Consider the following 72,089-nt stretch of genomic DNA (forward strand, 5'->3'; position numbering starts at 1 on the left):
CCCTGTCGTACTGTAATCATCGGTGCAGACTTAAATCATCCAACAACCAATTGGGAGAATTATAGTTTTATTAGTGATGGGCTTGAAAAATACCCTGCGAATTATTATTAAATGCCTTTTCTGAAAACTACCTAGAACAGATAGTTCGGAAATCCCTCTCATGATGTAAATACGATCTAAAAGCAACAATTAAAGATGACCTCTTTGAGGATGTCCCCATCAAAACTGGTATCAATGATAATGACGCATACCTTAATAGCTACGAGCAATTCTTGATCTTCGATACTGTGAAACAAATCTCTTCTTGTGCAATCTCTTTGATTGCCATATTTTGGGAAGTGGTAGTATGGACCAAAACAAGAAATAAAAGTCCAGTAAACACGTGCTCTAAAATGCATACCTTAAAAGTTATGACCACTTGTTCATTAGAAGAGTTGTGTTTGAAAATAGCAAAGATGAACAAGTGCTCATAGCTATTAAGGTATACATTTTAGAGCACTTGATTACTGGACATTTTTTTCTTGTTTTGGTCCATACTACCGCTTCGCAAAACACGGGAAGCAAAGAGACTGCGGTAGAAGAGATTTGTTTCACAGTATCGAAGCTCATATCTCTTAAGGTATGCATTTTAGAATCCATGTTTACTTGACTTTTTTGTTTCGTACGATCATTCCTGTCATGTCCCTGGTTATTGACCGTCACTTCTGAAACACCCTGTATACGTTCAATAAGATACATAAAATATCAGTACTATCATATCTCATTGACGAAACTTTCAACACAGGGCAGAAGCATGTAGAGGAGATATGGCTGAAGTTTAAAAGACTAATTGAATATGCATTGGATAGATATGTACGCTGTAGATCAGTTCACGGAAGGGACCCTTCATGCTATACAGTCACTGTAAAGAAACTTCTAAGGAAATGAATAGAGACTTCTACGTAATAGGTGTACAACAAAACATAGGACTATAAAAAGAGCTATGCTGAATGAAAAACGTTTAGTTGTCAAGAGAGCAATGCGTGAAGCCTTCTGTCACTACCATAGCAGAATACTGTCAAATGATCTTCCATAAAACCCAAAGAAATTCTGCTCGTAGGCAAAGGTTGTTAGTGGCACCAAAGTTAGTATCCAATCTCTAATGAATGAGAAAGGAACCGAAAATGAAAGTAGCAAAGCAAAAGCTGAAATGCTTAACTCTTTTTTCAAATATTCCATTACAAAGGAAAACCTAGGAGAACTGCTCAAATTTAATCCTCGTACCACTGAATGGATGAGTAAAATAAGTATCAGTGTCAACGGTATATATATAGCTGAAATCGTTAAAACTGAACAAAGCTCCATGTCCCAGACAAATCCCTATGAGATTCTATACTGAATTTCCTGATGAGTTAGCCCCTCTTCTGACTGTAACATGCCGTAAATCCCTCGAACAGAAAACTGTGCCCAGTAGCTCGAAGAAAGCACAAGTCACACCTGTCTACAAGAAGAGTGGTGGAAGGGATCCGCGAAACTACCGTAGAAAATCTTAGACATCGATTCGTTGTAGAGTTTTACAACATATTCTGAGCTCAAACGGAATGGACTCCTCGTTGGCAGCCAGTATAATTCCGAAAATATCGATCTTGTTAAATCCAACTCTTATTTTTCTCAGATGACATACTGAAAACTTTGGTTCAAGGCAATCAATTAAATACAGTATTTCTTGATATCCGAAAAGAAGTTGACTCAGTACCACACCTACACTTATTGTCAAAAGTACGAGCATATGCGGAATCAAGTGAAATTTGGAACTGGATTAAGGATTTTTTGATGCGGGGGATGCAGCATGTTGTCTTGGGTGGAGAGTCATCGTCACATCTAGAAGTAACTTCACGTATGCCTCGGGGAAGTGTGGTGACACCCTTGCTGCTCATGTTTTGTGTTAAGGCCTTGCTGACAGTATTAATAGTAACCTCAGACTTTTTACGTTAGTGCAGTTATCTACACTCCTGGAAATGGAAAAAAGAACACATTGACACCGGTGTGTCAGACCCACCATACTTGCTCCGCACACTGCGAGAGGGCTGTACAAGCAATGATCACACGCACGGCACAGCGGACACACCAGGAACCGCGGTGTTGGCCGTCGAATGGCGCTAGCTGCGCAGCATTTGTGCACCGCCGCCGTCAGTGTCAGCCAGTTTGCCGTGGCATACGGAGCTCCATCGCAGTCTTTAACACTGGTAGCATGCCGCGACAGCGTGGACGTGAACCGTATGTGCAGTTGACGGACTTTGAGCGAGGGCGTATAGTGGGCATGCGGGAGGCCGGGTGGACGTACCGCCGAATTGCTCAACACGTGGGGCGTGAGGTCTCCACAGTACATCGATGTTGTCGCCAGTGGTCGGCGGAAGGTGCACGTGCCCGTCGACCTGGGACCGGACCGCAGCGACGCACGGATGCACGCCAAGACCGTAGGATCCTACGCAGTGCCGTAGGGGACCGCACCGCCACTTCCCAGCAAATTAGGGACACTGTTGCTCCTGGGGTATCGCCGAGGACCATTCGCAACCGTCTCCATGAAGCTGGGCTACGGTCCCGCACACCGTTAGGCCGTCTTCCGCTCACGCCCCAACATCGTGCAGCCCGCCTCCAGTGGTGTCGCGACAGGCGTGAATGGAGGGACGAATGGAGACGTGTCGTCTTCAGCGATGAGAGTCGCTTCTGCCTTGGTGCCAATGATGGTCGTATGCGTGTTTGGCGCCGTGCAGGTGAGCGCCACAATCAGGACTGCATACGACCGAGGCACACAGGGCCAACACCCGGCATCATGGTGTGGGGAGCGATCTCCTACACTGGCCGTACACCACTGGTGATCGTCGAGGGGACACTGAATAGTGCACGGTACATCCAAACCGTCATCGAACCCATCGTTCTACCATTCCTAGACCGGCAAGGGAACTTGCTGTTCCAACAGGACAATGCACGTCCGCATGTATCCCGTGCCACCCAACGTGCTCTAGAAGGTGTAAGTCAACTACCCTGGCCAGCACGATCTCCGGATCTGTCCCCCATTGAGCATGTTTGGGACTGGATGAAGCGTCGTCTCACGCGGTCTGCACGTCCAGCACGAACGCTGGTCCAACTGAGGCTCCAGGTGGAAATGGCATGGCAAGCCGTTCCACAGGACTACATCAAGCATCTCTACGATCGTCTCCATGGGAGAATAGCAGCCTGCATTGCTGCGAAAGGTGGATATACACTGTACTAGTGCCGACATTGTGCATGCTCTGTTGCCTGTGTCTATGTGCCTGTGGTTCTGTCAGTGTGATCATGTGATGTATCTGACCTCAGGAATGTGTCAATAAAGTTTCCCCTTCCTGGGACAATGAATTCACGGTGTTCTTATTTCAATTTCCAGGAGTGTATAATTAAGTATTGTGTGAAAGAAGCTGCATAAATATTCGATCAGATTTGAATAAGACTTCAAAGTGGTGCAAAGATTTGTAACTTGGTTTAAATATTCAGAAATGTAAAATAGTGCATTTGACAAGGCGAAAAACGCAGTATAATGAGACTATTATATCAATGAGTCGCAGTTGGAACGGACAAGCTCATATAAATACCTAGGTGTAACACCTTGAAGGAATATGAAATGGAATGATCACATAAGCTCAGTTGTGGCTAAAGTAGGTGGTGACTTCGGTTCATTGGTAGGATACTGGGGAAGTGGGAGAGTGTGTCACAGAAATGATACAGGATTTGGGCTGGAAATCATTAAAAGAAAGGCTTTTTTCGTTGCAACGGAATCTTCTCACGAAATTCCAATCACCAACTTTCTCCTCCAAATGCGAAAATATTTTGTTGACACCGACCTACATAGGGCGGAACGATCACCACAATAAAATAAGGGAAATCAGAGCTCGTACGGAAAGATATAGGTGTTCATTCTTTCCGCCCGCTATACGAGATTGGAATAATAGAGAATTGTGAAGGTGGCTCGATGAACCCTCTGCGAGGCACTTAAATGTGATTCCCAGAGTATCCATGTAGATGTAGATCTAGATCTAGAAGTGTAATTGGTCTACAAAGGAGATTGCTTACAAATTTCTCGTGTGACCCATTCTAGAATATGTCTCAAGTGTGTGAAACTCATATTAAATAGGACCAACAGGTGACATTGTATGGAACCGCGCGACTGCTACGGTCGCAGGTTCGAATCCTGCCTCGGGCATGGATGTGTGTGATGTCCTTAGGTTAGTTTTTAAGTAGTTCTAAGTTCTAGGGGACTGATGACCTCAGAAGTTAAGTCCCATAGTGCTCAGAGCCATTTGAACCAATTTTTAACATTGTATGTAAATAGAGAAGGGCAGCACGAATGGTCAGAAGTCCGTCTGAGGTGTGAGAGAGCGTCACAGACATGCTGAAGAAGAGATGCTGAAGAAACTGAACTGGCAGCCTAAGATATATGTAAACTAATGCGAGAAAGTCTACTAACAGAGTTTCAAGAACTGCCTTTCAACGACTCTATGAATATACTACATTCCCCCCCCCCCCCACCCCCTCCACGTAACGTTCACATAGGGATCGTTACTCCATACGTGAATGGAATGGGAAGGAACTCTAATAACTTTTACAGTGGGATGTACCCTCTGCTATGCACTTCAGGATGTTTTTCAGAGTATGGATGTAGATGTATAATACTAGGAGTAAAAATATTTTTCATGCAGGCTACATGTCCCTCTCTAAGATTCATTATGGAATTATATATTCTGGTGCAAAAGTCTGTAACAGGTTGCCAGCAGACATCAGGCAGGAAGTTGGAAATCCGTAATTATTCGAAACTAAAGTAAGAGTGTATAATTAGCTACTGATGACAATTTATCAAAATATCTGGACTCACGGTTACGCAGAATTTACATTCCTAATATTTGTGTTAGACAGATCTTGACTTTACCAATATATGACGATCTGATAGTGATCAGTGTAAAGTTATTTTTATCCTTTGAAGTATTAGATAAAAATAACGGTACAGAAATATAAAAGGAACGGAAGTAGCTTTTTTTAAAATAAAAAAGCAGCTGTTTTCAAACCTAATATACACGCAGAAACAATTACTATAGTTGAAATAACTTTGGTAATTAACAGTGTGAGTAAAGTAACACTAGTAATATTTTGTCGTTAGAATATTTTACAGACTTATCCAGCTGTGGTCGCTTTGCTTTTTTATGAGGGATGCAACTTGAGTCATGTGACATCCCTGAAAACTCTTCTTCACAGTGTGAATTATGGAACATCAAGTGTGAACAGTCGAACAAATGAGGGAGATTCCCATGCACCAAACAGGCTGAACTGAACTATTTCATTAAATTATCCATCACCTGGTGCCACCTTAGTTAATTACCCAACTGGATGCCAAGGAATTCAACACAGAACACTCCAACCAGCATATGCATATCGATCTCCCAATAAGAGTAAGACATTTTTGTTTGGAAACGCACAATAACAGTCTCAGATGAAAGGTTTAAATGATGACTGTGAACTAGATATAAGCTTGTCCCATTATTCTCCTAGCTGTGTTTGGTCTGGATGTTTTTCCGCCCTTTATCAGTATCTTTGTGTAACCAGAAAACATAACAGTTTTTGAAAAGTCATCCAGAGTTCCTGGTAAATCCTTTGCTAGACTCAAGAACATCTAAATCTACGTGATTACTCTGCTATTCACAATAAAGTGCCTGGCAGAGGGTTCAATGAACCACCTTCAAGCTGTGTCTCTACCGTTACACTCTCGAACGGCACGCGGGAAAAACGAGCACTTTAATTTTTTTATGCGAGCCCTGATTTTTATTTTATCGTGATGTTCATTTCTCCCTATGTAGGTGGGTGCCAACAGAATGTTTTCGCAATCGGAGGACAAAACTGGTGATTCAGATTTCATGAGAATATCCCGTCGCACCGAAAAACGCCTTTGTTTTAATGATTGCCACTCCTATTCACATATCATGTCTGTGACACTACCTCACCTATTTCGCGATAAGCCGCCCTTCTTTGAACTTTTTCAATATCATCCGTCAGTCCCACCTGATACGGATCCCACACCACACAGCAACAGAGAAAAGGGCGGACAAGTGTAGTGTAAGCAGTCTCTTTAGTATACCTGTTGCATCTTCTAAATCTTCTGCCAATGAATCGGAGTCTTTGGTTTGCTCTAACCACGGCATTATCTATGTGATCGTTCCAATTTAGGTTACTTGTAATTGTAATCCCTAAGTATTTAGTTGAATTTACAGCCTTCAGATTTGTGTGACTTATCGCGTAATCGAAATTTAGCTGATTTCTTTTAGTACTCATGTGAATAACTTCAGACTTTTCCTTATTCAGGGTCAATTGCCACTTTTCGCACCATACAGATATCTTATCTAAATCATTTTGCAAGTCGTTTCGGTCATCTGATGACTTTACAAGACGGTAAATGACAGCATCATCTGAAAACTATCTAAGACGGTTACTAAGATTGTCTCCTATGTCGCTAATACAGATCAGGAACAACAGAAGTCCTATAACACTTCCTTGGGGAGCGCCGGATATTACTTCTGTTTTGGTTCAAATGGCTCTGAGCACTATGGGACTCAACTTATGAGGTCATTAGTCCCCTAGAACTTAGAACTAGTTAAACCTAACTAACCTAAAGACATCACACACATCCATGCCCGAGGCAGGATTCGAACCTGCGACCGTAGCGGTCTCGCGGTTCCAGGTTTCTGTTTTACTCGATGACTTTCCGTCTGTGACCTGTCAGAGGTACTTCATAATGTTCGAACACAGCATATGTTCCAAAACCCTACTGAAAATCTACGTTAGTGATATAGGCCTGTAATTGAGCGGGTTAGTCCTATTCCCTTTTTTGGTATTGGTGTGACTTGAGCATTTTCCGAGTCTTCAGGTACTGATCTTTCTGTGAGCGAGCGGTTGTATGTAACTGCTAAATATGGAGCTACTCTATCAGCATACTCTGGACAGAACCTGACTGGTATACAAGGTGCATTCAAGTTCTAAGGCCTCCGATTTTTTTTCTTCAGACTGGAAAGAGATAGAAACATGCGCATTGTTTTAAAATGAGGCCGCGTTCATTGTCAATACGTCCCAGAGGTGGCAGCACCGTACGACAGATGGAATTTTACCGCCAGTGGCGAGAATGAGATCTGTTTTAAATGCTTAAAATGGCGACGTTTTCCTTACTTGAACAGCGTGCAATCATTCGTTTTCTGAATTTGCGTGGTGTGAAACCAATTGAAATTCATCGACAGTTGAAGGAGACATGTGGTGATGGAGTTATGGGTGTGTCGAAAGTGCGTTCGTGGGTGCGACAGTTTAATGAAGGCAGAAAATCGTGTGACAACAAACCGAAACAACCTCGGGCTCGCACAAGCTGGTCTGACGACATGATCGAGAAAGTGGAGGGAATTGTTTTGGGGCATCGCCGAATGACTGTTGAACAGATCGCCTCCAGAGTTGGCATTTCTGTGGGTTCTGTGCACACAATCCTGCATGACGACCTGAAAATGCGAAAAGTGTCATCCAGTTGGGTGCCACGAATGCTGACGGACGACCACACGGCTGCCCGTGTGGCATGTTGCCAAGCAATGTTGACGCACAACGACAGCACGAATGGAACTTTCTTTTCGTCGGTTGTGACAATGGATGAGACGTGGATGCCATTTTTCAATCCAGAAACAAAGCGCCAGTCAGCTCAATGGAAGCACACAGATTCACCGCCACCAAAAATATTTCGGGTAACCGCCAGTGCTGAAAAAATGATGGTGTCCATGTTCTGGGACAGCGAGGGCGTAATCCTTACCCATTGCGTTCCAAAGGGCACTACGGTAACAGGTGCATCCAACGAAAATGTTTTGAAGAACAAATTCCTTCCTGCACTGCAACAAAAACGTCCGGGAAGGGCTGCGCGTGTGCTGTTTCGCCGAGACAACGCACCCGCACATCGAGCTAACGCTACGCAGCAGTTTCTTCGTGATAACAGCTTTGAAGTGATTCCTCATGCTCCCTACTCACCTGACCTGGCTCCTAGTGACTTTTGGCTTTTTCCAACAATGAAAGACACTCTCCGTGGCCGCACATTCACCAGCCGTGCTGCTATTGCCTCAGCGATTTTCCAGTGGTCAAAACAGACTCCTAAAGAAGCTTTCGCCGCTGCCATGGAATCATGGCGTCAGCATTGTGAAAAACGTGTAAGTCTGCAGGGCGATTACGTCGAGAAGTAACGCCAGTTTCATCGATTTCGGGTGATGATAAAAAATAATTGACAAAAGGTGATCCGTATCTGTTATAAGCTGCTGCCTCCAAAATTTCTGACCATACTATATGGAGATAGATGAAAGAGACATTATCCTTCAGTAACTTAATCGTTTTTGTGATTATTATAACTGCTGATTTTGCAGATTCGTTGTCTACCGATAGGTTGTGCAAGGCATGAATATGTACATCTAATGGGTCTGGTTGTGACTGCTCAATTGTTCCCCCCATTTTTCAACTAGTATTAACAGTGATTCAAAGAATAGTGTCTAATGATTTGAATTTCACATCATATATATATCACTGCTATCACTGATACCTGTCGTGAGGAAACCAAGTATAGTTTACTTTACTAATTTTGTTTCCTGCCTTATGATGTTCCAAATTTCCTTTGGTTTATTCTCACAATTCTGAATTTTTTATTCCTGGATCACGTTTATTGCCTTTTGTAACAGAGTGAAGACATCTGTCATAGATATAGCTCGTAGTGCATTTTTAGGTGTTAGTGGAGCTAGCTAGTCATCTGCATTGAATATAGATCTTTCATCCTGTCAAAAGATACTTTTGTCTCGTCTCTGGTCTGCTGGAAACGAAAACTAGATTCATAGGACTGTAAGAAATTTACTAGAAGAAAATATAAAACTTCTTTCGAACGAAATTTTTACTCTGCACGGATGTGCGCTGATATGAAACTACCCGACATATTAAAACTGTGTGCCGGATCGAGACTCGAAAACGTCCCCAGGAAGTGGGTAAGCCACGTCTCCGCAATATACTTTCTTCCAGGAGTGCTCGTCCAGCAAGTTTCGCAGTGGAATTTCTGTGAAATTTGGAATGCAGGATACTAGGTACTGGTGGCAGTAAAGCTGTGAGGACAGGTCGTGAGTTGCGCTTGAGCAGTAAAGTCGGTAGAGAACTTTCTCACGTGGGGTCAAGTTCCCGAATTCGAGTCGATCTTACACATAGTTTTAGTCTGACAGGAAGTTTCATAAAACTTCTTGTCTGCGGTGTATCCTTGGTAAGCTTCTTCCCACTGTTCACACCTGAGTAGCGTGACTGACCCATTTGTAATTGTGTTTCTCCCATTGTAGTGAAATCTGATGTATGACGATGCTTTGTTAATGTCTTATTATCATGGCCACATAAACAGTTTGTTATAGTATTCACTTTTATTTCATAAAATACTGTTCGATTTAGAAATAAAGCATCGATAATACACTCCTGGAAATTGAAATAAGAACACCGTGAATTCATTGTCCCAGGAAGGGGAAACTTTATTGACACATTCCTGGGGTCAGATACATCACATGATCACACTGACAGAACCACAGGCACATAGACACAGGCAACAGAGCATGCACAATGTCGGCACTAGTACAGTGTATATCCACCTTTCGCAGCAATGCAGGCTGCTATTCTCCCAAGGAGACGATCGTAGAGATGCTTGATGTAGTCCTGTGGAACGGCTTGCCATGCCATTTCCACCTGGCGCCTCAGTTGGACCAGCGTTCGTGCTGGACGTGCAGACCGCGTGAGACGACGCTTCATCCAGTCCCAAACATGCTCAATGGGGGACAGATCCGGAGATCTTGCTGGCCAGGGTAGTTGACTTACTCCTTCTAGAGCACGTTGGGTGGCACGGGATACATGCGGACGTGCATTGTCCTGTTGGAACAGCAAGTTCCCTTGCCGGTCTAGGAATGGTAGAACGATGGGTTCGATGACGGTTTGGATGTACCGTGCACTATTCAGTGTCCCCTCGACGATCACCAGTGGTGTACGGCCAGTGTAGGAGATCGCTCCCCACACCATGATGCCGGGTGTTGGCCCTGTGTGCCTCGGTCGTATGCAGTCCTGATTGTGGCGCTCACCTGCACGGCGCCAAACACGCATACGACCATCATTGGCACCAAGGCAGAAGCGACTCTCATCGCTGAAGACGACACGTCTCCATTCGTCCCTCCATTCACGCCTGTCGCGACACCACTGGAGGCGGGCTGCACGATGTTGGGGCGTGAGCGGAAGACGGCCTAACGGTGTGCGGGACCGTAGCCCAGCTTCATGGAGACGGTTGCGAATGGTCCTCGGCGATACCCCAGGAGCAACAGTGTCCCTAATTTGCTGGGAAGTGGCGGTGCGGTCCCCTACGGCACTGCGTAGGATCCTACGGTCTTGGCGTGCTTCCGTGCGTCGCTGCGGTCCGGTCCCAGGTCGACGGGCACGTGCACCTTCCGCCGACCACTGGCGACAACATCGATGTACTGTGGAGACCTCACGCCCCACGTGTTGAGCAATTCGGCGGTACGTCCACCTGGCCTCCCGCATGCCCACTATACGCCCTCGCTCAAAGTCCGTCAACTGCACATACGGTTCACGTCCACGCTGTCGCGGCATGCTACCAGTGTTAAAGACTGCGATGGAGCTCCGTATGCCACGGCAAACTGGCTGACACTGACGGCGGCGGTGCACAAATGCTGCGCAGCTAGCGCCATTCGACGGCCAACACCGCGGTTCCTGATGTGTCCGCTGTGCCGTGCGTGTGATCATTGCTTGTACAGCCCTCTCGCAATGTCCGGAGCAAGTATGGTGGGTCTGACACACCGGTGTCAATGTGTTCTTTTTTCCATTTCCAGGAGTGTAGTTATACTACGTCCTATTGTTGTAGGAAGTGTTCGTAGTGCTATATTTTTTGTGCGGTAGTATCTGTTGTGGTTGTGGAGATATGACTGAATGGTTGCTATCGCATCATGGTGGACAACAGGTCATATTCTGTCTCTTTTGTATCAATAGAGATTGTATAACGTTCTCGAGCTTTCTCAAATATTATCGAATGCTAACGAATATTACAGAATACCACTTGGAATCGACATAGCAAAATGACCACCCACCCTTGCAAAATCATCTTAACTGATGAGCTGAGCAACTTAGTGCGCACAGAGGGACAAGTCATAGACAATGTGTATTCGTTTATAGAGAGCAACTACTTAAACTAACAGTTTTAGCTCAGAAGGGACGTTGTTCAACAAACAATTCAGCGAATACGTAATAAGACACCAGTAGCCAAAAAAAAAAAATATTTAAATCCATTGATGCAATGAACTAAGAAGAAAACATATACTCCTTAACAGAATTCCTAGATTCGTTCGGTATTCTCTATGTGAACTCTGAAAAAGGTTCTATATAACGACACAGAAGCATAAATATGAACAGGAAAAGAAAAAGATAAGTTAGTAGGGTCTGTACATACAACAAATTCCACTCACTTCAAGTATAACTTACCACTTAGCTTTGGCTCCTACTTCTGGTAAGATTAGCGTGCACTATATCTGTTAACAATGGACAAGGATAAAGATTCAGTTGTTGCAGGAATGAATTTAATGGCCGTACATCTTGTCTTCATAGGCATAACAGTGTCATAAACAATAACGAACACATCGTTTTAATGTTTTGTTCGAGAAACATTTCGGATTGCAGAGATAGCAAGTAAGTACGTCTGAGTGTAAGTTACAGTATTCCAATTTCAGAATACATTTCATTCCAACCGTATCCTACAGTGAGGAAAATGTATGTCCACTCTTTTTTATGTCACGAGTTTTTCTATCACTAGATAAACTAGGCGTTGTCAGTTCCTGTTGCAGTAGCCAACGCCCCAAAATGCTTACTGAGAAGAAGCCCGTTATAAATTACACACGCAGCTACAGGGTAAAATTAAAAGGTGCCTAATAACAAACTAATTCCAAGTGAAGTATGGATGGAATTAATGAAAATAATATTGACAGAAGAAGATAAGATTTGGAATCTAGCTAACCAGTGATAGCGAGGTCATTGAAGATTAGGTCTGAAATTAACTGATAAAGTATGGGCGAATCAATACCAGCAGCGGTAGTCCGCGAGTTGTGGCGGGAGATGTTTCACGCTTCTTCAGCAACTGTCGTGTTACTAGCTGCGTTCGCCGGCCGCGGTGGCCATGCGATTCTAGGCGCTTTAGTCCGGAACCGCGCGACTGCTACGGTCGCAGGTTCGAATGCTGCCTCGGGCGTGGATGTGTGTGAGGTCCTTAGGTCAGTTAGGTTTAAGTAGTTCTCAAATCTAGGGGACTGATGACCTCATATGTTAAGTCCCATTGCGCTTAGAGCCATTTGAACTATTTTGAGATTGGAACATTTTTGAAGAGAAACGTAAATTACTTTGTCGACACACTGATCTGTTCACGTTTAATTCATTTATTAGATACACTGGCCTACATCCTGCGAGTTGGATGAAGAATAACAAGGTGATGTGATCGGATGACACACAATCTGTAGTATAGAAGATATTAGGAAAAGGAGAAGATGAAATTTCTACTACAATCTTCAGTCGCGTCGTTGATGACTGCAATCTAGTAACATCATCTCTGTTTGGAAAGGTAAAAGAGATGCGAGTGAATGCCCCAGCTACCGTCCAACCCACTCGCCCTTCCATATAATGAAAGTTCTTCAGCAAATTTTATCACGACAACAGTGTACGAATTATGGTCCCAATCTCCTCAACACAGTGGAGTCTTGACAAAAGTCTCAATACAACACATGCAGACTGCCTGTTGATACAAAACAACATCGATCGGCATGGATCCGAATTTCGGTTCTGGGATGGATCACAGTTCCCTGTTCACTCCCCTTGCTAGTTATCTACTGAGACACACTACAAGAATTAACAAAATAATATTGAAATTTGCCAAATTCGTAGCTCGCCTAGAGGCTGGAGAAATTTATACCCCTGCTTTAGCTGCAACACACAGTGCATGCGCAACTCGGCGGGCACATATCCCCACTTGACAACTCGTACAAACTCAAGAGGACTACCTAAACGCTTAGATCAGCGCACTACTCTGTTTTTAATATACACACGAGATATGAAGAACATCATTACACCAGTGGTTAAATCTCTCCAGTATGCAAATGATTTATCGCTTTTCTTCTACACTTAAAGACCAAATCTCTATGCCTAATGTCAGGCAGAGCCATTTACACCTTCAATGACTGTATGACGGCCAACGACCTAACTGTTTGACTAAGAAATTTTCTACAGTTGTCATCAGCCCACTATGTAACCACGAAAAGAAGCAGCATTAACGCAATGTGACCTGCAGCTGGAACTTGACGGTGTGACCACTGTAAGTCTGTCTTCGTCCGCTGCATCATCGATTAGAATGATCGTTGTACTGTAGCGTTGCGAAAGGTGCACTTCATCAGTTTGACTTAGTAGAATTCGGGTGCAGGCTTGTGGGCCTTGGAGAAATGCGACCATCTTACAATAATATCTTACTAGGAGAAGTTGTTGACGCCCTGCTGCATGTCGATGTTAGTACTTTCAAAGATATTTTAATAGCCAAGTAGGGCAGCAGCCCAATACAGATTAATCATGCTCCTGCGACAAATGAGGGTGTCTTCCACAACAAGGTCTGCATTGGAAATGAGGAGTGTTTGCCCTCTGATAGTGAAAGCATTCGGCTCAGTGCACAGTATCTACAGTTGGGTTCAAACAGATACATCCATAGACCAACTTAGAAATCCATTCCGGTATCAGATGTAAAATCTCACTATTTACAGTACGATGAAAAATTGCTTTGGCACAATGAGTTCCAGTTTCATTGTCTACTTTAAACTTTACTGACGCACTTTGTTCACTTTTATATTGATTGCTTTTAATTTCAAGAGACTTCAGCAGAAAGATGCGTATTACTTCTCCCGCAGCTGAAGTATTCCTAAGAACTTCGTCTGCCGCCACCTTGATCATATTTTACTGCAGAAGCGGCAGCGATTCGAGATGCTCTGACATTACGTATTTATGTGAGGCTCCAGAACCTGCTGTAGTCTAGCAATCAAAAAGCGTGTTCCATTCTGTTCAGATTAGAGTGTAACAGTAAGATGAATATTCAGGTATTTGAAATTTTACGATAAGCATTGAGAAATAAACGAAAAGGCATGAGAATTTCATTCCAATGGGCCACAGATCATGTATGGCTGGCTTAGGGCACTTAGTCGGAAAGCTGGGGAAGAATCCCAATGGTTCTGGATGTGCGACGAACGTCGTTCTACCATCCTCAGATTTCCAGCTATGGACGACACTGCGATCCAGCCAGTAATTAGGAGGTTCTTCTGTCTTCGAGACTTTCAGTCTAGCAGGAAGGTGAAAACTATCTTTTTTTTCTTATTCGTATGAACCATAAGTTCATCCTAAGTACTTACATTTGGTAGATGTCAGGGATATCCGTTTCTGCGAGTGTCAGAACACAAGAAAGAAGGAGACGCAAGTAACCATATGTTTACCTACAAGTACTTGGAAATACATCAAAACTCTTTAGTGCAAAACCTTGTGAAATTGATGATTCCCATTCCAACAAGTGCTCATGTTTTGTTATATCATAGGGATCCTTAAACATCTTCCCCACTCCTTCTGATGCGTTTACGCTACGTACTAATTTTATTTTCTTCTAGCTCAGAAAAGTAAGTAAATTCGCTGTCCTCGATTGTGGCTTTACTTCACACCACGTGCTTTCTGTCCATCAAGTACTTTCGTTTCTGAAAGCTCCCAGTAGGTTGACTGAAGAAACATGTTTATCGCAGCGTTAGCATGGTTTTAAGAAATAGAGGTAATTTCTGTACTTTTGGACTGGATTGACTGTAGAAAATGCTTCAGAATGTTAATATACCCTGCGCTATAGAGAAAGAGATCATTTATTTCCTCAAAACAACACAGCGATGCTTTTTATAGGTGTAGCGCTATGTCTCCATTCGGCACATCCACAGCAGAGAATACTAGACGTATAAGAGAGCGAAGAAGAGAAGGTGGAATATGATGACAAAGATTAGGCATTTCCAATGAGGTAACGCACCAGAACACCAAAGCCTGTGCCAACGGAACATTAAGGATGTTTCATATAGTACATCTACCTGAGATGTTGAATAAAACCTGTAAAAGTTGATTATGATTGCGTTGCCTGGTTTTAAGGACTGTTCTTCATATCACATTTGTGTAGTGCACTAAATGCAAAATAGGTATTCGTTTCAGAGAAAGAGCAAGAAGGAACTGTTTTTTCAGTTCCATAAAAAATAGAGTCAACGATCTTGCCGCAGTGAAGGCACCGGTTCCCGTCAGATCACCGAAGTCAAGCGCTGTCGGGTTGGGCTAGCACTTGGATGGGCGACCATGCGGTCTGCCGTGCGCTGTTGGCAAGCGGGGTGCACTCAGCCCTTGTGAGGCAAACTGAAGAGCTACTTGTCTGAGAAGTAGCGGCTCCGGTCTTGTAAACTGACACACGGCCGGGAGAGCAGTGTGCTGACCCCATGCCCCTCCATATCTACATCCGGGGTGACGCCTGTGGCCTGAGGATGACACGGCGGCCAGTCGGTACCATTGGGCCTTCATAGCCTGTTCGGATGGAGAGATAGAGAGAGAGAGAGAGAGAGAGAGAGAGAGAGAGAGAGAGAGATAGCAAATAGAAGAAACTGTATAAAGGACCATATACATAGGGACTTGCAAAAGTAAGTGACACATGTCGGCCCATGCTTGTGCAACAAGTGTGACGCGTTTTCAGAAGACAGTACATCCTCTGGGTATCTTGCAGAGACAGTTCTCCAGTGATACAGATAACAAATGAGAGTGAAATCACGCGACAGCTGGACACGTACTCCAAGTTTGAATTACGCGGGACAGTACGATCATTGTGGGCATAACGTCTGACACACAGGTTAGCCGTGAATTCTGACGCTGTATGGACTACATTCAATGTCGCGTTCAGCAACAGTGAAATTCTGCCAACAGTTTGACCAAAGCCGGACAGATGAGGATCATGCTGATCGCCAATGGAGGCCATCGACTTGTACGTCTGCCATAGACGACGATGTGAAGGTACCGAGGAACTGATTCACGCCAGTCACAAATTTTCGGACGATGAAGACATTTACACACTTGTTCTACAGTGGCTGCGTGGCCAGGAGCGGGTTTCTATAGTCGATAAAGTGAGCGACTCTTAAAACATTTCGAGTCTTGCTTACAGAGCTCTGATGATTGTGTTGCAAAACATTGTCATGTATCTGCGTTTGTTTGAAGTTTAATGCAGTAATCAATATAATATACTTGGCGTGACATAACAACGTGCAATGTACTTTCTGAAGGCGCTGGAGTGAACAGTTTTCTGATAGTATTTTATGACATAATAATTAACTAACATTTTGCGCTACGTACGTAAAATGTTTATATATTTCAGTTGTCAGATTACAAATAAAATATCTAAAGATAATCCGTGAAAATATGTCATTATTAGGATGTAAAACGAGTTTGATGAATGATGTAGCATATATGAGTCTACTTGCCCTAATACTTTTATGATTCATAAGAATTTTTTAAAATTTGTTATTTCAGTCTTATTCGGTCCCAGAACATTTAATTGACAATCAATACAAAATTTTCGTTCGCAAAACCCAAGCTCAGAACCGAGGAGAATAAATAAAGCTCCTGTTTGAAATTTTATGCTTTCCCGGAGTAATCAGAATCGATAGTCTCCTCAGGGGCCTGTATATTACGAAGACCTGCAACCTTGGCATCAGTTTTCAACAGGACTCAGCAACAGGGGTTCTGATAAGGATGGGGAACAGCTGGATCGCCGAAATACTGAATGAAATTGATTTTATAATGGGGCAGCCAACCTGAGGTGTCATTCAAGAAATCCCTTATTTGCTTTACATGAAATAATAGTGTGGTTGTACGAAATACGGTTTGTTATTTATAAGTGAATACTCTTGTTAATCTCTGTGTGTATGCATTTCATTCTCTCTTGAATACTACTTCGTGTTTTCTGAATACATTTGATATGTGAAGAGTCATTAGCTCTAAGTATTGAACATAGGTGAAACAGCAAATTAATTTAAAACCATTGTATACATTATTTATACAATGTTTTCTCTGCATATATGAGTTGACATTTGTACCACGCAGTTTACAGTATGGCTCAGTAAACCCAAGCGAAATAATGTAGTAATAATAAAATTAATAAAAATGCAACAAAGTAAAGGCTGTGTGTGTGTGTGTGTGTGTGTGTGTGTGTGTTGGCTGTCCTACCTATGCCATCTCTATATAACTCCATATTTTACTTCCTCTGCTCCCCATTTGATTAAAGTCGACTTGAGGGCTAATATGAGAGGACTAATAAGAATGTCGTTAGATTAACGACCCCAAGAGGGAAACGAAACCGGTGCATCAAATGTATCTAATGCCAAGCAGCCTACATCTGATGTCTTAATGAGATACAAAGTATTCTTTGAGTTTTGGCCGAGAAAAAAGAGAAGGCCGTGTTGGCGAAGCGGTTAACGCGCTGGAGTTTCATACATCTCGAGCTGCTGAGATCCTCATTCAACGTTTTCACCTGAATTTTATTCATTTTTTCAGTCCACTTCAAGCAGGTGCCGGAATGGTTCACATGAAAAGGTTATGATCCGTTTATTGCTACACCTTTGTGCGATCCGAACGTCGACGAGACGTCAAACGCAAATTTTCGTTCTACTTATCTAGAACATCACAAAGTAGGATAAAGTTTGAGCGCAGTTCTAGAAATCCCTTTAATCAGTTGGCAACTTTTTGGATCCTTAATCGATAGTTTGGATATAGAGTTATCAAGTTTACGTCATCTTAATTCCTTCCTTCAGCCTACTAAAAAATTTCACTATTTTATTTAGCGTTGAAAAGTAAAGAATAAAGTTAATGCCTCATAGGGTAAAACTGCCAAGGTTATCATTGATATCCATCCAATATCCCTGAGTTCATGATGTCTCCCTGAGGTACTAGACGTACCCTAGCAGCAGTAACCCTAATGAGTTTCCTTCACTTAATAATTCAATTATGAATCCATCGTGATCAAACATTTGAGACTCGAAAAATAAGTTATAATTGCGTTTACTGTATGCCCTTATCCGTGTTACACCAGTTCTCAATTTGCTCCCGTCGCAGAATGAGGAAATTCTGTGGTCTTTCAGCTCCTTTTGTGTAGTCATAGATCTTGCAATTTATATACACATCACACTTAAGCAAGTTTACATAATTATATTTCAGTTACGCCTTTGTTGTTATTGCTGTATCACTACATCCAAATGAGAACACTGAAGATTGTAAACTCGGCAACACGCAAATAAGTGTTAGAAAATCTAATCTGTATCGTTATTGCTCGTACTTACACCCAAACCTCCAGATATCAGACACTCAGATCGGTACCAAACGTTGTGTTTCAATAGAGTACCAACCAAAACACCGATTTAGTTCGCGCTGGGTGCTATCGTCCAATAGAACATTCATAAACGATAATTAAAAGTAACACCAGCACAATGGAGTCTAGGAGAAGCATATCTGTGATAAAACGCCACAGAGAGCTGTGGTAGGTTCAAATGGCTCTGAGCACTATGGGACTCAACTGCTGAGGTCATTAGTTCCCTAGAACTTAGAACTAGTTAAACCTAACTAACCTAAGGACATCACAAACATCCATGCCCGAGGCAGGATTCGAACCTGCGACCGTAGCGGTCTTGCGGTTCCAGACTGCAGCGCCTTTAACCGCACGGCCACTTCGGCCGGCTGCTGTGGTAGGTGAGTGGGTAAGGCGTTAGCTCCTCGTCTTAAACTTCCCGAGCTCGAAGCCCACTGATGACGATTTTTGTAAAAACAGTTTACGCGTGATATTGTTATAAGGGATACCATATTCCTGACATGTAAAAGAACGTTTCGGAGTTTGTAACAATGTTATTTTCGCTGGCCACCATATCCCATTACAACACTCCAGGAACTAAGGAAAGCGTAGGGGGTGCAACGAACATAGTTTATTTATTTTCCTTTTCTCTCATTAATACCACCGAGAATAGCAGGTTGATACTCTATCGGCACACAACGTTTGGTATTGATCTAACTGTTTCACATCTGGAGGTTTGGGTGTTAGTGATACACTGCTATTAAAGGGGGGAGGATGATCACATAGAGCCGACGACGATGTAGTTCGGCCACACATGTTGCAAGGTCTTGACTTCCAACGCCTAAAAAAACATATGTGACATATTTTCCTGAACCTGTAAAGCACTATAACACGTTCCGAAATACTTCACGTTAATGATAATGTTAAGCCGAGAATCACAGCCAGTATGAACGTTCTTACTACGGACTATTTCACTTCTATCTCCCACTACGTATGGTCGTAAGTAGTGGAAAACAAACTACTGATACTGTCAGGGAATAGTGATGATGATATAACAAATGTGTTTTTTTTTATTTACTTATTCTTAGCATTCTTCTCACATGCATCTGACAACGTATTTGCCTTCCCTTCCACCTTATTGTGGAATGAACCCAATCACTTACGGTAATAAGGCAAGTTGGTTCGTACATCCAGAGAAAACTGTTTATTTAATTTGGATGCTCGTTTTGCTATTACAGTTTTACATTTACACTGACAATGATTCCATAATTACTGGACCTAATTCGGTCAGTTCTGATCCTCAAAAAGAAAAAAAAAGACATTGGACATAAGGCGATCTATGTGGATAGAACGTAAAGCGAAAAACTTATCTACGATGGCGCTAGGTGGGAGAGTTCCGGATGAGACATTTAACTGACTTATTTGCTTGGGATGTATGTTCAATGCTGTTTGCAGAAACGTGCACACATATGAGATGGAGTTCTAATTTAGCAACGTGCATTCTCGATTACCTATCTGCACTGTGGTTTTGTGGAAACAGTTTCGCATGAACTAGCACAAACAGTATACGTTGCTCACATTGGCAGTTTGGTAGAACTCAACGAGCTCATACTGTGACTACTGCAAGTTTTACTCCACTGAATATGCGTAAGTTGATTGCAAATCTGCTTAAAAAATCGGAATTATCTATCAGTCACTTCGTTGGCCATACTGGCACAGAAATGCAAGACGATAAGAGAAGACCATATTGCTGAATTCAATTTTCCGAAAATCACAACAGATCGTAATTAGGATGCTACTTTCAGCCATTGCACAAACGTGGAAGTGTTAGTTTTGAGACAAGTATTCAGGATATAGGAAATCAACTGAAATCCCTTGCCAGAGAAAACGTATCAAGGTCGGATGAGAAGCTGGGACGTTCTACAGAGGTCACTCAAAGAAGTTGCATCCCTTCGATTACCAGTTTATTATAGGTTGCTGGAGCAACTAGGTAGCTGGAGCAACTGACGATACCAAGCGATGGGAAAAGAAGCGTAGGTCAATCCAGTTTTCAGGAGAAGTCGCCGGGCAGATTCACATGATAATACAGCGCTACTGACAACGTCCGTCTGTTGCAGATCTGTGGAACAAGTTCTACGCTCACTCATTTGGACGTTTCACCAGAAAGAATATCTGTAAAAGAGTTTTCTACAGACAGAGATCTTGACAGACTTACCAGTTAGTTCGGAATCTGACTCAACCCGTAAGCATATACCACCGGGAATTTTCTCACTATGTAGGCGATAACTGATGCTTGCTACTTTAAAAAGTTTCAGATATTCTTGCAGGATGTAGTATTATTCAGAACTGAATGAAGTGAATAATGACATGTTCGGAAAGAAGAACCTGTTGAGATATGGATCGTTGAATATTCTCAGTTCACAGAGAACAAGGAGTGCATTTGGCAGTTTCGTTTTAAAGGAGAGTTTAATACCGTAGTCTGACTGGCTGTCTTAGTTTTCATGACTTGTAAACTATTTGCGTGAGACTGGAGCGCTGAGACATTACGAAATGACAGAAATAGGCACGGCTTAGGCAGGGACATGACCTTCACCTGCCACAGTTTTAGTCTCTACCTACCATCTTCAGAGGAAGGAATGGTGTGCACACTTGATCCATAAACCCCTTACATTCCTACTGATGAAGAGTGCAGGTTAGACGTACGCAGGCAACCTCACTCTAATTTTAAACGATTAGCAACGTGAGATCAACACATTTAGTATACTCAACGAATAATTAACATCTAGCAGAACCATATTATCTCGATACATCAGTCTGTATCGAACTCCGACTCAATTCTGTGTCTCGGTAACAGTGAGTTTGTATACAGGGAATAAAAATCATCATTTGGTTATGATCATAGAAGAAGGACGTTCATTTAATCAAAACATTGTACGGCTTTTGGTATTACTTGCAGTATACAAATGTTAATACATTTTTAGTTGTATCAGTACTACTATGTTTTTAATAACTTTACCTACCCAGTGTACCAGTAGCCTCTTGAGGAAGATTGTGGATAATAGGTTTAGTTATTAATTAGTGCACATACCCCCTTTTTCCATTATGTGTCCGCATTTTATTACCATGTAGATAGCGTGGGGTGAGTCAGGAGCATGGATGTTTGCTGATGCATGCATAATGCATTTATAATGTCAAGTTGTAAACTAACTGTGTTTCTGGAAAAGAATGCAAACAAAATAGGTACGACGGAGATATACAGTAGTCTGAAATGTGTTGTGCCGTGGTTGGTCACGGGAATGATTCAATTTATTCTACCGTGGAACAGAAAGTCGATGCTGCCTCATCTGTAGGCCACGATGGGCATCGTATCTTCGTCTTTTAAGTGAACGGTCGCTCCGTCAGAGCGTCACCTTCAGGTTGCTGTCTAACGTACAAGAATGAGTTATTTACAAATGTAACTGATTAATCACTTTTTTGTATGTCTGTTAATAGTAGCGAAGTGTTATAATGTACTTTAATTTTTATATATCTGGTAAATTCATTAGGGAGAGCAAAGTCTGATGGAATTTCGAACGTTCTTCCAATGAAGAATGATATCACGCTCAGTGAACTGTATGCCACGGTTCTCCATGTACCATGTGGCCATGGCTACACAGAAAATGAGCTCTCATCGTTCATCAATGGCTCTCTTTTAAGGCAGAATGCGTGTGCAAACATACACTGAGAAAAGATATTAGTGTGAATTCTATCGGAATCAAGATCTATTAAATGGTGCGTAACGTGTATAACATCGTTTTAAAAAAGCCATGTGTGCATGACTGTACAGACAATGTGCATCCGCTCCTTGTGCATAGCAATCAGATCAGGCAGTGTGCGTGTGTTAATGTGAATTCGATATAAATCTTTCGTGTGCGTTGTAGTCGATGTGTGGACGATGTCTACTACGCTCGCACGTGGTCACAACTATATAGACGATGATGTTTCTTCTTTCTTGGAATGTCGATGTTGTGCATTCTGTTACGCTGATACACCGACGAGCCCACATTCTTTTTGTTATTACGGCTACTTGCTTAACTTCTACAATCAGTGGGTAGGTGTGCACTCTTTGTGTACCGTTTGTAAATATTCTGCCTCCATTATGATTGCCCACAATTTCTGGTAGGTGTATGGTGCCATATTTGATTTCTTCAGACTTTTAAGTGACTGTGTTACGGACCAGCTATAAACCCGACCAATTAGTTACTGAGGACACTTCCCTTCCATATCCATTGCACTAAATTAAATAATAATAAGACCATTTAACATACTGAGATGGTACACCACGCCCTGCACCTACTGTATGTACTTACAAAGTTGTATGCTTTGTTTCCCCACCACACAATTGCTTTCAAATAATACACCTTGTTGTAGCATACGGAAAGAATCTCTGTTGCTCACGAACGTACTTTCGTAGCCCATTAACCGTAAATAACTGGGTCCTTTTACATACTACTGATGAACACATAGTGCAAGAATACTCACAGAGGATAGGAATGAGTGTCATAATTAAGCTGAGTGGCATACGATACATTTTTTTCACGTTAGAGTGTATCATAGTACTGTGCTACGTAGATGAGAAGCTGGTCAGAGAAGGATACGTGCTCGAATTTGACTTCTCCCCACAGCACCACTGCTACTCTATTTCTCCTCTCTACGGAGTTTCCCGAGTTAAAACGAGAGGAAAATTGAAACAACCCAGTTTATTGCGCATGTATGATTAGCGCACAAACATACCAGAAAAAAATGAGACTATGGTAGCTTGACTACAGTTTGTACATTCCGGAATTCCATGACAGTATTTTTAAACAAGCTACACAGAAACTCAGTGGAGAAGCAGAGAGGATCACAAAAGTATGTACGCTTCTACTGCAAAGAAGTTAGCTGCATAGGGGAGAACAGATTACAGTAATGTCTGCAATATTCTTTCGTCATTTTTTATCCAAAGCACTTCCACACGTCTTGCAGCCATGAAATACACTCACATAGATAGGTCATAATTCCGGAGAGTGGTGTAGGCCATGACCTTACCCAGAGTCATTAGAGACATCGGACCAAACATATTACGGCTGGTTACATAACCCTCTCTAACAACTATAAAATCATACTACGTAAATCGGCATTATGTGATGTTTGCAATACAGAAGTGAGTCTAGCACTTACTGATGACTAGTATCGTGTATATATCACAGACCTTTCAGTGATACTGAAATGAGCTTCATAAATGCCTTAGGCTGAGCCTCGGGTATAGTATATTGTTCATTTAATTGTAACGACAGGGAGAGAGTCACATACAGAATAAACTGAAAATGAAACGTACATTCAATTCGGCAACTATTATTGCTGCAGATGCAAACTAAAAAAATAAGAGAGCAGTTGGTGAAATACGTAAAATTTATTTATCACAAAAGTATGTACGCTTCTACTGCAAAGAAGTTAGCTGCATAGGGGAGAACAGATTACAGTAATGTCTGCAATATTCTTTCGTCATTTTTTATCCAAAGCACTTCCACACGTCTTGCAGCCATGAAATACACTCACATAGATAGGTCATAATTCCGGAGAGTGGTGTAGGCCATGACCTTACCCAGAGTCATTAGAGACATCGGACCAAACATATTACGGCTGGTTACATAACCCTCTCTAACAACTATAAAATCATACTACGTAAATCGGCATTATGTGATGTTTGCAATACAGAAGTGAGTCTAGCACTTACTGATGACTAGTATCGTGTATATATCACAGACCTTTCAGTGATACTGAAATGAGCTTCATAAATGCCTTAGGCTGAGCCTCGGGTATAGTATATTGTTCATTTAATTGTAACGACAGGGAGAGAGTCACATACAGAATAAACTGAAAATGAAACGTACATTCAATTCGGCAACTATTATTGCTGCAGATGCAAACTAAAAAAATAAGAGAGCAGTTGGTGAAATACGTAAAATTTATTTATTACTTTAAACAAACCAAGGATTGTAATTGAAAATTGAAAATGAATAAACACATACAACATTAAATGAACTCAGAAAAAAACCAAACATGGAACAAAAACTAAACAAAAAACACACAGAACAAAATCAAAACTCAAACAAGAACTTTAGGAACAAACGAACATTTTTTTTCAGTGGGTGCAAGCGGCACCCGAGGGTTGGCTACATAGACTCATAGCTGCTCCCTCCTCAACATCTACACGAACTTCCTCCATCTTGGAAGAACCCATCAGACTCTCGGCTGTGTCATCCTCTAAATATTGATGAGCTTTTTCCATCTCGGCAGCATTCACGAGACCTTTAGCCGCACCTAGCTCCTCATTTCCACATGCTTTGTCAATCTCAGCATCATCCTCGAGACTCTCATCTGCCCCTTCCTCAATCTCTCCACATGTTTCACCCATCTTGGTAGCACCCATGCGTCTCTCAACTATCTTCTCCTGTAAATCTTGGTGGGCTTGTTCGATCCCAGCAGAATCCATGAGACACTCAGCTGCCCCTTCATCCTCATCTCCACGTACTTTGTCACTCTCAGCAGCATCCATAAGACCATCACCTGCCCCTTCATCAATCTCTCCACATGTTTCGCCCATCTTGGCAGAGTCCATGAGACTCTCAGTTGCCTCCTCTTCTAAATCTTGACTCGCTTCTTCCATGTCGGCAGCATTCATGAGACCCTTAGCTGCACCTTCCTCCTCAATTCCACATGCTTTCTCAATCTCAGATTCATCCTCGAGACTCTCACCTGCCCCTCCCACAATCTCTCCACACGCTTCACCCACCTCGGCAGCACCCATGCGACCCTCAACTGTCTTCTCCTGTAAAACTTGATGGGCTTGTTCGATCCCAGCAAAATCCATGAGACACTCAGCTGCCCCTTCATCCTCATCTCCACGTACTTTGTCACTCTCAGCAGCATTCATAAGACCATCACCTGCCCCTTCATCAATCTCTCCACATGTTTCGCTCATCTTGGCAGCGTCCATGAGACTCTCAGTTGCCTCCTCTTCTAAATCTTGACTCGCTTCTTCCATGTCGGCAGCATTCATGAGACCCTTAGCCGCACCTTCCTCCTCATTTTCACATGCTTTGTCAGTCTCAGCATCATCCTCGAGACTCTCATCTGCCCCTTCCTCAATCTCTCCACACGTTTCACCCATCTTGGTAGCACCCATGCGACTCTCAACTATCTTCTCCTGTAAATCTAGATGGGCTTGTTCCATCCCGGCAGCAATCATGAGACACTCAGCTGCCCCTTCATCCTCATCTCCACATACTTTGTCACTCTCAGCAGCATCCATAAGACCATCACCTGCCCCTTCATCAATCTCTCCACATGTTTCGCCCATCTTGGCAGAGTCCATGAGACTCTCAGTTGCCTCCTCTTCTAAATCTTGACTCGCTTCTTCCATGTCGGCAGCATTCATGAGACCCTTAGCGGCACCTTCCTCCTCAATTCCACATGTTTTCTCAATCTCAGATTCATCCCTGAGACTCTCACCTGCCCCTTCCACAATCCCTCCACACGCTTCACCCAACTCGGCAGCACCCACGCGACCCTCAACTGTCTTTTCCTGTAAATCATGATGGGTTTGTTCGATCACAGCAGCATCCATGAGACACTCAGCTGCCCCTTCATCCTCATCTCCACGTACTTTGTCAATCTCAGCAGCATCCATAAGACCATCACCTGCCCCTTCATCAATCTCTCCACATGTTTCGCCCATCTTGGCAGTGTCCATGAGACTCTCAGCTGCCTCCTCTTCTAAATCTTGACTCGCTTCTTCCATGTCGGCAGCATTCATGAGACCCTTAGCTGCAGCTTCCTCCTCAATTCCACATGCTTTCTCAATCTGAGATTCATCCTTGAGACTCTCACCTGCCCCTTCCACAATCTCTCCACACGCTTCACCCACCTCGGCAGCACCCATGCGACCCTCAACTGTCTTCTCTTGTAAATATTGATGGGCTTGTTGCATCTTGGCAGCATCCACGTTACAATTAGCTATTCTCTCCTCCTCTTGATCCATCTTGGAAGCATCCACCTAGGATACCAACATAGTGTTAGGTGCTTGGTTAAACTAGGAACAACATTATACACTAGAGCTTACAGTATGAAATAATAATTGTTAAGAGTTTTCAATCATACGGCGAATTAGAGGTTTACATAGATCATCACTGTTTTATATCAGATTCTAATGAAATTCAAAATTTCAATTGTAGTGGTAATGTTTAACATTTGGCGAGTAAGATATTGGAATATTATTCCGGCATAGGCATTAGAAGCTGATGACTTAGTGTATGGTATGAAAAAGAGGGTCTTCCATTATCACCAACTGCACAATAATGTATCGCTGTGATCCTCATACTAGCAGCATGTCTGTAACTTAAATGTTTCGGGCCTACTGAAGAACGGGATACAACCCGTCGGCTCTGACCAATGACGTCAGAAATTGCCAGAGATGATTTACTACACAGATTCAACAGCTGAGACAAGTGTTCGTAAACTAAGCAATGTGGGAAAAAAAACAGGTGATAGACATATATAACGTCCAGTAATATTTCGTTATAATGTTAAGGTTATCGCTTGTTTGAGTCCTAGTGCTGCAGTAAAAAATAATAAAAAAAGGATAAACGTAGTGCTAGCGTAGAATACCTCAGTTGACATATATGAGTTGTATCTCGAAATTCAGTCTATCTGTGTAGATTAATTGCAGTATGGGATGCGAATTTAACGTGCGTCGATTTTTTCGTTTTCGTTAGCATTGGTATCCTATTCTTCAGTTGACCTGTATACGTCAACTGAAGTACGGGATATAAATTTTACGTATGTCGCTCTTTTCGCCTTGTGTAGTGCTGGTATAGACTCGGAAAGTGACACTACCACCCGACGAAGAACTGTGTCAGTTACAAGCGTTATGCGGTTTGGGGATTCGCAAATGACGCATAATTCCCCATTGGCTCTTGTTTCCTATGATTTCAAAGCCGCTGAAATTGTGTATTAACAAGACAGAGATTTTGAAACCAGATTTTAAACACGTTGTCCTTTCCAGTAGCAGTTTGGACTATAGCCATACTTTATTGGATATAACGGCCTAATCGAAACTGAAGAAACTGCAGAAAGATTGAAATCTGGAAAAATGGTCCGAGGTAAGTCTAAAACCAAGTGACAAAAGGGAATCATTGCATTAGAAGACGAATGGAAAACTTGAACACATGAAGTAAATAGGGCAGTTAAGAATAAAATGGGCAGAAATATTGTTTCCAATAGAATTCTCGTCTAATTCACCACATGTTGATTTCAACTGTTTAAAGAAGAAAAGTAAAAAAGAAAAACAGGAAATGAAGCCTCAAACGAGAATATACACACGTAAAAATAAGTTTTGCATTAAGCTGAAAACGGGAAAACAAGGCTGGATGCAGAAGACACGCGAAACAATAGAAGCTTGTGTAACAATCGGAATGTTAGATGCCATATACGGGAAAATTATGGAAACCGTTAGAGGAGAGAGATTCAGATGTATAAATATCAAACGCTTACCTGGGAAGCCATTACGAACGAAAGGACGGAGATCTGAAAGCTGGGTTTAACGTCAGAATGGGTCCTACAAAGTAAGCCGACTTAAAAAAGGGAATGGATGACGATTCTAAGTGAAATATGGTACACTAAAAAGAGTTTGACACAGCAGTAAAAGACCCAATTCGAAATAAGACTCTTGGCGTACACTACAGTGTTTCAAAATTGTTAAGATCACTGGTAGGGAACCTGAAACAGGTGCCTAAGCAGGCAAAATACACTCATACTTTCTAAAACAGACAGACCAAATGCTAACAAGTTTCAAAGTTAACGCAATGGTCACGAAAATTCTGATACGAATTAATGAAGACATCGGTAGCAGAGAATTTCTGTGGAGATGAATTTAGGTTGCGCGGAGGAATGGGGACGAGTAAGTCATTTCCGACCTCAGGACTCTGAAGACAGAGTGCTGCAAGGCAAAAGGAAATCGGTAGGAATTCAATTTCTGAGGGTCACAGGGGTAAAATACAGGGAGTGATGCTATCCTATACTTGTGCTTAAAACAAAGTGCAATTATAAAGTCTCAGGACCTCGCAGGAATACAGTAGCTGAGACGGGAGTGAGATGCGTTTGTAACCTAGCAATTCAGCAAGCAGCACGGAAAGTAGAGAAAAATTACGTATGGTGATAAACCAGCAGAACTCGTCAAAGTTGCTAGACAACATCTGCATTAAGAACAGTTCCATTTCATACAAATTACACACGAAACCAGGGAACACCGAACAGTCTTCGAAGAATAGTTACAGCACCAACACAAAAGGAAGAATCTGCAAACAAATGTCAACAATGCAGCACCCTCAATTTGATAACACACGCCACCCAGATCTTGACCTCTATCATTATAACGCGGACTGAAGAAAGCATAGGTGTACAAAATACGGAAGATCAAGTTGCCTTTAGAGGAGCTGTAGGCACACGAGAAGCAATACTCGGATTACGGCTAATACCTGAGACAAGACTAAGCAAGAGCCAAGAATGCAGCAGTGTTCCATAGGAGGAATGGTCAGTATTCAAGTGTATGGCAGGAACGATCATGCGAAGCTTAACCATCTACTAAATATGGACTCTAAAATGCAGCTACGAGCACTTTATCTTCGATACTGTAACGAAATCTCGTCTTGGTCTTCTATATTTTGAGGGGTGTAAGTATGGGCCAAATCACGAAAAAAATTTCCTGTAAATATGGGCTGTAAAGTGTTCACCTTCAGACCTTTGGGCACTTGTTCAGCTTCACTGGTGTGAAAGGCATCCCTTACACAAAACAAGTGCTTGCAGATCTTAAGCTAATAGTAGAGCCCATGTTTACTAGCCTCTTTTTCTTCGAATGACCGTCTCTGTCCCATCTCTGAAGACTGATCATACCTCCCAGAACGCTGTATATTACCTACGTCGACAAATAGAAAGAATTAGACGGTGTAGTATAGCGACAGATTTTTGAGATGCTGAGAGTGTGAATGGCACAATGTATCAGAACAGAGGAGTACTGCAGTAACTTTACAGAGAAAAGACGGTAGTGATAAGAAGCGGGAAACATCAAGAGCAAGCCACTGTTGAATAAGGTGTACGACCGGGCTGTTCACTTTCTGCTATCTTATTCAGCGGATACATTCGGAGGACTCTAGATGAATTTAGGGACACACTATGACTTGTACGGGGAATTAAAATTGAAGGTAAGATAACAGACATGCTGAGATTTTCTGATGATGCTACAGTGTTAAGTGAATGTGCGGAACTACAGAAGCGAGATGCAGATGAAAGTCAGCCCCATTTCTTCCTAACATGCAAATTAATAAAGTTAAGACAAAAATCTTGATGAGTAGATAAAATACCGTTGCCCAGTGCTCACTTAACAAAGAGGGACTGGAGACCGTAGAATCCTTTTGCTCCCTATGGAGTGAAAGGACCCTCTGACTGAGAAAGGAAGGATACTGCAAGCCAGATAAACCAGGCAACAGCTGCTTTCAACAAGAGCAGGAACCTTACTCATCTCTTTTCATAGCCCAATACCTGAGGAAAGACCCCATAAAGATTTTGTGTGGAGTGTGCCGCTGTAGAGATGTGAAACACGGACATACCAGAGGGCGGAAAGAAAAATGATACATGCAGCTACGTCTCCTAAAGCTTATTGAATGCCACATGTGTCAGCCATATGAGAAATTATGGTGTCATTAAAAGTGTTGCTGAAAGGACAGCAGAAAGGAAGTACACAAGAGACAAACATAGTCTAGTATACATCAACCGTATCATGGACGACACAAATTGCACCACCTATACTGCACTCAACAAAAGGTTCGGAGACAGAAATGCTTGCCAAGCTGCTGATAGCCAACCTGATAGTTAAAGACCAAAGAAGAAGAAGGAGATCATGATAAGTTTTGAAAGTGGAACAACTAATGGTAAGAGGCTTTAAATGTTCGGAAATGGTACATGTTTGAGTAAGCAGCCTGTGCTACATGTGAGGACAGAAATGTAGTTACACTGTGTGATCAAAAGTATCCTGACACATCCAAAAACATACGTTTTCCATATTAGGTGCATTGTGCTGCCACCTACTGCCAGTCACTCCATGTCATCGACCTCAGTAGTCATTAGACATCGTGAGAGAGTAGAATGGGGCGCTTCGCAGAACTCATGGATTTCGAACATGGTCAGGTGATTGGGTATCACTTGTGTCATACGTCTGTACGAGACATTTCCACACTCCTAAACATTCCAAGCTCCACTGTTTCTGGTGTGGCAGGGAAGTGGAAACGTGAAGGGCCACGTACAGCACGGAAGGGAACAGTCCGGCCTCGTCTGTTTTACAGAGACCGCCGACAGTTGAAGAGGGTCGTAATGTGTAATAATCACAGACTATGCACACCATCGCACAGGAATTACAAACTGCATCAGGACCCACTGCCAGTACTACGAGTGGCGGGAGGTCAGAAAACTTGGATTTCATGGTAGAGCGGCTGCTCATAAGCCATACATTACGCCGATAAATTCCAAAAGACGCCTCTCTTGATGTAAGGAAAGTAAACATTGGACGATTTAACAGTGGAAAAACGTTGTGCGGAGTGACGAATCACTGTACACAATGTGGTCATCCGATAGGAAGGTGTGGGTATGGCGAATGCCCAGTGAACGTCATCTGCCAGCGTAAAATTCGGAGGCGGTGGTGTTAGGGTGTGGTCGTTTTTCTCATGGAGAGGGCTTGCACTCCTTGTTGTTTTGCGCTGCACTACCACAGCATAGGCCTACATTGATGTTTTAAGCACCTTCTTGCTTCCAACTTTTGAAGAGCAATTCGGGGATGGCGATTGCATCTTTCAACACGATCAACCACCTGTTCATAATTCACGGCCTGTCGCGGAGTGGTTACACGACAATAACGTCCCTGTAATGGACTGGCCTGCACAGAGTCCTGACCTGAATCCTATAGAACACCTTTTGGGATGTTTTGGAACGCCGACTTCGTGTCAGCCCTCACCCAACGACACCGATACTCCTCCTCAGTGAAACACTCCGTTAAGATTGGCTGCCATTCCCAAGAAACCTTCCAGCACCTGATTGAACATATGCCTCCGAGAGTGGAAGCTATCATCAAGTATAAAGGTTGGCCAACACCACATTGAATTCCAGCATCAACCAACGACACCGATACTCCTCCTCAGTGAAACACTCCGTTAAGATTGGCTGCCATTCCCAAGAAACCTTCCAGCACCTGATTGAACATATGCCTCCGAGAGTGGAAGCTATCATCAAGTATAAAGGTTGGCCAACACCACATTGAATTCCAACATTACCGATGGAGGGCATCATTTTCAGCCAGATGTTGGGATACTTTTGATCACATAGTGTATCTCGCACACGCTGCTCTGTTAACCTCTGTCTATGAGTAAATTTTTTGTCAATCCGCAACAGCTGTGTCAAAGTAAATGTTTTTTAATACGTCAAATCATAATTTGTACGCTTTACCTCAAACTTGTTGCTCAGTTTGGAACAGAGTATAATCCTCATTATTGTTGTAGCTGTAACTTAATCAGCTTAATTCTAAAGCAGACTATATCTCTAGAAAACAAAGTAATTCCACATTATAGACTATCATCAATTAAGGATGTGGTAATACACTGTTAATGATCTTTTTCGTTCCAAAACTTAAGTATTATGGTGTTGAAATCTAATATGGGCATAGTATCTCTAGCAGAACCTGCAAGGAGACACGATGGAAACCTATCATTCGCCTCAATGAGAGACAGTAATCGTTTCTCATAACCTGGGCCACTGCACTTCTTCTCAAGTTAAATTGATAGTATGGACGGACAATCCTTTTATCAGACAACGTTTGTTTCAATGTTCGAAGAAGTGTTGTAACAGAGCAATGAAGACCCCACGAAATTGGATCGAACTGTGCTCTCATTGTCTGACCAGTGTTGGAAGAGGGATGACAATGTTCTTTAGGTCAGACGGTCATTTACTTACACAGATGGAATGTTTATGAGGCCGAATATATCCTGCTCAGTTGTTTCAAGAGTCGATACCAAAGTACCGTTATCAAGCGGACGTACTAGATGTAGTAATTATACCATTTCAAACATCCGTGTTAGATGGGATATAATAACCTGCTTGTAGGCAACAATCATTGAGGTGTTGTAACTGTTGTGCCTATCTTATCCGCCCTCTACCGTTTCACATGTTCATTAGTGGTATTCATGGCGGCAGTTAATCCCAGCTGCTGGTTTCATATCCACAGACTCCTGTGTAGCACGCAGAAGTGCTCTGCTCGACTAAGAGGTTTGCCTAGTTGTACTTATTTGTACATAAGTGCATAGCATGTTTTGCCATTTACTGTGATATTTCTTTGCGCTAATGTGACTGTTGAAGATGTGACTGACTAGACGAAATATGCTACTGTGGTCCTAATTTGCATTACACAGCAGCATCTAAAGATCTTCCGTTATCCTTGATAGCAAATGACGACGGCAGCAATCGGACTGTAGCCAGACGTTCTTACCCTCACTAGCAACCGTATAATTTTCCAGCTGTGATTCAGTAGGATATTTTCCGAAGTCTTACATCTCTGTAAGAGACAAGCCAATCATAAATGGTATTACACAGAAAATGCCATAAGTTGCACTAGGTCAATTACGACTTTGTCGCAAACTGAAATTCAGCTGCTGATCTTACAGCATTGCTGGTACGTGCAGTACTGCTAAACGGATGTGTCTCCGACTGGTAGCAGCCTTTGGACCGTTGAGACCCGTCATGACAGAGTTCTACAGTTGGCGGACTCACAATCGTTGTAGGCTAGCGTCTGTAACACAAGTAATATTTGCCGAACCCGTGACAGTTTTACAACATAATCTTACATTCCCTGAGTTGTACTTTATATTTACATTTGGGTCTTCGAACCCAAGGTTGCTATTTTATTGGATTCTAATATCGTGAATCAGTCTGTTAATTCTTCATGTAAAGATGAGAGACAACTGCATTTTACAGTCATGGAGATATGTGCAAATCATGAGATTTTCTCGAGTGATATCACCTGTCTAAGTGGCTAATTATGCAGTGTGAACAGTCGGAGACCCAGCTGTTTCCTCATCGCACTCACACGCATACTCTTAATGTTAGCAATGATGTCGACTCACCTCACTGGGGCCCTCCTGCGGCGCATCGACCAGCATTATATCTCGTTCCTCGGGACACATCTCTCTTTTTGTAGGCAGGTCCCTGTCTTCATCCTTAAACGGTGGATTATCTTCTGCGACCTGATTGACTTTGAAGCGCCCAATAACGTGGACCTGTGGGTGGTTTGATGTTATAGTTACTTATGAAGCTAGGATGGCATATATCAATAATAGATAAAGCTTTAGATACTTAACTTAGCATTCTTAAACAGATTATATATTAAATTAGCAGCCCCTAAATTTAGGCTATAAGATGTCAGTTGAAAAGTATGATATTAAATAAGGTAGAGAACTGTGGGATACAAGAATGAAAGGTCGATGATTAGTGGGAGGTTGACATAAATATTTCTATCTCATCCATGAATAGTTGCGCAAGCGCTTGATAGGAAAAGCTGAGACGATGTCCCTAGATTGGAATATAAGAAACAGTTTCTTACAGAACAATGCATAATGTGCGAGAAGCCCGCATCTCGTGGTCGTGCGGTAGCGTTCTCGCTTCCCACGCCCGGGTTCCCGGGTTCGATTCCCGGCGGGGTCAGGGATTTTCTCTGCCTCGTGATGGCTGGGTGTTGTGTGCTGTCCTTAGGTTAGTTAGGTTTAAGTAGTTCTAAGTTCTAGGGGACTGATGACCATAGATGTTAAGTCCCATAGTGCTCAGAGCCATTTGAACCATTTTTTGTGCGAGAAGACATAAAGAGCCGGCCGCCGGGGATGAGCGGTTGTAGGCGCTTCAGTCTGGAGCCGTGCGCCCACTACGGTCACAGGTTCGAATCCTTCCTCGGGCGTGGACGATGTGATGTCCTTAGGTTAGTTAGGTTTAGGTAGTTTTAAGTTGTACGGGACTGATGACTTCAGATGATAAGTCCCATACTGCTCACAGCCATTTGAACCATTCGACATAATGAGTTTAGCTCACACAGAAGAATGAAACCAGCCTGTTAAGTGATAGATCTAACCACATGAAAAATTTTTCGTGGCCTGTTTTGTAGGTAAATTTCGTGAATGTATTTTCTTTACTACTTAACACAGTACAGCACAAACTTATGTATGCCAAATACACAGTAAAGTAAGCATGTATCTCAAACCAGTGTGTTGTGCAAACGTTTTTGTAAACCCTGTCTGGTGCCATAGTCAGACTCCGTTAACTTCACTAACCCACCGAATCGAAATCAATTCCAAGCAGAAAATAAGAGTTTTTGTTGAAACTGACGTCAGTGATTTTCGTATCTACGAAGCCAATCCCAAAAGTAAGATCTATTTTTTTTATAAGTACATAGACCTGTTCGTTTCTACAATGGTTAACATAAGTTTACAGCTTGAACATTTAGCTATTTTTCGACATAATCACCATTTCTGTAGAAGCATTTTTGTAGGTTTTTGAATGCCCATGTCATACCAGCTCGCCGCCATGCTGTTCAGAAGGTTATGAACTTCTCTCACCTTGTCGACGGAGCTGAAACACTTTCCGGCCAAACGTTCTTTTAACCTAATAACAACTGAGTCCAGAAAGTTGTGCTGGTCTTCTGCAAGGCGGAGAAGCAACAGGCGGGAAGCATCAACTCGTTGCCGCATGTGGTCCCAGTCAGCATGCGTGGCACCCATCTTGCGCACACCTTCTGGTAGTTCAATGTTTCCGTTAAAATTCTGTGAGCGGTGCTTCGGGAAACCCCAGGGACCAACGTGCAGAGATCATCCAAGGCGATTCTCCGATCTTCACGCTTTGCTCAACCTTCATCATTGTCTCCTCAGAAATTGACGGTCTCCCGCTCCTTTGTTCGTCGTGAATTACGGTCCGACCATCTGCAAACTCTCTACACCACTTACCAACATTTTTGACATCCATGCAGGACTCACCATACACTTCCGTCAATTGGCGATGTATTTCAATCGACGCAGTGCCCTTTTCGTTCAAAAACTGGATAAATGTGCGCAATTCGCACTTGGCGGTATCATCCAATGAGAGCTCCATTCTCAACGAGTGCCAAGCCAAGACTGAGCGCCTCGACACAGCACTGACTCATTCTTCATAACATCGTGACCGATTGCCACACAAACATATAAAAAAATAGGATACCTTACTATTGGGATTACCTTCGTAACACTAGATTTCCTTATTATTTCCTGAATCTGGGCGACTGCTTAAATGAGTAGAGCGGAATCCTACTGACTACACGTTGAACACAGGCCACCAGAAGAAGGGAGCGTGTGTCGGTGTCAGGCCACAGTATACTGCATGTGGGCTGAGCCCGACGGCAGAGGCACTGTTCGTGTCTGCATCCTAAATGATGGAAAGCTGATCTGCACGTTTTAACTTGGCGTGTCCACTGGCGCAGAGGTGGCACGTCGCGAGTTAGCAGCTACAGGTTGTGTTCCCATGTTCTCCGAACTCCTAGTCCCACAACGGTGAACAGGTAAGATTGGCGTGAGACGAAACACCATCTGGATCTTGTGTGCTTAACAGCACAGCTCGCTGAGATAACAGGCTGCAGCGAAACTAACTGAAATTTTGTTGAATCTGCTAAGAAACGTGCGAGCACTGACATAGGACAATGCAAATAAATTCTGGAGTGGAAGAACAGAACTCACATGAGTCTACATGGAGAACGCCTGATTGCCTAAACGTGATATAGGAGAGATGGTGGGAGTCATAAGTTGCCGGTTTCTCAGCTCCAGCACAATGAACCTATGACTGGTTTACTATATTAAACTAAATAGGGAATGGAGAATTTTGCACTGTTATAAGGGATCTGATTGGCTGGTACTCAGGAGAGTAGGAAGCGATTTGTTTATCGGTAATGTCACCCGGTACAGATACTTCTGAGTTCCACACAGGTATGTCGATGGCTTTGTCGTAACCTCACAAAGGGAGCTTCCTAACGAAAACGTAATTATTTTTACATTATTATGCAGAATCTTGTGCCAAAGAAAAGTATTACTTTCAATTAAAAGTGAAGCATGTGGAGTTATTAACTACCTATATGTCAGTTGCCCCCATAAAACATTACTCGTTATACTGAAAGAATTTAGTGACACGTAGTAGATTTTCGCACTGTTCCTGTATAGTATCAGAGCTCCTATATCTGCTGTAACGTTATTAACACAGCACAATTTTGTTAGTTCACACCTGTCATATTAGAGCCCTTTAAATCGTGTACATTGTCCGTGCTCTTATTTAGTATCGTTACGTGCTAAAACTTCAGTTATTATGCTGATCGCGGATGAAGTGGACGTACAGATGGGATAACATCTGGTTTCAGCCTGGGAGTAATCCTATCAGAACCTGCACCAAGGCTCCTGGGCCATCTCTGATTCGCTCCAGTGGGAGGCAGTAACACATTTTTCCGACTTGTGCCATTGACGTCGTGTGTGCTCTGCTGGCTGTTATTACTACTATTTCACACAAATAGTCTGGCTAAGTTATGTAATTCCAAACTCATTCTTATCTCATCATGTCAAGAACTGTTGATGGTATTATAATAAACCAGAAAAGACTGAACTGATGCTCTTCATTCGTCACTTCTGTTTTAAAAATCTTAAGTTGTTCTCAGTATGCCATTTGTGTCAGTCACAGATTTCATTAACATAGTTGGAATGTATCCGAAGTCTGATTAACTTCGACTAATTCTTACCAAGTTTCTGCTATGTTAAGGTAGTCACTTCACTTCTACAATGTACGTTAGGTGAGTCATCACTTTCTTGCAAGCATAAATGGCCGAATTGTTGTAATTGATCCCGAGTACTTTACTAGTTCCCTACTGTCTCATGAGTGCAGCTTGTGGTTACGTACGAGTGTATACTACCGTAGTGTTCAGTTCCGTTAACAGTCTGGGCTAATACCACTTATACCTATATCTTTACGTACATGGTAGTTTTCTCTTTGATGTGATAGCTCCTGGCGCCAGTATTTGTGCTCATTTTGGGACTGGCTGTGCGACCGTATGACACTACGATTTATAGCCGCCGTGCAGCTAACTTTCTCTTTCCTTGTTAGCAAATAGCTAAAGACGCAATCAAATTGGAGCTAGAGGTACTTAAGCTCACCCTTTGCTGAGCCAACCAATCGAGCAGTTCAGCTCTCCAGTCTGATACATAGGCGATATTTCATGTCGCTGTAAGAGACAAGCTGAACAAAGAAGGTATTTCCACAAGAAACTTTAACCAGGTGATGGGTCGAGTTGCATAAGGCTCACTACGCGATATCAGTATGTGCTCAGTTAAATTCACGTCGGTCAATCGGACTGCGGTTCTCCGTGTTTACATAAATCACATAAAACGGTTATCGGCATACTTGCGTTTAAAATGAGGCAAACAGTTTCATTCCCCGTCATTCCACACTTCGATGTGTCCCCGACTGGCACTAGTCATTGGTCAGTTGTGACTTGCACAACTGCAGATCTATAATTTTCGTATATGAAGCTGTCTGAAGTTGCTGTGTTTCGCACGAGTGTTAAGTTCCGAACCCGTTGATATTTTACATCGGTCCTTACTATCTCACAGTAATAACTATCCGTACGATCAAAGAATTACCTCAGCGAGTTGTAACCAATCTGTTATTTGATTTTAATAGAGCGAATCCCTTAAATCGTCCATCCTGAATTTGTAGTCGAGGAGGCGTGTCTGGAGCATCAGAAATTCTCGATAGACATGATCTGACAGAGTGGCTGATTCTGCAATGCGTGCAGTTTAAGAAGTAGCTGTTGTTTCGTAGCTCTGAACCTGTTTCTCCGCTCCCTCCTGCTTGCTCTTCGTGGCAGTAATGACGCTGACTTACCCCAGCAGGGCCCTCCTGCGGCGTGGCGACCAGTTTATTATGACGTCTCTTGCGGCGACGGCGACGCTGCTCGGTGTCTTTGCGCTCGCGGTCATCAGAAGGTGGTATTTCTTCGGCTGCCTTTCTCTTCTTGACGCGCCCAACAGCGTGGCCCTGCAGATGGTTTGACTTTACTATCGCTTATTTAGCAAGGATTCCATATGTCTAATTGAAGGAAACTTTAGACAACTGACTTAGCTTTGTTAAAGAGATGGTACATTAAGTACGCAGACCATAATTGTGTATAATAACGAATGTGAAATGTGATGCTATAGGCGTTTGTCAAATAATAATATATCAAAGACACATAGGGAACTGAGAGGCACACGAATGAAATGGGTACAGAATGTTTTAATGGGGTCCACTTAACAGAATAAAGGTTAGTTGACACGAATAATGATATGGAATCTAGGAATTATGAACCCCGCACCTGAAAGAGGAAGAATGTGAAGGTGTGCAAAGTGTATAAACACCAGATTGTTGTCCGCGGACTGTGTAGTACACACCATATGAAAAAAGCTGAACAAAGTCAATCGATATATGACTCGAAAAACATAGACATTGTCTGTGATCCGTTTTGTATATAACGGTTGTGATGCATCTTTGTTCATAAATGCGACAGTAGAGCAGAAGTATACGTACAGCAAGAACATAGTAAAATACGCAGGCATTTGTAAACAAGAAAATTTGCTGGTGTGAACCTGCATTTATATTTATAATACTCTCTGTTACCACCATAATTTCTCTCACTTGATCCTCTGATCGTCACGTGAATATTCGTGTAAAGCTCAATGGCGCTGCCTAGTCTATCACAAATTCACGTTCTGGAAGACTACACGAAGAGATTACGGCCCCATCGTTACCTTTTGTTTAATAGCCACACACACTATGCAAGTCTTTTTTATATCTTCGTGACGTTTGGTCTGGTTACTTATATTCTTATTAACTATTCTTCATGTTTCAAAACCTTATTCTGCATGTCGCATTGATGGAGGCCACAAGCACTGGAACTGTAAACCATATTATGTCGCATTGGTGTCGTGTGTATTTCTCGTGCAGCTACTGAATAGAAGCTAAAGTCGAATTTGTGCCTCTTATTACCGACAGCATATGCCCACTGCAGTTCATAGCAGCACTTAGTTTCACGAACAGGTATTGAAACTAACACTCCGTATGACCGTACATCGTGTACTGAACACTTGAGATAGCATGTCGAATGCACATGCGAAACCATGTAAGACTGAATCGACTGTTAACATGCGTTTTTAGCTCTTGTTTCAAACTGGTGGTATACTACGTATCCTTGTAATTTTACAACGGAAGTTTACTTTCCACAGCAATAGCATTCCGTTTTATGTCACATTTACTTTAGGATATTGTAACCACTGCTATTTTGTATTAATGGATTACAACAAAGTGCGTTCCTTACTTAGGCCCACGTGTAAAAATGAGAGAGCTGTCTGGGAGAGTGACTGATTCTGCGATGCAAACCCGGTAGTACCGATGTTCGCTCACCACTGCACGGCCGTCCTTCCCAGTGTCGTCCTTATTATTCTCTTCTTTCTTCATGCGAGGGGCTGGTCCTGGAGTCGGCTGACAGGGAAAGATCTCGAAGATGGACGGATATTCTGGCTCCCTTCTCTCTCTGAAGCGCCCGTACTCCATAAACTGTGGATGTTTTGTTTTTGCCATTACTGACTCAAGTAGTATTGTATATAACTAACACATAAGAATACTCTAGAGATTAGACTTGCCACACTTGAATGGATTTTTGGTCACATACTCAGTCGATAAATGTAAATTCTGAACAATGTGTTTCATTGTGTTATAGGGAGCGGTTATAAAATAATAAATCAAATAAAGTAGGAAATGAGAGGCACAAGAGTGAAAAGGTGAGGTAAGCCTTTAATGGAACGTGCTCAACAGGATTGGACGCAGGTTAATGGGACTGCTGCTAACTGCCGACGCAGTGTGGTAAACATATTGATATAAAAAGATTAGCCCATGAAGAAAAATGAAACCCGTCAACAGACTCATTTTCCATAACCATAATTGACTATCTGTGGCCCAGGGTATGTATAATGTCTAAGATGATATTTTGCTTAGTAATTACATCAGTACACGTTTATGCATAGATGTGAACTCTAAGTTACATAGTAAATTTTGTATACAAATATAAACATTAAACTTGGAAACGAAAATATAAAATTATGCTAATAATACCACCCTAAATCATCTGCTGCAGTAAATTAATTAGTGTAATACCTTGTTAATACATGAATTAGGTGTCCTGATAAATTATTACATGGAATAAATTTAGCCGCAAATAATAATTCAGATTCATCGCACGGTGTAACTGTTTCTGAAATTCTATACTTGCTCTAAAGGTACTATATCTTTTTTCTATAATGGTTCACACCCATAATATTACTCCCTATTATTATAGGGCAATTGTTTCGTTTAGGTACCTCCCTAAGTAAACATACTTGATCCACCGTTACAGAATATTTCTCAATGGCCTAAATGGTTTCCAGTATTTTGATAACATCTAAGTTTCATTGGCAATTGTTCTTGTATTTATATAGTTCCAGAACCTCGGCTTTGATGCCACAAAGCCAGTACTTCTCCATCGAATAATGTAGCAGTGTTATCAAATGGCAAAACAAGCAAGTATTCGTAAGTGCCAATGCTTTCAGTCAAATTTTCCCTATTAATAAACGCAAGGATAGTTCTAATGCAAACAAAGTGAACAAATTCCGTTTAAAACGTATGTTTATGATAATACTGCTGCAGAAATTAATAATGAAAGCGAACAAACACTATATGGTTTGCAATTATTAATATCCCATCCATTACTTTATTTGTACGGATTTATTTAATTGTTAGTATTTGTCCTGTTATAAAACAAATATTTAGACTATATAATACTACGCTTCCTATTTAAATATATGTTTATTAGTTATGAAAATATAGTTGCTTCATAAACACGTAATATTATCTTAAGGTGAGATTTGAACTTCTTAATGGGAAGTGATCGTGGGTGGCTGAGGGCAAAGAGATTTGGATAGTGAACCACAATCAATAAAGGAGAGTGTCTCTTTTGACTGTTTAGATGAACATAACATGATACAACAATTATAATCTTTGAAGTGCATAAAATAAAGAACTGTACTTGGAAATTGAGTGTGATAATTGAAGCCATCTCGTCGAATTTATATTACCGTTGATAACGTAAAGATATCAAAGAAAGACTAACAACAGTTCTCCAAAATTAGAAGTAGACAACAAAAATTTGTATATGTTTGTAGGGTCTAATTTAAGATTTAATATAAACCAGAAAACTAAAACAAATAGTAGGAATATTGAAAAAAACTGGGAAATTAAAAGAACATTTGCTACAAGAATAAACATTGTTACTAATTTCAGTAATGCTTTAACTTCGCTGTGCCGTTTTTGATACGTCTTGGAGCTGCTCACCATGTTCAGATCCATTATTCCAGCATCAAGGTCTTTCTTCCACTCTTTCCTACTTGTGTAGCGCTCCACATAAGCTGTTTCTGTCTTCGTTTTCTTCGCTTTCTTCGTTTTCTTCCTGCAGGGAAGGCACGAACAGCAGAAAATGCTGCGTAGCACCTGAGAAGCCAAAACAAAATCACTATACGCGTAAACCAGTGCCTACACATTAAGACAACGATGAAGCCGTCTCAAACGTGGACTACACAGCAATCAGAAAGTTGAGATTTTTTTTGTGGGCTGTCTCCGACAAGAGTTTGACCCTTGCCTCAGTTTGTCGGAATAACCTCTTGAAACTGTAAAATCTGCGTTAATAGACGTATTTTTTCAAAACGTTGAGAAAAAATGAATTATATGCTTCGATCAATGCTTCAGCTTCAATGGGACTGCGGTGAAGTGCAATATCGAACAGTGCGGGTATGCAGATGTTTTCGAATTAGTTTTATGTTACATCAAGTGAGGAGTTATGAGGCACAATGGAGGCTCACACAATATCTCCTGCTTCTTTTATCCCAGGCGAACTGGAATTAAATGTTACCAAGCCGTAACACAGTGTCAGTGTTCAGGACGTCCACAACGAATGGTAGCTGCAGTTAACTCCGAGATAATATCTGGATTATCATATTAACAAGTGAGGTATATTCCCTTATCAGAGCAGAGTTAAACACGAGAGGCGTAATAATTTTAACTCTAGCCATTATTTCCAGTCATTGTTTTCATGGTCCTTCAGTGGCATGTTCGGTCAGTCGAAGACAACAGACAGAGCCTGCTACAAGAACTCCATATAAAAAATGTGTGTGCTGCTTGGATTTCCGAAACGTGATCCAAACTAGATAGGTATATCACCTGTAGAAGGTTCTTTGTTATCAGGTCAGCCAGACTTGACTCTAAAGTGGGTGCCGCTGTCCTGCTGCGGAAGGAACTTACTTTCTCGGATATACACATTAGTTCCCCTACCCCAGGACTGGAGATATCGGTAGCACGAATTAAACTACGATCTGTATTATATACCCAGTCAGCCGGTTTTTAATCCCATAGAACTGAAATACGTGAAGTAAGAGTGGAAAGTACTGTTGCTCAAACTTGAGCAGCCGCTGGACCTCTGCGGGAATTTCATCGCTCACACTTCTACACTCCTGGAAATGGAAAAAAGAACACATTGGCACCGGTGTGTCAGACCCACCATACTTGCTCCGGACACTGCGAGAGGGCTGTACAAGCAATGATCACACGCACGGCACAGCGGACACATCAGGAACCGCGGTGTTGGCCGTCGAATGGCGCTAGCTGCGCAGCATTTGTGCACCGCCGCCGTCAGTGTCAGCCAGTTTGCCGTGGCATACGGAGCTCCATCGCAGTCTTTAACACTGGTAGCATGCCGCGACAGCGTGGACGTGAACCGTATGTGCAGCTGACGGACTTTGAGCGAGGGCGTATAGTGGGCATGCGGGAGGCCGGGTGGACGTACCGCCGAATTGCTCAACACGTGGGGCGTGAGGTCTCCACAGTACATCGATGTTGTCGCCAGTGGTCGGCGGAAGGTGCACGTGCCCGTCGACCTGGGACCGGACCGCAGCGACGCACGGATGCACGCCAAGACCGTAGGATCCTACGCAGTGCCGTAGGGGACCGCACCGCCACTTCCCAGCAAATTAGGGACACTGTTGCTCCTGGGGTATCGGCGAGGACCATTCGCAACCGTCTCCATGAAGCTGGGCTACGGTCCCGCACACCGTTAGGCCGTCTTCCGCTCACGCCCCAACATCGTGCAGCCCGCCTCCAGTGGTGTCGCGACAGGCGTGAATGGAGGGACGAATGGAGACGTGTCGTCTTCAGCGATGAGAGTCGCTTCTGCCTTGGTGCCAATGATGGTCGTATGCGTGTTTGGCGCCGTGCAGGTGAGCGCCACAATCAGGACTGCATACGACCGAGGCACACAGGGCCAACACCCGGCATCATGGTGTGGGGAGCGATCTCCTACACTGGCCGTACACCACTGGTGATCGTCGTGGGGACACTGAATAGTGCACGGTACATCCAAACCGTCATCGAACCCATCGTTCTACCATTCCTAGACCGGCAAGGGAACTTGCTGTTCCAACAGGACAATGCACGTCCGCATGTATCCCGTGCCACCCAACGTGCTCTAGAAGGTGTAAGTCAACTACCCTGGCCAGCAAGATCTCCGGATCTGTCCCCCATTGAGCATGTTTGGGACTGGATGAAGCGTCGTCTCACGCGGTCTGCACGTCCAGCACGAACGCTGGTCCAACTGAGGCGCCAGGTGGAAATGGCATGGCAAGCCGTTCCACAGGACTACATCCAGCATCTCTACGACCGTCTCCATGGGAGAATAGCAGCCTGCATTGCTGCGAAAGGTGGATATACACTGTACTAGTGCCGACATTGTGCATGCTCTGTTGCCTGTGCCTATGTGCCTGTGGTTCTGTCAGTGTGATCATGTGATGTATCTGACCCCAGGAATGTATCAATAAAGTTTCCCCTTCCTGGGACAATGAATTCACGGTGTTCTTATTTCAATTTCCAGGAGTGTATTTAGGGAAGTTCGTGTAACAGAGACCCAGGACAGAGCTCACCTAATGTAACGGAAGACAGTCACCATATAGTCCTCAACGACGGCTGTCCTATCCTGGAGTCTCTTCGCCACTATTTTGGCTCACGTAATGCTTCCCACCAAAAGTGAATATTTGTACTCGGTCGGTATTGTATCAAAAACCAGGATCAGGTAACATTTCCTGGTACCTGGACGATGGAAGCGACAGCAAGAGACTTGCAATTCTATCCTAAAAGTCACTGGAACATCATTATCGCAAACTGGCACTCTTTCAAAAAGTGAGAATACAGTTGCAGAAGTAAGTTTACCAGAGACCGGCTCGGTGTAAGTATCTTACTACACATTCTTCAGAGTATTAAATGCAACCGATTTCTAGTATCAAAAGCGACATTTCACTTAGTTACATGTTACGAACTCCGTGGTCGGTGGAATACGGAACTCACCAGAGACTGCCGAACGTCGACTAGAACATCTTCTCATCTGTGGAAGATTATCCGTGCAACTGGGAGATAAATGCTGAAACTAACATGTTCTAAAAACTGTGAAAACCTCTTAACTGGGTGTATAAATTCCACCCAGCAGTCATCGCATATGATCATTTCCTAAGATTCTCGTCTGAGATGAAAGAGATAAATAAAATACGGAAGTCCTCTACGAATTCAGTCCTTGGAATGGATTATGTTCACTGTCCTGGCTCTCTCTCGTGACAAATAGTCCCTTCACGACCTTTCAACGAACTTTATCGACATCTGAATTAGAGAGTGCTACCTTCCTGAACAGTTCAAATAATGGTTCCAGTTCCCTAATCTAAATCGGTGCATGGAAGTCCAACTTCCTACACACCCATCCCGTTGTCAGCTTGTCGGCGTTTATTAAAAGAGCTCTTGAAAGACTTATTTTGTTTTGTGTTCAAATCTTTCCAAAGCACAGTACCATGTGTGTAAGAATTAAAAACAAATTACTCATACAAACTCAAGAGGACTCCCTAAACGCTCAGATCAGCGCACTATCTGGTTTTAATGTACACACGAGATGTGAAGAACATACTCACTCAACAGAGGAAAGTCCACTGGACCTGACGGGATACCAATTCGATTCTACACAGAGTACGCGAAAGAACTTGCCCCCCTTCTAACAGTCATGTACCGCGAGTCTCTAGAGGAACGGAAGGTTCCAAATGATTGGAAAAGGGCACAGGTAGTCCCAGTCTTCAACAAGTGTCGTCGAGCAGATGCGCAAAACTATAGACCTATATCTCTGACGTCGACCTGTTGTAGAAATTTAGACCATGTTTTTTGCACGCGTATCATGCCGTTTCTGGAAACCCAGAATCTACTCTGTAGGAATCAACATGGATTCCGGAAACAGCGATCGTGTGAGACCCAGCTCACTTTATTTGTCCATGAGACCCAGAAAATATTAGAGACAGGCTCCCAGGTAGATGCCATTTTCCTTGACTTCCGGAAGGCGTTCGATATAGTTCCGCACAGTCGCCTGATAAACAAAGTAAGAGCCTACGGAATATCAGACCAGCTGTGTGGCTGGATTGAAGGGTTTTTAGCAAACAGAACACAGCATGTTTTTCTCAATGGAGAGACGTCTACAGACGTTAAAGTAACCTCTGGCGTGCCACAGGGGAGTGTTATGGGACCATTGCTTTTCACAACATGTATACATGACCTAGTAGATAGTGTCGAAAGTTCCATGCGGCTTTTCGCGGATGATGCTGTAGTATACAGAGATGTTGCAGCATTAGAAAATTGCAGCGAAATGCAGGAAGAACTGCAGCGAATAGGCACTTGGTGCAGGGAGTGGCAACTGACCCTTAACATAGACAAATGTAATGTATTGCGAATACATAGAAAAAAAGATCCTTTATTGTATGATTATATGATAGCGGAACAAACACTGGTGGCAGCTACTTCTGTAAAATATCTGGGAGTATGCGTGAGGAACGAGTTGAAGTAGAATGATCATATAAAATTAATTGTTGGTAAGGCGGGTACCAGGTTGAGACTCATTGGGAGAGTCCTTCGAAAATGTAGTCCTTCAACAAAGGAGGAGGCTTACAAAACACTCGTTCGACCTATACTTGAGTATTGGTCATCAGTGAGGGATCCGTACCAGGTCGGGTTGCCAGAGGAGATAGAGAAGATCCAAAGAAGAGCGGCGCGTTTCGTCACAGGGTTGTTTGGTAAGCGTGATAGCGTTACGGAGATATTTAGCAAACTCAAGTGGAAGAATCTGCAAGAGAGGCGCTCTGCATCGCGGTGTAGATTGCTGTCCAGGTTTCGAGAGGGCGCGTTTGTGGATGAGGTATCGAATATATTGCTTCCCCCTACTTATACCTCCCCAGGACATCACGAATGTAAAATTAGAGCGATTCGAGCGTGCACGGAGGCTTTCCGGCAGTCGTTCTTCTCGCGAACCATACGCGACTGGAACAGGAAAGGGAGGTAATGACAGTGGCACGTAATGTGCCATCCGCCACACATCGTTGGGTGGCTTGCCGAGTATAAATGTAGATGTAGATGTAGATAATGACACCATAGGTTAAATCTCTCCAGTATGCAGACGATTTGTGGCTTTTTTCAACACTTACGGACCAAATAATATGCCTACTGTCAGAAAGAGCCATTTATACGTTAAATGACTATGACTGCCAGTGACCTAACAGTTTGACTATGAAATTTTCTATAGTTCTCTTAGCCCACTATGTAACCACGAAAAGACACAGCATTAATGCAGTAAGACCTGCTGCTGGAACTTCTCGGTGTGCACACTGTAACTTTGTCTTCGTCCGGTGCATCATCGATTATAATGATCGTTGTACCATACCGCTGCGAAAGGTGCACCTCATCAGTTGGACTTAGTACAGTTCGGGTGCAGGCTTGTGGGCCTTGGAGAAATGCGATCAACTTACAAGAATGTCTTACCAGGAGAAGTCGTTGAGACTCTGCTGCGTGTTCGACGTCAGTACCTGGAGAGATATTTTAATAGCCAAATAGCGCAGCAGCCCAATACAGGTTAATGCTCCTGCGACAAATGAGAGTGTCTTCCGCACACAAGGTCTACATCGGAAATGAGGAGTGTTTGCCCTCTGCTAGTAAAAGCATCGGCTCAGTGCACAGTATCTACAGTTGGGTTCAAACAGATACATCCATAGACAAACTCAGAAATCCTGTCCCGTATCAGATGTAAAATCTCGGTATTCACTATTTACAGTACGATGAAACATTGCTGTGGCACAATGAGTTCCATTTTCGCTCCCTACTTTAAACTTTACTGACGCACTTTGTTCACTTTTATACTGATTGCTTTTAATTTCGAGAGACTTCAGCAGAAAGATGCGTATTACTTCTCCCGCAGCTGAAGTATTCCTAAGAACATCGTCTGCCACCTCGTTGTTCATATTTTACTGCAGAAGCGGCAGCAATTCGAGAGGCACTGACAATAGGTATTTATGTGAGGCTCCAGAACCTGCAGTAGTCTCGAACTCAAAAAGTGTGTTCCACTCTATTCAAAATAAAATGTAACAGTAAGATGAATATTCAGGTACTTGAAATTTTGCGACAACCATTGAGAAATAAACGAAAAGGCATGAGAATCTCATTGCTATGGCCCCCACATCATGTGTGACTGTTTAAGAAGACATAGTCGAAAATCTGGCGAAGAATTTCAATGGTTATGGATGTGTGATGAACGTCATTCTACCATTCTCCGATTTCCAGCTGTGGGTGCGGAAACTGGCCGTAAAGTCAATGCGGCACTTCGATCCAGCCAGTTACTAGAAGGTTCTCCTGTCTTCGAGAATTTCAGACAGGCAGGAAGCTGAAAACTATCTTGGTACTCATTCGTATGAACCATTAGTTCATCCTAACCACTTACATTTGGTAGATGTCAGGGATATCCGTTTCTGCGAGTGTCAGAACACACAAGAAAGAAGGAGACCCAGATAACTATCTGTTTACCTACAAGTACTTGGAAACACATCAAAACTTATTAGAGCAAAACCTTGTGAAACTGATGGTTCCCATTCCAACAAGTGCTCATGGTTTGTTATATCATAGGGATCTTCAAATATCCTCCCCACTCCTTCTGATGCGTTTACGCTACATACTAATTTTATTTTCTTCTAACTCAGAAAGTAAGTAAATTCGCTGTCCTCGATTGTGGCTTGTACTTCGCTCCACGTGCTTTCTGTTCATCACGTACTTTCGTTTCGGCAAGCTCAAAGTAGGTTGACTCAAGAAACATCCTTATCCCAGCGTTAGCATGGTTTTAAGAAATATAGGTAATTTCTGTACTTCTGGACTAGTCTCACTATAGATAACGCTTCAAAATGTTACTATACCTGCGCTATAAAGTAAGAGATCTTTTACTTCCTCAAAACAACACAGCGATGCTTTTTATAGGTGTAGCGCTAAATCTCCATTCGGCACATTCACAGCAGAGAATACTAGACGTAGAAGAGAGAGAAGAAGAGAAGGCGGAATATGATGACAAACATTACGCTTTTCCAATGAGGAAGCGCACCAGAACACCAAAGCCTATGCCAATGGAACAGTAAGGATGTTTCATACAGTGCATCTACCTGAGATGTTGAATAAAACTTGTAAAAGTTGATTCTGAGTGCTGTGCCTGTCTTACGTCAGACACAGAGATTTGGCCTTTAAGTGTAGAAAAAAGGCATAAATCATCTGCGTACTGGAGAGCTTTGACCTCTGGTGTAATGATCTTCTCCAAATCACATTTGTATAGGACACTAAATGCAGAATACGTTTAGTTCCAGAGAAAGAGAAAGAAGTTTATTTTTTGCAATTCCATAACAGTTCCCCTGCCGCAGTAATAACACCGATCCCCGTCATATCACCGAAGTCAAGCGCTGTCGGGCTGGACTAGCACTTGGATGGGCCACCATGCTGTCTGCCGAGCCCGTTTCAGAAGCGGTATTTTCACTCCGCCCTTGTGAGGCAAACTGAAGAGCTACTTGTTTGAGAAGTAGCGATTCCGGTCTTGTAAACTGACCTATGACCGGGAGAGCGGTTTGCTGACCACTTACCCCTCCATATCCGCATCCAATGATGCCTACGGGCTTAGGATGACACGGTGGCCGGTCGGAACCGTTGGGCCTTCTTGGCCTGTTGGGACGGAGAGACAGAGCGAAAGAGACAGATAGCAAATATAAGAAACAGTTTAAAGTGTCATATACATACGGACTTGGAAAAGTAAGTGACACATGTTGGCCCATGCTTGTGCAACAAGTGTGACGCGTTGTCGGGAGACAGTACATGCTCTGGTTGTCCTCCAGACACCGTTCTGCAGTTTAAATTAAATGGGACAGTACGATCACTGTGGACATAACGCCTGACACACAGATTAACCGTGAATTTTGACGCTGTATGGACCACATTCAATATCGCGTTCAGCAACAGTGAAATTTTGCTAACAGATTGACCAAACAGGTCAGATGAGGGTCATGCTGATCGCCAATGGAGACCATCGAATTGTACGTCTAGCATAGACGACAATGTGAAGGTATCGAGGAACTGATTCATAACAATCACAGATTTTCCGACGATGAAGATATTTACACAGCTGATCTACAATAGATCCGTGGCCAAGGAGCAGACTTATATAGTCGAGAAAGTGAGAGACTGTTAAAACGTTTCGAGTCTTGCTTACAGAGCTTTGATAAATATGTTACAAAACATTGTCATGTATCTGTGTCAATTTGATGTTTCATGCAGCAATCAATAAAATTTACAACAATGTGCAACGTACTTTCTGAAGGCACTGGAGTGAACAATTTTATGATAGTATTTTATGGCATAATAATTAACTAACATTTTGCGGGACTTACGTAAAAATGGTTATATACTTCAGTTGTTAGATTACAAATGAAATCTCTAAAGATAATCTGTGAAAATTGGTCATTATTAGGATGGAAAACGAGTTTGATGAGTGATGTAGTATATGTGAGTGCGCCTGTCCTAATACTTTTATGATTCACAAGATTTTTTTAAAAAATTTGGTATTTCAATCTTATTCGGTCCCAGAACATTTCATTGAAACCAATACAAAACTTTCATTCGCAAAACCCAAGCTCAACACCCAGGAGGATAAATAAAGTTCCTGTATGAAATTTTAGCCTTTCCCGGAGTAATGAGTATAGAAAGTGTCCTCAGAGGCCTGTGTATTACGAGGACCTGCAACCTTGGCATCAATTTTCAACAGGACACAGCAGCAGGTTTCTGATAGAGATGGGGAACAGCTGGATCGCCGAAATATTGAATGAAGTTGATTTTATAATGCGGCAGCCAACCTGAGCTGTCATTCAAGAAAGGCCTTATTTGGTTTACACGAAATAATACTATGTTCATGTGAAATATGATTTGTTATTTGTAAGTGCATACTCTTGTTAATCTCTGTGTGTTTGCCTTTCATTCTTTCTTGAACACTACTTCTTGTTTTCTGGCTACATTTGATACGTGAAGATTCCTTAGCTCTAAGTATTGAACATATATGAAACAGCAAATTAATTTAAAACCATTGTTCACATTATTTATGCTATGTCTTCTCCACATATATGAGTTGACATTTGTACCAAGCAGTTTGCAGTATGGCTCAGTAAACCAAAGCCTAATAATATAGCAATAATAACAAAAATAAAACTGCAACAAAATAAAGGCGTGTGTGTGTGCGTGTGTGTGTGTCTGTTGGCTGTCCTACTTATGCCTCCTTCATATTACTCCATACTTTACTTACTCTGCCCATCCCTCCCCCCCACCCCCACCCAGCTGATTAAAGCCGATTTGAGAGATGAATATGGGAGGACTAACAGGAATGTCGATAGAGTAACGACACCAAGAGGGAAAGGAAACCGGTGCGTCCAATGTATCAAATGCCTAACAGTTCCTAGCAGCCCACATCTGATATCTTAATGAGATACAATGTATTCTTTCAGTTATGGCCGAGAAAGAAGAGAGGGCCGTGTTGGCGAAATGGTTAACGCGCTGGAGTTTCATACATCTCGAGGTGCTGAGATCCTCACTCAACGTTTTCACACGAATTTTGTTCATTTTCTCTGTCCACTTCAAGCAGGTGCCGGAATTGTTCACCTGAAAAGTTTATGATCCATTTAATGGTACAACTTTGACCGATTCGAACGTCGAGTGGACGTCAAAAGCAAATTTTCGTTTCTACTTATCTAGTGCATCACAAAGTAGGAAGAAGTTTGAGCGCGCCTCTAGGAATTCCTTTAATCAGGTGGCAATTTTTTGGATCCTTAATCCATAGCTTGGATATAGAGTAATCAAGTTTGAAATCATAATTCCTTCCTTCAACCTACTAAAATCATTTACTTTTTATTTGGAGATGAAAAGTGAAGAACAGAGGTAATGCCTCATAGGGTAAACCGGCCAAGGTCAGCAATCATACCCATTCACCATTCCTGAGTTCATGTTGTTTCCCTCAGCTACTAGACGTACCATAGTAGCAATAACCCTAATCAGTTTCTTTCAATGAATAACTCAATGATGAATACATCGTGATCAACTATTTGAGATTCCAAAAATAACTTCTAGATGTTTAAGAGTAGTCGAATCATAGCTGATAAGGAAAAGCTGAACGAAGCGAAAAAGAGCGTAAAGAGAGCAATGAGAGAAGCATTCAACGAATTCGAACATAAAACATTGGCAAACAATCTAAACAAGAACCCTAAAAAGTTTTGGTCATATGTAAAATCGGTAAGCGGATCTAAATCCCCTATTCAGTCACTCGTTGACCACGATGGCACCGAAACAGAGGACGACCGAAGAAAGGCAGAAATACTGAATTCAGTGTTCCGAAACTGTTTCACTGCGGAAAATCGTAACACGGTCCCTGACTTCAGCCGTCGCACGGACGCCAAAATGGAAAATATTGAAATAAACGATATCGGAATTGAAAAACAACTGCTATCACTTAGTAGCGGAAAAGCATCCGGACCAGACGAGATACCCGTAAGATTCTACAGTGATTATGCTAAAGAACTTGCCCCCTTTCTATCAGCAATTTATCGTAGATCTCTGAATGAACGTAAAGTACCTAGCGACTGGAAGAAAGCGCAGGTCGTTCCCATTTTCAAGAAGGGTCATAAATCAGATGCGAATAATTATAGGCCTATTTCGCTTACGTCAATCTGTTGTAGAATAATGGAACATGTTTTATGTTCTCGTATTATGACGTTCTTAGATAATACAAATCTCCTTCATCATAACCAACATGGATTCCGCAAACAGAGATCATGTGAAACTCAGCTCGCCCTATTTGTCCAAGAAATTCACAGTGCCGTAGACACTGGCGAGCAGATTGATGCCGTATTCCTGGACTTCAGGAAGGCATTTGATACGGTTCCGCACTTACGTTTAGTGAAAAAAATACGAGCTTACGGAATATCGGACCAGGTTTGTGATTGGATTCAGGATTTCCTAGAAGAAAGAACACAACATGTCATTCTTAACGGTTCAAATTCTGCAGATGTAGAGGTAATTTCGGGAGTACCGCAAGGAAGCGTGATAGGACCTTTATTGTTTACAATATACATAAATGACTTAGTTGACAACATCGGTAGCTCCGTGAGGCTATTTGCAGATGACACGGTTGTCTACAAGAAAGTAGCAACATCAGAAGACTCGTACGTACTCCAGGAAGACCTGCAGAGGATTAATGAATGGTGCGACAGCTGGCAGCTTTCCCTAAACGTAGATAAATGTAATATAATGCGCATACATAGGGGCAGAAATCCATTCCAGTACGATTATGCCATAGGTGGTAAATCATTGGAAGCGGTAACGACCGTAAAATACTTAGGAGTTACTATCCGGAGCGATCTGAAGTGGAATGATCACATAAAACAAATAGTGGGAAAAGCAGGCGCCAGGTTGAGATTCATAGGAAGAATTCTAAGAAAATGTGACTCATCGACGAAAGAAGTAGCTTACAAAACGCTTGTTCGTCCGATTCTTGAGTATTGCTCATCAGTATGGGACCCTTACCAGGTTGGATTAATAGAAGAGATAGACATGATCCAGCGAAAAGCAGCGCGATTCGTCATGGGGACATTTAGTCAGCGCGAGAGCGTTACGGAGATGCTGAACAAGCTCCAATGGCGGACACTTCAAGAAAGGCGTTACGCAATACGGAGAGGTTTATTATCGAAATTACGAGAGAGCACATTCCGGGAAGAGATGGGCAACATATTACTACCGCCCACATATATCTCGCGTAATGATCACAACGAAAAGATCCGAGAAATTAGAGCAAATACGGAGACTTACAAGCAGTCGTTCTTCCCACGCACAATTCGTGAATGGAACAGGGAAGGGGGGATCAGATAGTGGTACAATAAGTACCCTCCGCCACACACCGTAAGGTGGCTCGCGGAGTATAGATGTAGATGTAGATGTAGATGCGCTTTCCGTGTTACACCGGTGCTCAATTTGCTCCCGTCGCAGAATGAGGAAATTCTTCAGTCTTTCAGCTCTTTTTGTGTAGTCGTAGATCTTGTAATTTATACGCATATCACACTTAAGCACGTTTACACAATTATATTTCAGTTACGCCTTTGTTGTTATTGATATATCACTGCATCCAAATTAGAACACCGATGAACGTGCACTCGGTAGCATGCAAATAAAAGTTAGAAAATCTAAATTGTGTCGTTATTTCTTATACTTACACCCAACACTCCACATATCACACACTCAAATCGGTACCAAACGTTGTGTGTCAATAGAATATAAACCAAAACACCGATTTAGTTTGTACTGGGTACTGTCACACAGTAGAACATGCATAAACGATAATTAAAAGTAACACCAGCACAATGGAGTATAGGACAAGCGTATAGGTGATGAAAGATCACAGAGAGCTCTGGTAGGTAAGTAGGTAAGGCGTTAGCTCGTCGTCCTAAACGTCCCGAGTTCGAAAACAGTTTAAACGTCAACATTGTTATAAGGGAGGAGATATTCCTGACATATAAAATGACGCTTCGGAGTTTGTAGCAATGTTATTGATGACGTTTGCTTTCGCTTCGTTGGTTGAAAGTAGCAAACCTGTAACATTCACTTTCATAGAGAAGAACACACCTGTTTATACAAAGGTACTCTGTAGGTTTGCTACTATTATCAACTAACGAAGCGAAAGCAGACTGCCAAAAAAACACTGCTACAAACTCCGAAAAGACACTTTACATGTCAGGAAAATGTTCTGCCAATTAACCATGTAACTGTTTCACGTATAAAAAAATGTTATCAGTGATGTTCCAACCGGGACTTGGATCTCAAGCACTGCCAACTTCCTTTCTTTTCTTTTTTTAAGGTGTGGCTGCAAAGTGAGCAGTGATCGCAGCTCGAGGACTGGCCACCATATCTCGTTCCTACACTCCAGGAACCAAGGAACCAAGGAAAGAATAGGGAACGTGGAGTAGAGGTACAATGAACATTATTTATTTCCTTTTTCTCGAGAATAGCAGGTTGATACTCTATCGACGCACAACGTCTGCTATTGATCTAAGTGTTTGACATCTCAAGGTTTGGGTGTTGGTGACAAAATGCTATGAAAGGGAGGGCGATCATCACATACAGTCGACGACGATGTAGGTCGGCCACACATGTTGCAAGGTCCTGACTACCAACGCCTAAAACTTTATGTGACATATTTTAATGAACCTATAAAGCATTATAACACGTTCCGAATAATGATAATGCAAAGCCGAGAATCACAGCCAGTACGAACTTACTTACTACGGAATATTTCACTTCTATCTCCCACTACGTATGGTCGTAAGTAGTGGAAAATAAACTACTGATACTGTCAGGGAATAGTGATGATGATACAGTATCTGTGTTTTTTATTTACTTATTCTTAGCAATCTTCTCACATGCATCTGACCTTCTTGTGGATGGAACCCAATCACTTTCGGTAATAAGGCAAGTTGGTTCGTACATTCAGAGAAAACTTTATTTAATTTGAATGTTCGTTTTGCTATTGCAGTATTACATTTACGTTGAAAACGATTCCATAATTGCTGGACATAATTCGGTCAGTTCTGATTCTCAAAAACATAAACAAAAAACAAAACAAAAAAAAACTTGACAATGGACATAAGGCGATCTGTTTGGATACACACAAGGTGAAGACCTTTTCTACGATGGCAGTAGGTGGAAGAATTCCGGATGAGACATTTAACTGACCTATTTGCTTTGTACTTACGTTTAATGCTGTTTGCAGAAACGTGCACACACATGACATGGAGTTAAAATTTAGCAACGTACATTCTCGATTACCGTGTATGCACTGTGGACTTGTGGAAAGTTTCATATGAACCAGCAGAAACGGTATACGTAGCTCGTTTTGGCAGGTTGGTGGAAATCAACGAGCTCATTCTGAGACTACTGCCAGTTGTACTCCACTGAAGATGAATAATTTCATTGCAAATCCACTTAAATAACCGGAATTATCTATCAGTCACTTCCTTGGCCATACTGGCACAGAAATGCTAGACGATAAGGGAAGACCATATTGCCATTTTCCGAAAATCACAACATATCGTAATTCGGATACTACTTTCATTCATTGCACAAACATTGAACTGTTAGTTTTGAGACAAATATTCATGATATAGGAAATCAACTGAAATCCCTAGCCAGAGGAAACGCATCAAGGCCGGATGAGAAGCTGAGCCATTCTACAGAGGTCACTCAAAGAAGTTGCACCCCTTCAATTACCAGTTTATTATAGGTCACTGGAGACACTTGGTAGCTGGAGCAACTGACGGTACCAAGCGATTGGAAAAGAAGCGTAGATCAATCCAGTTTTCAGGAGAAATCGCCGGGCAGCTTCACATGGTAATACGGCGTTACTGACGACGTCCGTCTGTTATAATTCTGTGGAACAAGTTTTATGCTCACTCATTTGGACGTTTCAGCACAAAGAAAATCTGTAAAAGAGTCTTCTGCAGACAGAGATCTTGACCGACTTAGCAGATAGTTCGGAAGCTGACTCAGCCTGTAATCATATACCATCGGGATTTTTCTCACTATTTAGCCGTTAACTGATGCATGCTGTTTTAAAAAGTTTCAGATATTCTTGCAGGATGTAGTATTATTCAAAACTGAAAGAAGAAAATAATGAAATGTTCGGAAAGAAGAAGATGTTGAGATATGGATCATTGAACATCCCCAGTTCACAGCCTCCGTTCTATTTACAAGTAAGACGGCATTCTCATGTCATGGCACAGTAAGTTACTGCCGTACCGTCGCAATGTCTGATGCCATTTTTAGTGTAAACGTGACATTGTGGCGACATGATTGCTTCAGCATCAGTTAATGCGCAGCAGTTGCAGGTGACAGATCATTGAGCCAGACACTTAACCAAACAGGTTAACAAGTGTTTTGTATTACCGATTACCAGTCCTATTGTAGAACTTTGTACAACGGGGCACCATACCGCATCGTTTTTTAGGCCATATCCTCGCCGAGTAGTTCCAGTATCATGTCCCCATCATTCACCGGAGACGAATGTGCTGTGGCTGTGGAGGCACTTTAAGTCATTGGTGTATGCCCATCCAGTCCATCGACAAAGTGCGGACGTAACAGGAGCGTGTGACCAGAGCATGTAACGCAATCCGAACAGCGGCAGGTGTATTTGAAAGAGAGTGTGTTTAACAGAGAAGGATGTCATGATCCGTACAAATCACATGCCGCCCTACTTATAGAGTCTAGCTCTGTGTATGACTACGGGAAAGTTCCTTGCTGATTTGGACAATACTGTGTCGGTTTAGAATATATGAAACTTGCTTTCGAAGACCTGTTTTTATCCACAGGTAGTGTAGGCGATGATCGTATTTCGCAAAGACTGATCACAAAAAATAAACATAATGATTGCGGTTAAATGGGCGAAAAGTTACAAGGTGCTTTAATCACGTGATTGGTTATCCGTCACTGGAATCAGTCACAATCTTCGAAGCTCTGGAGCTTAAGTTCGGACCGGTTTAAAGTTGAACGACCACTAAAAACTGGCTCTGGTTATGGCGCAACAGAAGCAAGCAGCCAAGCGGTCCACTATGTTCCACCTATTACGCACGACTGAAGTACTTACGTGTATGAAACAAATGCTACTCTAGTATGATGCAGGTCTGTCGCACAATCAGCTTAACAGCTCATGCATCCACATTGGTGATAAGAATAATACACAGAAGAATGAGAGAGAATGTTCTCGATGTGCTTCTCGATTTGGCTTTGATGAAGATGGACACGAGAAAGCAGTTCTGACATAGTTAGCGATGATGGAAGCAAGATTTATGGAAAATTAATACAAAAGACAACAGACTAAGTGTCGCCATTTTACCGGTATCATTATCTCGGTGATTGTGGAAGGTCACCGGATATCGATCAGACAGGCTTTACCCTAGGGAAGCCCCTTATCCATGTCCGTTTTTTTCTTGTTCTTAGAGCCCTTACTTCGCCGCCTCGCCATGCAGTTACGTGGCTGTATTATATTGGAGGAACTTTTTTCGGTCCGTGCATACGCCAATGACTTCACGGTTTTAGTACGACATGTCGAGGACGTACCGAGGCTTACGGACACCTCGGATTCATTTTGTCGTTTTGCTGGTGCTCGCATTAACGATCGTAAATGCACATTCCTACCGTTGAGAGGCTTCGATCAGGTAGTCATTTCTTAGGCGACGGTCTTCAATCGCCAAGACCTTAGGGATCTTAGTGGATCGCAATCCAGTCAAAATGGCGACAAAAAAATTGGAGTGAGGTAGCGAGTCGTGTTCATGGGGCGGTCGTTGATCATGAACGCCGTTCCCTTAGCCTCCTTCACAATGTACGGGTTTTAGAAACCTATGTCTTCAGTAAAGTATATTAAGTTGCGCAGGTCTTCCCGCTTCCCGCTTCCCGCGATGATGGCCCGCAGACTGAAACAGCTGTCTGGTCGATTCCTGTGGCGCCGCCATATCTTTCGAGTCCGGTATGAAGTACTGGCCAGGCCTCGAAAGCTTGGAGGATTGGGTCTTTCCGATATCAAAATAAAAACATCCATCTTATTTGTCAGCCGCAATGTTTTAACCTGTACGCATGCTCTGCATTCAGTTACATCTACATCTACATCTACATCTACATCTACATCTACATTCATACTCCGCAAGCCACCTGACGGTGTGTCGCGGAGGGTACCTTGAGTACCTCTATCGGTTCTCCCTTCTATTCCAGTCTCGTATCGTTCGTGGAAAGAAGGATTGTCGGTATGCCTCTGTGTGGGCTCTAACCTCTCTGATTTTATCCTCATGGTCTCTTCGCGAGATATACGTAGGAGGGAGCAATATACTGCTTGACTCCTCGGTGAAGGTATGTTATCGAAACTTCGACAAAAGCCCGTACCGAGCTACTGAGCGCCTCTCCTGCAGAGTCTTCCACTGGAGTTTATCTATCATTTCCGTAACGCTTTCGCGATTAGTAAATGATCCTGTAACGAAGCGCGCTCCTCTGCGTTGGATCTTCTCTATCTCTCCTATCAACCCTATCTGGTACGGATCCCACACTGCTGAGCAGTATTCAATCAGTGGGCGAACAAGCGGACTGTAACCTACTTCTTTTGTTTTCCGATTGCATTTCCTTAGGATTCTTCCAATGAATCTCAGTCTGGCATCTGCTTTACCGACGATCAACTTCATATGATCATTCCATTTTAAATCACTCCTAATGCGTGCTCCCAGATAATTTATGGAATTAACTGCTTCCAGTTGCTGACCTGCTATATTGTAGCTAAATGATAAGGGATCTTTCTTTCTATGTATTCGCAGCACATTACACTTGCCTACATTGACATTCAATTGTCATTCCCTGCACCATGCGTCAATTCGCTGCAGATCCTCCTGCATTTCAGTACAATTTTCCATTGTTACAAACTCTCGAGATACACCACAGCATCATCCGCAAAAAGCCTCAGTGAACTTCCGATGTCATCCACAAGGTCATTTATGTATATTGTGAATAGAAACGGTCCTACGACACTCCCCTGCGACACACCTGAAATCACTCTTACTTCGGAAGACTTCTCTCCATTGAGAATGACATGTTGCGTTCTGTTATCTAGGAACTCTTCAATCCAATCACACAATTGGTCTGATAGTCCATATGCTCTTACTTTGTTCATTAAACGACTGTGGGGAACTGTATCGAACGCCTTGATGAAGTTAAGAAACATGGCATCTACTTGGGAACCCGTGTCTATGGCCCTCTGAGTCTCGTGGACGAATAGCGCGAGCTGGGTTTCACACGATCGTCTTTTTCGAAACCCATGCTGATTCATACAGATAATTGTACCGTTGCCAATATTCCACATCTGCTATTAAACCACTGGATCGGTTTAATTCAAACTTCGCACTGTCTGGAAAGAAGCGCTGTGGTGTGTAGGAACCAGCCACCAATCAAAGAGGTTGGGGTGCAGGTGAAAAAGTAGCATAGCTCATGACTGACAAATATCTGGAATTTATTCATTCAACATTTAAGAGTGAGGGCCCTTAATCATTTGGAACAAACTTTATACGTAATATCAGTGCTTATCCCTTAATACATTTTCATGTAGTGCAGTAAAACAGCTGCATCAGGAATCACATTTTAATTTATGGCTTTTTTTGATAGAAACTCTATTCGTGACACATATCGCATACAATATTCACATATACCACCGACTGCACTTGCAAAATATACCACTGTACGGCACATAGTTCTGGAAATATTACGTCATATACACTTACATGCGTAAAAAGCTGCTTCAGTATGCGTGACGTTTTAATTTATTGCTACTCCAGAACCAACTCTACTCCCAACATACTTTGCGGACAGTACGCACAAATACCGTTTAATGTATCTGGAACATTACATGTTAGTACGGCACATTGTTCAGAAGATAAGATGTCAAAACATAGAACTTCGTGAAAAGGAGACTGCGGGGTGAAATTCACTAGGGGTACAAGTCACATACGGGTCTCAATTTGTATGAAATACGTTAAATATATTTGAAATGTATGTGACACATGTCTACACAGGTGAAGCTGCAAGTAAAAACTGCTCCTAAATTCAATGTCAACCAAACTTGGTACACATGTTACTAATGTATTTTGAGACGGGGAAACAGTGAGGCGTAATTAGTAGCTGGACACGGTTAAAGGACGAGAATGACAGACAAACGGGGAGAATGAGACTAATGGCGTAGGAGATGGGTGAAAAGAAAAGCAGGAGGAAACGGATGGAGTGAGGGGGTGAATAATGTGGACAGTAGCGGAGATAGGTGCAGGAGAAAGTGGACACAGAAGGAGCGGACGAGTGGACTAATAGAACACTAGAATATATACATACCCAAGCCATTGGAGGTACTCAGTTTGTATGATTAATATTCGCTATCACTTGCGTATCTTGCTTTGTTTGATTTTCAATATATTAATATTAGACTGCACGCTAAACAGACTACAGACACATATGCACTGCACATGTGATTCCTAAAAGGAATAATATTCACTGATGTAACACTGTCATTTTCCAGGTCAGTAACCTTTCAGTTGGCCTATCCTGCTAACATTAATCATATCACGTAACATAATATCTAATGCTGTCTTACAGTTGGCTTACCATTCCCGGATATTTTAACTAGCAGTTCAATACAAGTGAATAATAATCTCAATGTGTATAGTAGAGGAAAAATGATATTTATCAAAAAGGAAGCTCCATTCACTACATGTCTGCCTCATACTGCATAGGAGCGATCAAACCTGGATAGACTGCTTGAATGAATATGGGAGGTAGAATGTCGCGGGTAAAATGGGAAGACCTGACAGTTTATAAAATTAGCTGTAACAACAAAGGAGATTTGGTACCTAGAAGTGCTTAACATGTAAAGGATACTGGAACATCGGAGAGACAGGGAGTACAAGTTACTCTCAGGTAGCTTACAGGTTGAGTGCGTTGTGAGACGTGGATAGCACGGTCTAAGAAGTTCCGGAGGAAATCGCTACTGCAGACGCGTGAAACTGCACAGTGGCTTCTGGCAGCCACCTGTTGCTGGCTAATGCCACACGCTAGGAACACATCGCTTCTGCTATTCGTTTGACTCACCCCACAGCTCACTAATTTACAAAACTCGTGCGTCTTTTGTGTAGCCAGCTAGAAAACTGAGTCGACACGTGTAATGTCTCAATATCGTACATTCATAGGCATTCTTTGGAACAGGTAATTTAATACTTTGCTCCAGACGATCCATTAATGGTTTCTAAACTGAAGAAAAACAGGCTGTAACGCTTTCTACGTAACTGGAGACACGGATTCATTGTACGTAGCTCATCTGATGAAATCATGGCTAGTAACGTGACCTCTTTGGCCATCAGAATTCAACAGATAGATGATTAACGAAGAGGACTGTTTTGTCTTCTTTGTCGCCTTGCTGGACTCACATTTGGGATAACAAGTGTTCACACACTCGTCCGACCACCCACGTTATGCTCTTCCATTTGATACCTTACATCGACTGAGGTCAATGCGTGGCGGGGTTCACTGAAGAGGTTCACAGTTCACTTCGTTAAGCAACATTGTGCAATTCGTGCTCGTTATATTTCTCCGAAGATATGGTCATCTCCTCGACGTTTTAACCTGGTCTTTAATTTTTCAATGAGTAAATGTTGCAGAAATAGTGGTACATGTATAAGTATACTATGAGACAGGTGTATTACGAGAAAAGCGAAATTAAATTCCCACTGGTAAGCGTTCCTCTGACATAAGAAGTTATAGTGTTAAGAACACATAACACGAATGATAAAAGCAACACTTTTAGTCTAGCGGTTACAGAGTTTAGAGATCCCTTTCTAATTACTGCTTTATTGTATCCCTTTAATAGTAAATCAACCATCCAAAAAAGGTGCACTTCTGGCCCTTAAAATCGTAGCACTAGGAAGATTAACCAGTAACGAAGCTGAACTCATTGCGCGTATGTGCAAGACCAGCAAGAATACGCGTTTAAATTCTCATGTAATCTGGGGGTATACAGAGTGTGAAGTACACAGAATTGCCTCCTCACTCAGCGATATTAATTTTAATTCGGTCGTCCATCGGAGTGAACTGAGCCCAGGAGCCCAGAGGGGAGATAGGGACACATCATCCAGAGTTACTTCAACTCACTGCCACAATCCACCCATTGTAGTGACTGGCAAGTGCTAGCGTGCTAGCCGTTCGACAACGCACTACCAGACGTTTTCAACCTAGAGAACGCGTTGGCCAAGGCAACAAACTAACACTCTCAATCGCATGTGTTAACTTAGAGGACACCGCATGTCATATCTACTGCTGTATTTTCGTCTCCTTTCAAAGATATAAGTATTACAGAGATGAATCGCAAATAGAGAATTTATTTAATCCTCAACAGCCTCACCACCTGGTGGGTATCAAGTGGGTTGACCCGTTGCACCGGCTGACTATTATTTCTTCCTTCTGGGGTATGAAGCATTAAGATCCTTACTGTTCCATCTCCCCCTGGCCTACTATCCATAATGCCGGTTCTCTCCATCAAGTGCCTCACCTTCTGTCTTCCTACAAGGGTACAATCCATTCGACATTTCCCAGTTCTCGGATTACATCGCTGGACTTCATGGAAGTTTCAGAGGTCGAGCAGGTATGCTCCCTTCCATGTCTTCATCAAGTCATTTTGCACTCTTCCTCGTTGCTTGGCCTCTCTTTCAAGATCTTTCTGTATACTTTGTTCATGGCCTATGGGTATTATAGCCAACCATTCTCCAGTCATGAAACAGCTTAGTGTAAGTACTGCCGAGCCTCCCTCAGCGACTGGTCGCGACTTGATGGCGGACTCTATCTGCAACAATAAAGTCCTAAGTGTTGCTTCATCTACCAGTGATTTTTCTAAACTTTTCTCGGCGAGCGCTCCATTGTTCCAACGATACGCTCCCACCAACCACCCACCAAGCCGCAAGTGGTGCAATAAGCTTCTAAGTAAAACCTTGCTGAGGGATGTGCTGGTTGGTCTTTGTGTTCTCTATGTCATGAGTGAGGTCTTCTAGATCTTTATTTGCTGCTCAAAAGTTTTCACATCATCGGAATAAATAGTATACAATTTGATGGTGGATGGCGGAGAAACTAATAATCCGGGACAACATCCAAACTTTTAAAACATAACAGTGGAACCAGAAACTCGAAGGGCTGGACACCACGCAACCTGGCGTGTGGCAGTTGGCCCGTCACTTCACCAGGGAGAAACTGTACACACCCACGCTACAAGGGCCCGACGGACCGGCACATCCTGCGGAAGCAAAAGTAGAACTTATGGTCCTCACACTTGCAGCGTCATTCACACCGAACCTGGACCCCTCAAACCCAGCGTTCGCACTTGCGACCGACCAGGAGGTTACAAGCATCTTGGCCCAACCATCGTGCAACGATATACGACAGGCTATCACAGCTGAATTCAAATGGGCCATCATGCATACCTTAGCTACGAAGGCCCCTGGTCGAGATGGCATTCAGAACCATGTCCTCCAGGAGTTCACGGATAAAGCAGCAGAATACCTCACACACATCACGAATGCAATACTTAAACACCAACACTTCCCCGCCTTTTGGAAGACGGCCATGGCCCTCATGTTGAGGAAGCTGGAGAAAGACCACTCCCTCCCACAAAATTACCTACCCATCAGTCTGCTAAGCGCGCTCAGCAAGATAGTTGAGAAGGTAATACTAAAACGACTCACTAGGCACTGCATTACAAACGATACCCTGACGCTGGAGCAATTCAGCTTCGGGAATCACCACTCCACAACACAGCAACTCTTGCGCGTCGTTGAATACATAACACATGGCTACAACACAAACAAAGCAATTGGGGCAGTGTTCCTGGACATTGAAAAGGCCTTAGACCGTCTGTGGCACAACGGCCTCATACGCAAACTCAGCGACGGATGGCTCCTCGACGGGCTCATACATCTCATACACTCATATGTCACGGACAGGAGTTTCAACACCGACGTCCAGGGCAAACAATCAACACGACATGGTATCCAGGCTGGAGTAACCCAAGGAAGCATCCTAGGGCCCATACTGTCTAACCTCTACATTAATGGCCTTCCAGCTACACGCAACACGATGGTGGCAATCTACGCGGATGACACTGCCATGCTCGAGCAATATTGGAAACCGTCTAACATTAACTCAAGACTACAGACGACACTCAGAGAGGCAGAGCCTTGGTTGGTGAAATGGCGCGTTAGAGTAAACGTGCGAAGCCGTTCTGTTCACTAGAAGACCGAAACTTGGGGGGGGGGGGGCGCGGAGGGGGGGGGGGGGGAACACATTCAACACATGGCCTACAAAGCAAACGCGAGGCTCAAACAACTCTATCCTATGCTTAACAGGCGTAGTACACTGAATAGGAGGGTGTCCAGGTCCATGTACATCACACATATTAGACCTCTGATGACGTATGCTGCTCCGGTCTGGGGATACGCTGCGCCCACACGCCTGCGCCGTCTGCAGCTCCGCGGATTTTTATTTATTTATGCATTTATTTTACCTGGCAAGATTAGGGCCTTCAGGCCCTTACACCTAACCATGCATGCTCAGATTGAACGAGTTACAGTTTCTACAGAACATTAAGGACATATAACGTATTATACAGTATTGATGTTAAAGAAAAAAATAGAGATTATAACAGTAGTACAATGATAATTATAACAATCAAAAAAATAATTATAACAATCAAGAATAATATTGATAATAATAATAATAATAGTAATGACTATGTATATGAAAGTAAACATACTTTTCTTTTCTGAATGTCAGTCCTATTGCTAGTTGGGAATTTTCTCGTTATGTTCTTGCAGCTTGTGAGTTATTCTCATCGAGCAGAGACATAAGACGATAGAATGGGGTGAAAGAGATATAGAAGAGGTAGATAGGTTAGAGGAAGAGAAATAGAATGGTAAAATTGGAAGCTGTGATGGAGAGGAGAAAGAAAGACATGAGAGGGGCACAACAATGGTGGCTATACCGTCCCTAATATGTAAGTTTTGAGTTCCCTCTTGAATGTTGAGTGGTTCTGAATAAGACGCAGATCACAGGGGAGCACGTTGCATAGTCGTATGGCTGAGATGGAGAATGACACGGAGAAAGATTTTGTGTTATGTAAAGGTACAGCCAAGATGCTAGACGTATCCGATCTGGTATTGCGGTTGTGGAATGATGATAGGTGTTTAATGTGAGAAGATAAGTATTGGGGGCACCAGTGGCTAAGAAATCGATGAAGTAAGCACACCGGGAATATCGGCTACATGCCCTCTTGCAGGTATTCCAAAAACTCTCCACTCGACTTTACGGAAACACAAGACACTCGAGTAAACCGTTTATTCTTTCTCCTAGACTGTGAGTTGATCTATGGCCGATTGCCCACTATATGTGACGACACTGAACTGCTACAGGGACGCAGCCGCTGCAGCACGCCCTACAACGAGTACCCGCGACGACAAAGGTAGCAATGCACGATACGTCGCACCAACATAAACACACCTTGCATGCACTGTCGTAGCTAGCAATCCACTACTGCCCTTACTACCAGTCCTACTGTGGCAGAGGCTTTTTTTCTCTTGGCACTTGCCTTGTCACTTTTTTCCCTCTGCCCTTACAAACCGATACCCTTCGATCGCTTTAGTCCACTTTCTGTCTCCTGATGGACTATTTCAATGAGTAATTCTACCCAGACGCATGGACAACATCACAGCCCGGATCGTGTGACTCCTGATTGGAAAGCTAACATGTTATACGGAAGTGACTGTAGAACTTTTGGTTTGGTCACCACGTCAGTGTGGGCGTGGAGGGGCCCCATCCTATGGAAAAAAGGCGGAGAAACTAACTGAAAGGGAAGGAAATATTGATGTCAGCTGCATCCGGGAATTTATGCGGAATCAGCGACAACGAGTGAAAATGCGTGCCGGTCAGGTATTCGAAACCGGTATCTCCTGCTTGCTAGGCAGTTACGTTAACAACTGTGCTACGCGCTATCTTGGCTCTTCTCCCAGCAGTACCATATTCCTGTCTGGCGCCACCTAACTGCAGTCCCCTGCAGGTGGTGCCTGATACTGATTCGAGTGTAGAATGAGTCCGGTATTTATGCTCATGTAGTGCTAGGCGCTCCGTCTGCGATCTGCGCCGCGTCATGCTCTCTGTATGTGGTATGCACCGACCAATAGCAGCGACTGTAGTGCTTTCCCGCGCCAGTTTCGAACGCTGTGGTTAGTACCCGTTGTCAGTCTCGCTGTTGCAGTTCTGAACGACGTCCAAGTCGTGCTAGACATTTTATCTTCCGGTTGTCCTCATTGAAGCCCACCTGTGACCTCGGACGTTCTGTTACCGTGGCGTGCCGTGTCAGGCGTTTTGTCCTAGGTCCGTGCCCACCAGGGGCGGCTGCAGTGTTACTTTCAGGCCGCTGTTGCTCAAACTGCCGCTAGTCAAAACACCGCTTATTTTACACCACAAATTAACTCTTTCACTGGTGTTAACCTTCCTTCTATTCCTTGTATACAAACAGAAAGGCTTGTCCGTTGTAACAACACAAGTACCATAATTTCTGTCTCCAACAACACCAATTGCAAATGTTTTATAACAGATAATGTCTCTGTCATAGTAAGCCTCCAATCCCTGTAAAGGCTTGTCACTGCCTCTAACCAAAGCTTCATTTGTAGTACAAGAAAAGGTAATCTTACAGCCAACAAATGTAATTGGCCCTGCTAATATCTCAGTTTGAGATGTTGCGTTTGGTGTCTCCTCAAAACTTAAAACAGTCTTGTAAACAGGCATTCTGCTCCTCCTAGTGTATCTCCTGCGGCGGTACGGCATGGCTGTGTGCTGCGTGCTGCTGCCTGCAGTCGACTGACGCAGAAACAGGAAGCGCGCCCAGACCCCAGCGCTGGCCTTACCAGCCGCCGGATGTTGCGCAACCCATTCACTGCAACTTGATTTTAGCCCGCCGCGGGCCTAGTAATACTAGGGCCCGCGGCACCTCTCTCTCACACACTACGCAACGCTCTCACTCGCACACTCAAGGTCACACGCCTCTAAGGCGGCGCACACAGCCATACAAAATACCCACCCGCCTTAGAGGCGTGTGACCTTGAGTGTGCGAGTGAGAGCGTTGCGTAGTGTGTGAGAGAGAGGTGCTGCGGGCCCTAGTATTACTAGGCCCGCGGCGGGCTAAAATCAGGTTGCAGTGAATGGGTTGCGCAACATCCGGCGGCTGGTAAGGCCAGCGCTGGGGTCTGGGCGCGCTTCCTGTTTCTGCGTCAGTCGACTGCAGGCAGCAGCACGCAGCACACAGCCATGCCGTACCGCCGCAGGAGATACACTAGGAGGAGCAGAATGCCTGTTTACAAGACTGTTTTAAGTTTTGAGGAGACACCAAACGCAACATCTCAAACTGAGATATTAGCAGGGCCAATTACATTTGTTGGCTGTAAGATTACCTTTTCTTGTACTACAAATGAAGTTGTCACAGGCAATTCATGGTTGTCTGTTGCTTTGGTTAGAGGCAGTGACAAGCCTTTACAGGGATTGGAGGCTTACTATGACAGAGACATTATCTGTTATAAAACATTTGCAATTGGTGTTGTTGGAGACAGAAATTATGGTACTTGTGTTGTTACAACGGACAAGCCTTTCTGTTTGTATACAAGGAATAGAAGGAAGGTTAACACCAGTGAAAGAGTTAATTTGTGGTGTAAAATAAGCGGTGTTTTGACTAGATATATTGTTGTACAAGGAGAGCGTCCTCAGTTATTGATCTGTTGTCTAAGGTACCATTCCATGTGCGTCCTTTGCCACATGCACCGGACAGTTTTCTCTAATTCCGTCTTCATATTTGTGTCCATGGGGTCTTCATGTTGTCCCCGTTGCGACTTCACAAGACCGGATCCCGAATTCGAGGCAGAACTCAACTGGAAACTTATATCACGGTTAATAATACTATCCGTGACGTTAACCTCAATAGATTCTTTGTTAATGCTGCTCCAATATCTCGATGTATGTGTTAGAATCTTGGCATCGGTGTAGATCATAGAATGACTGAATTTTAAAGAATGTTCAACAATCACTGACTTCATTGCCTGTCTCAGTCTGGTGTGCCTATGATGTTCTTTGCACCTATGGCAACGGTATTAGTCGCCTGGCCGATATATTCCATCCCACATTCAAATGGTATGTGGTAAAAGCCTAGTTTCCGCAGATCCAGGTAAACCTTCACACTCCGTAGCAGAGCCTTAAGATTGGTAGGTTGATGGAACACACTCTTGGTGTTATGTTTCACTAGAATTCTACTGATTTTTGGAGATATCGGATCGACATATGGCAAACAGCCAACATTCTTCATTTCGTCTTGTTCCTCTTCAGGAACCTCTGATGGGGAAACAGACCGCAGTGCCTTTTGAACATATATAGAAGAGTATTCGGTTTTGTAGAATACAGATTGCAAGTGCTCTATCTCCGTCGCTAAATTATTCGTGTCTGTTCAACCAGTTCTGAGTACACTTATTTTCTATGTCGGATAGTGGCAACTGCTGGCGTGAAGCTACATGTCGGAGTGTGTTTGGGGTACGCACTGTGACAAGATAGCATCTGCCTTCCTCTTCACTAGTACATCTAGGAATTGGATACCCCATCCATCTCCAGTTCGATGATAAATTTAATGTTAGGATGGCGTGAGTTTAGGAGGTCCAAGAAAACATTGAGGTTTTCCCTCGATGCCATATAACAAAGGCGTCTTTCACGTACCTAAAAAAGCATTTGAGTTGATCTGGGGCCGATGTAAGTGCCAAATCTCTGCATAAGGAGATTGACCATCATGGGTGAGAGAAGGCTGCCCATTACCACCCCTTTCATTTACACGTAAAAATGATCCCCATATAGGAGGTACGTGGAGGTAAATATGTCCCTCAATAAGTCTAGCAGAGAACCGTCGAACTTTTCCCTAGCAGATCCAGTGAATCATTCACTGGTACGAGGATGAACAGGGACACCAAGTCGAAACTAACCGTGATGTCAGGTACGTGTAACTGCCTCAGGCGTTAGAGGAAATCCTCTGAGCTACGAATGTGACGGTCAAACTTTCCCACATATAGCGAGAGCATCTTCTGAGGGTGTTGAGCAGTGAAGTAGGTGGCTGCGCCCGTGTTGCTGACTACTGCATGTAGAATAACGTCTTCGTTTTGCACCTTAGGCAAACCATAAGGTCTTAGCGTCGCTGGTGCTTTTGCTCTTAGCTGCTTAACGATCTTTCCTGGAAGGTCGATTTCCTTTAGAAGAGCCCAGATCTTCTTATCCACTTTGTCTTGAGAAGTCGATGTCTACTGGTCTTTACCGGATCCTCCTGCCTTCTGTAGGACGACGGTAGCATCCCCCTTTATCTGCTGGTAACACCACAACGCTATCATCTTCCCGGAATTATTTAAGGAAAAACATCTGCTGCGCCTTGTTATTAAGACGTTCAGACTTGGCTAGTTGACAGGACGCTGATTTCTCCCTTGTGCACTCCGCTAGTGACCAAAAGATGCCATCAAATCGGTCCAAGACTTGTCTGGTTAGAAGGTTTGGTATAAAATAGTGTAGAGACAGCAACACTCTCGATGTCACATCAAGTCGATTACACATGTCACGTACTCTCTCCCTGACCAATGCTAAGCTCGCTCTATGGTTGATTCTGTTGATCGGTCTGGAATTGACGTTATGTTTGATTTTAGAAAACACTGGAACCACGTGCTCTTCTCGGTGTCTAGGCCGGAAACAGATAGAACAGAGCTTTTTCCCCTTCCCTTGTCAAAACTTATCCAGCGTTCTAATTATGACATAGGGGGAGAAGTACTCACATCCTAAAGGCCTGGTACTATCGAGCAAGAAGAGATATTCAGAATGCAAGGGCACTCATTCAGTATGCTCATACTGCAGGATGTGACAGACACAGTCTCTAAAAGCCGAGGCTGGGACTCCTTAGCACAGGGTCCGAGCATCTGAAAGCGCTTACCAGATAAGAAAACCAGGACAAATGAAATCGTTAAAGATAGGTGCTCCAGCGTCTTATGATTTCTGAGCTGACCTGTTGCTGGAGGGATAACGTTAGTCAGCCTGACACACATATATAACGAACGTTTGAGCGTGAGGGTCTAAATTAGGACCCTCACTTTCAAACTTTTGTTGTATACATCAACATCTACATCTACATCTTCATGGATACTCTGCAAATCACACTTAAATCCCTTGCAGAGGGTTCATCGAACCACCTTTACAATAATCCACTTTTATTTCACTTTCGAGCAATGCGCAGAGAAAACGAACAAATATACCTTTCCGTGCGAACTCTGATTTCCCTTACTTTATCAACATGATCTTTTCTCCCGAAGTATGTCGGTGTCAACAAAATGTTTTTGCATTCGGAGGAGCAAACTGGTGACTGAAATTTCGTGATAATGTCCCGCCGGAATGAGAGGCGTTTGTGATTTAATGATGCCCACCCCAAATACCGTATCATGTCCGTGAAACTCTGCCCCCTATATAGGGAAGGATGGCGAAGGAAAGCGTCCGTGGCCTTTCAAAGGAAACATCGCGGCATTTGCCTGAAGCGATTGAGGGAAATTACAGAAAGTCTAACTATGGATGGCCAGACGCGAGTTCGAACTGCCGTCCTCCCGAATGTGAGTCCAGTGTGCTAACCACTGGGCAATCTCGCTCGGTGTACTACGAAATGTGACTTCTCTGACAGTAGATAACGTATCCACTTGCATAAGTGAGCCCATATCAAGTAAGCTCGCTATTTCATTACCAGCCACTTGTGAAGTACGGTGTCAAAAGCCTTCTGGAAATCTAGAAAAACGGGATCAATATGAAATCCTTTGTAGATTCCACTCAACACATCTCTGAATATACAGCTACTTGTGTTTCATAAGAACGATGTTTTTAAATCTTCGAAGTAAAAGTTTGATCACAATATATGTTCCAAAATCCGATTGCATATCGACGTTAATGCTAGGATTCCGTAATTTAGTGGATTACTCCTGTTGCGTTTCTTGAGTATAAGTGCGACCTGTGAAATTTCCCTGTCCTTCTGTACGTATCTATCGACAGCGAGTGGTAGTTTATATTGTTAATTGTGAAGCTATTGCATCAGCGTACTCTCATAGGAACTTAATTCGCATACATTCAGGACCGGAAAACTTGATTTATTAAATTATTTGAGTTGCTTCACTACTCCGAAGACATTTAATGCAAAGTTATTCTTGTTGGCAGCTGTTCTTGATTGAAATTATGAAATATTTAATCCGTCTTC

Source organism: Schistocerca nitens, chromosome 4 (genome assembly GCF_023898315.1).
Source record: "Schistocerca nitens isolate TAMUIC-IGC-003100 chromosome 4, iqSchNite1.1, whole genome shotgun sequence".
Classification (NCBI taxonomy): domain Eukaryota; kingdom Metazoa; phylum Arthropoda; class Insecta; order Orthoptera; family Acrididae; genus Schistocerca; species Schistocerca nitens.